This window comes from Siphateles boraxobius, unplaced genomic scaffold (genome assembly GCF_051911475.1).
Source record: "Siphateles boraxobius isolate OS27281-9 unplaced genomic scaffold, OSU_SipBor_1 120, whole genome shotgun sequence".
NCBI classification, from domain to species: domain Eukaryota; kingdom Metazoa; phylum Chordata; class Actinopteri; order Cypriniformes; family Leuciscidae; genus Siphateles; species Siphateles boraxobius.
In genome coordinates this window covers 2,150,602-2,222,690 of record NW_027508723.1, presented here as the reverse complement: position 1 = coordinate 2,222,690, position 72,089 = coordinate 2,150,602, and the positions used below count along the sequence as shown (strand labels likewise).

Here is a 72,089-nt window from a genome sequence, read left to right as displayed (position 1 = left end):
ATAATGCTATTGTCATATGTGGTGATACGAGTAGATGTTTTTGATAGCCTTTCTAAGCTGACATGATTTCTCGTTTGATTTGACGTCAGGTCATTAGCATGTCATAAATCGCTACTGCTGACTCACGGCCAAAGTCATACTGATGTTGCATCACAATATATTACAAAAAAGTTTCTCCAGGTCTTTTGACAAAGTCTGTCTGGTGCTATCATCATTAGCATGAGGAAACAGCAAAGAATAATGCATGTTTTAAGTAAAGGCAACACAGATAAGTCTTTAAATGTAAGAAAATAATTTATTATAGGCTGTGGAATGTGGATGGAACACCAGCATCCCGACAAAAACACTCAAATCTTTTAATAGGCCAACTTGCAAACCTAAAAAAGGTTTAAAGCAGGATTGCCTAAGTAAATGTCTCGATACACTGTAGTAAACAACAAGACATTCAAGACTTTGGTCAGAGGTGAGACAGCTAAAAAAAATCCAGTGCTGTCTGTGTGTTGCATCATTGTGGGTGAAGAAAGAAAATCTGTGTGTTTTGGAGAAGTGGTGTGGATTCCTCTTTGCTCGTTATTCTATAACTCTCACCTCGTTTCTCTTCCAACTCCTGTCAAAGTCCAGAGGAGGGTTTTTAACTCCGTCAAGGATTTCACAGCGGTTTCGAAAGCAAGACTGGGTGGTGAAACTCTATTAACTTGCATTAAAATTGTAATAATATATTATAAAGACCATTAGTAGTACATTTCATTCACTCATTATTATATTAGCATTACATCATTCTTATTCGTGACTTGGGCTGATGGTATGACGATATATCTATCTATAAAATGTCTATCGTTTGAGATTTTGCTGATGCCCGATATTTCGGCCGTTATCGGCCCGATAAAAAAAATTAGCCAATATCTTAAAGCCGATAAATAATGTATTATTTCCTTCAGCTGAGACACTTCAGATGCACACTGTTCAACATGATGATTTTGAATACTTGAAATACGATTGGAAAGGAAAATACAGTTAAGTGCAACACAAGTCTGTCATATAGGCTACATTAAATTAGCAAAGAATTAATTATAGTACATTATAATTGTGTGCTTGAGACATGGCTTTTAATGGTAAGACTTTTGTTTTTGTAATCAGGCTCTCAAAAATTATCTAAAAATCTGGATTTAGATTTATCGGCCAATATATCGGTTATCGGCTTTTAAGTATAAAGAACTATCGGTTATCGTTATCGGCCAAAATGTTTATATCGGTGCATCCCTATTTGCTATATCGTGTATATTGCGGAATGTAAATATAGGCTATACACTTATCACATCACAGCACTATTGACACTTCAAAGTGATGAAATGCCTGAATGAGAATATAAAGAGCGGGACGTGGTTGATGTAAAAAAGTGTAAGCGCAATATCCTGAAAAGGAAGGCGTACAGAAAGCTGCATCGCTCAGAAGGCGATGGCAAACTTGGGATGTGCTTGATGTCATGGGCGTCGGAACCATTGTATATGTGTGGGACAAGACCCACCTACTTTTTAAGACCAATGATATTGGACCCACTCACTTCTACTAATTCAGCGCATATGTCTGTTCACTTTTCAGAGCGCCGCCAGTCAAATCCATTCCACTTGAGAAAAGCCCTCATAAATTGAACTCCATTCCGCGTTTTAGCTTCAGCGTTTATTTCCACGCTTCTGCTCAATCCATCTCCACCTGATTCATTCAGAGTCCCACCCAAGCGTGCCGCACAAACCCTGAAAAGTGAAGCCAAATCGTCTCGATCGCCCCCCGGTGGCCGGTCCTAGTATAGCTCATAAACCCCGCCTCCCCGTGTTATTCAACGGGACGTGAGACCAACTAAACAATTGAATTAAACTTCACATATCTTATTTCCAAAGATAGTTTCTCTCATTTACTGTAGTGATCATCACGCTGATGTAATTTCAAGGTTTTTGTTTTTAGTTAGTTATTTGATGCTATAAAAACGGCGCTGTGTCTTCATGATTGACAGCTGTGATTGACAGGTTCTCTGAGTGAAGTAGTCACTGAAGCAACAACAGACATTTTTTCGGGATCTTTGGAGGACTGAGGAGATTGGAGCTTTATATTTAATATCTAAATTTCTATAATTAATTATTTCACACAGACATAATGGGTTGTTCTGCAGGAGAATGTGCTAACCGATCTGGCATGTCCGATCAATCTTTGAGTTTTTTGCGCATGCAAAATAAATGAATAAATTATAAGATGCTAACCTAGCTAAAACAGACTACATGAGCCAAATATGAAGTTGATTTAGTTGTCCACCAAATTGTGATAGTTGATTAATTGCAGTAATATGCAGTAGGCTACTCGTATTTTACAGGATAGGTCCTATATTAACACATTATATACTATACGATATATTAAAGTAACACCAGGTAACTTTTGCTCTCGGGGTCCCCCTACAGTTGGGAAACAGTATTGTCCTCTACTACTGTCGTAAACTCTGTCATCGTGCATTTGTTGACAACCATGATAGCCCTGAACACTGTAGGAGGAGGTCACATGCAGGTGTTCTGCTTGCGTCGCGTGTGAAATGTCTTCATCCCAGGTACAGTGGCATATATTTCAGCATGTCATATGAATATAATTTCATGGGTTTTATTTGTTTTCTAACGACAAATGATCGCGATGATCACGTTTACAAGCCAGTGTCATTATAGTAGCCTAGTCTATTGGTTACCGTTTTACTGAATCTATATGATACTTCAATGCAATGTTTGAGTGGTAGATAATAACCATATATCGTCAATATTATAATATCAAGCTACCATAAATAAATCTGCAAATTTTACAAATCGATTTGCATTATAGCTTGAGGCAAGACAAATAATCATTACCTGATTCATGAAGATAAACGAAGGATAAGATAGCTTCCGTAACATAGTCAGGCAGACAAAAAAACACCCCAGACTACGGGGTTTCATTGGTTGTTGCGTTAAATGTTACCCAGATACAATAGTGCTATTTTCTGATTGGCTAACAACACCAGACGAACAACACCAGATGAGACACGCTTGAATTCATGCCTGTTCCACAGTGAGAGCGGCGCGGCCAGAGTTTTGGGCACTGCGGCATATTAAATATATTACAAATAGTTTTTCAGCGTGAGAAATACAATGTGTGGCGGGAGAGCGTGACAAAAGACCGAAATGAGTGACTGTCACGCTCAATGCGTGACACTTGACAGCCCTGCGATTTTAAGGAAGTGGGGGAAGTGGTGGAAGTAACGTATATGCCGTAAAGCAGTCGAGTTTTGTAGTTCTCTTTGTTCGCCGGTTACTACCCGAAACCCGAAGTTTAAAGGTACGATTAAAAACGCTACAGACCCCGTCAGGCTATGGCAGACGTGTCATTCAACCTATTGTAAGTCGATGTACCATCACAAGAGACTTGGAAATATATTATGAAGGTTGAAAAGTTACCTGGTGTTACTTTAAAGTGTTACTTTTTAAATATGACTATGTGGTTAGTAGTTGTATTTACCTTTTTTAACGAGGAACAATCAGCAGACATCAAAATTGGAGCAAAACGGAGCAGACAGGCCACTTATAAAAAGTGCAGGGCATGTGCTTGCGATTGATTCAGCGAGAGTGAGGGCGGGCGTTGATTTCGCGGCTTTACTTCCTGCTCACTACTGCGCTTGTCTGGTCCCGAAATCGCAACTGCGCAGACTCAAGTCCCAAGATGTCAGCGCCATATCGGGACAATGGCGGCTTCACTTCTCGCCAATGGAAGACAGCGAAGGGGCGTCGTCCATCTTTTTTTACAGTCTCAAAAACACTTACTTTCCAGGCCAGACGAGCCAATGCGCGTGTGCTGTCCCAAGCACGAGTCTCAAGTTCCTATGGGAACCGGAGCTTCTTAGTTAGAATACAGATCATACGAAGTTTAAAACGTTTAAATAGACATATCAAGTAGTAATTAATTAATGTATATGAATCTTGGTTGATTATTGGCTATTAGAGCTGGTTGCTGAGACCGAGACGCGCAGAGATGGCAATTAACACCCTGATTGATTTGTGACCGTGCTGTGCTTATTCCATTCGAGTAGCCTATCATATTATACAAGGCTTAAATCATTTGAATATACATACAATAATATACAATATCATATCGTAGAACATGTAGTAGCCTATTCGAGTTGATATTACTCTTGCCAAGCTCTGATTTCTGAGAGATGCACGCCACGCATAGACGGATTTGCGCTCGTTTCATTTTTACTCTCACTCATTCACTTCACTCATTATTGCATAGAGATTTTTAAAAAAGCTACTTGGCTTCGGGAACACCCTTAATTTACTCCAGTAAAAAAATCTGGAGGATGACACACGAATTCATTTCTCTTTCACGTCTTATTGCGCTTGAATAGTCGAATACACACGCAATTATGTCTTATGCACTTATGTAAACACAGCCGGTTATGTCTCAAGTGAAAGTAAAAAGTTGGGTGTAAACCGGATGTGTTTCTGTATAATGGATCAGTGCATTTGGTCTTAAAGTGACAGCAGCCTAATATACTGATCTGCTGATCTGTGTCATTAATGGTAATCAAACAAAAGAGAAAAAAACTTACAGCTCTTGACTGAATGACTTTTTTAGCTTTAATAAGAATACATTTATATTTAATTGATACGGTGGAGACTGTGCAATTTTATTAAATTTGATTAAGTTTCTGTACTAATTCTAACTACACTAAAAAAATATTGGTTTGTTTCAACCCACAAACCCAAAGGTTGGGTTAGTCCAAATCTGACTGTTGAATCAACCCAGTGTTGCTAAATAAACCTGAAAAACTTAATTTAAACCATATTTTGGTAATACTGTATTTGTCTTATTTTGGTTGTAATTTGCTTTTTATTAACAGAAATGAGATCAAATAACAACAAATATTGTGATATCGTTATCGTGAAATAATTTGGTCACAACGCCCACCCCAATTCATGACAGTTAAAGTTATGATACTGCAAGCTTGCAATAAATATCACTGAAATTGCATTGTCTAAATAGAATTATGTTTTCATTTCTAAATAGTTTAACATACACAGTGAGGTGAATGGTCAATTATATTAGTACTTTAATGGTTATACACTTAAGTAAAATTGCAATGAGGTAGATCAACTCTATTATAACGTTCTATGAGGTTAAGCAAAATTGAAATTTAAATGCAGTTTGGATGTTTTGTATCAGTATGAACACTGCCATTAGGTGAATTTCACTAAAAATATCAGTTACAGATTACAATACATTCGCTGTTTTACAGTTTAAACATTGCAGTGAGGTGTAAGTTCAATGTATCTATACTTTACTGTTTTAAAGTGATGTAAACATTAACATTAAGGTGAACTCATACTTCAACTGTTTATAGTAAAGCAGACATTGCAGTAAGGTAAATTAGAGTTAAATGATATGTTAGTTTTACCTGTATGCCAGTGTCATACATTCAAACAGGCGCGTGAGAGTTGGGTCGATGCTCAGTCGTCTGGAACTCAATGGACCGAAACTGTAGGTCTGGCAGTCCGGTTTAGTAACAGTGTCATAATTATCAGAATAATTATAAAGAGCTGCGCTTCTCCTCCTGACTGAGTCGCTGTGAGGCGAGGAAACCATGAAATGCCCGCTGTGGATCACCTGAGTCCGCCGGACTGATCCGAATCCCACTCCGGCGTCCACACTGGGCAAATGGTCATCCGGATCCGAATCAGACTCCGAATCCGGTCCGATTTGATTGGGTTCTGCCGTTTCTGAGCACTCTGCCTTTGCCATAGTGTTATTCTCTGCTGTCACACGCTGTTCAAAAGCAGTTCACTGAGAAAAACGCCATATGAGTGAGGAGGCGCGTGCACGCTCTGCCCAACTCCAACTTAGTATGCAACAGGTCAAAGATCAAGCGTGACAGAATGATTACAACTCACTGATTAAAACGCTGCATTGAGCTGTTTCAGACTCTCCGAGGCAGTTTAAACTCGCGCACAATTGTGTAAGTGTGTTGTGTGTGAGTTGATGTCTGTAGTGTGGCATCATAGATGCTATTATTAGTAAGAATCTATTTGATCTGTAAATATGTCCTGGTCTAGAAGAGGCGCGTGCATGCCATGTCGTAATAACAACTTTCACATTTCAACTTGTAAAAAGCATTCACGTCCTCGTAGAGCTCGTAATTTAAATTTTGTAAGCTGGGAATCTTCTGAGAGCTCCTTGTATCATATACAGTTTGTATAAATAGTGTATATTTTTTTTATTTTATACCGGTAAATAAAATATATTTAATGCAAACAAAAGGTCACGTTTTATAACTAATACATTATCACAAAAGGTAAAATAATCATACATTCATAAATAATTCATACATTTATTTAAATAAAAATAAAACGAAAAAGACATTATGTGAAATGTAAATATTATCCTGCATGGTTTATCTGTATTGTAAATATTCTGTAAATATTAATTATTAATAATATTTATTTTAATATATTTGATATTTTATCTAAAAAATAAGTTCTACAAAATGCATACAAAAATAGAAACAATCTGAATAAAAATAAGTTAAATTGACTTGAATAAAAAATACATTTAAATTCAATGAACAATATAATAATAACAATAATAACTACCTGTAACTAAATAACTTTTATAAACCCGCTCGGAGAGATTACGGACTACAAAACCCATGGGCGCGGAAACAACTTCCGGGTATGTGTGACGTCAGCGGAAGGTTAAAAGTTGCTGATTGGTGACCATCCGCTTGGTTTGTTTGTGTTTTCTCTGGGATTGAGTTGTGTGGAAGTGTTTTAGGTTCAGTCAAAGCATGGACGCGGTTCAGAGACACAGATCAATGTACAAAGGCACGACACCACCATGGAAAGAAACATACAGGAAGGTAAATGTCATGTTTGCTTGCTTATGTTCTGGATTATCGCATGAAAGCTTTCAACAGCTGTAGTACGGTCATATTATGCACATTATATTTAGCATACAGAGAATAATGAATGCTAAATAAAAAGGATAATTACGTTGTGACATTATTTTCATGCCATTTACAAATGTAAAGTTCTTTATGGCGATAAATTAATATATTTACCAGCCCACAGCCTCAAATCTCTCAATTTGATACGTTTGTATCTCAAAAGTTAAAATAAAAATAAACGCACAGAAACTGAGAAATGTTTAGAAATAGAATGTGAATTTTAGCTTGAATCTAAATTGTTTAAAATTTCCATATTTACGTTAAAGTCCCCCTGTGGTGACAATCCAGTTTTTAATGTTATTTATATGTCTATGTGGTGTGTTTAATATGCTATAAGACAAACCATGTGTAAATGCATAAGTCAACACCTTTGCTGAGTATTTTCTCCTTAAAACTGCAGTGAATTAAAGAGTGTCTCAAAAACACGGTTTGAAATTGCTGGTGTTTCTGACGTCACAAACTACGTGGCTAATTTGCATATTCATAGTACCGTATACTAAATGAGGCAAGGGTGTTTAGTTGCATTCAAGCTATATTAAGGCATGAAGAAAAAAAATCAAAGAAAAAACGTTTAAATATGTAATTTTGGTTATCAAAGATGAGTTTTAAGGGATAAAATAATTGACTACGGGGGACTTTAACACCATGAACTATCGCCACTGTTCCCTTGAGAAAGGCTTTAAGATGATCATGTAATCTTCTGTCTCCCAGCGCTGTGTGGAGCGTCTAAAGAACAGCCGGTCGCGGTTACTGGAGAAGTTCAGACAGATGGGAGAGGATCCGACCGGATCGAACCGCTCTCTGCTGGTGCAGGAAGTGATGGAGGAGGAGTGGAGCGCATTACAGTCGGCCAATCACAGGCTCCCGTCACTGTGGAACGCAGACGGCATCAGAGATGTGCGTTTTGTTCCTGAGACACGCGAACACTCATGTCGTTCACAGCGGACAGTGATCAAAGGGTTTTAAAGGGGCATTCGGCAACTCTAGCTATTCCTTCGCTGATTTTCACTGGTTGGTTTTCCGCCTGGGAACGCTGGGGGGGAAAGTCACCATTCTCACCAGAACAGGTTATTAAACCATCCAAATGATTTCTAAACTGTTTTATTAAGCTGAAATAGTTGCCGAATGCCCCTTTAAACTCCACTATGGATATAAAGGACACATGAAAGCCAATTTACCTGCACACATTTGCACAAGTACATTATAGTTAGGTTTAATTACATTTACATTAATGGAATATTAACATGAAGGATTTTACTTCTTCACACTCCTAAACACAATATAGCTTGGCTTTAAACTCGGTGCATCTTAAGTGTCCTCATACACTGGTACATGTAATAGAGTTGAAGTTAATCAACTTAAAAAAGAGTTTGCATCAACTCCGTTTATTGTGAAATTGAAGTTATTCACTGAAATTCACTTTTGCTTTTTTCAAACTTTTTTATTGCAAGAAAAATGACAATAGTCCAAACAGTACATATTTTACAGGATCTTAAACATTTTCAAGCAAATATATACACTAATGTGTACATTACATTATTAGTACAATAAATGGCTAAATGAACATTTGGAAATGTAAAATGATATTTCAACAAACTAAAGTAAAAGATATAAATAACTGGCTTAAAAACTTTTTTTTTGGGGGGGGGGGGGGTACTAATGTGCTGAAAACTTTTGCACTGTATATATCAAATATGTACACTTGTTCTAGCTCAATGTAACAATCCCGTCCGACATAAATAGGGAAAAAAAAAAAAATTTTAAAAAGAAAAAAGTAATACATTTATGGCACATGAAAGTTCTGGTCATAACTCTTAAAAAAAAAAAGTATTTTTTTTATTCATTATTCTTAGTGATTTGATCCAATGTTCTATTTTGCATAATAACTCTATAAGAATGTATGGTTAACTTCCTTATTCTTGCGGCAAAATGTTATTTTCAGGTTTCTTTAGAAAAAAAACTAGTTTTATAATGACTTGTTTTGGTTTTCAAAAAGACAAATAACATCCTTAATGTGTAAATTATAGTTCATATTAATTTTACAGAAACAAAAGGAACTCAAATCATTCCAGAAAAGTGATGAAACATTTCGAGAGAAAAATGTATGACAAACTTCTTCATTCTTCTGAATATGCATAAATCCTCTGCATCAGTATTTGGATAAAAGTGCATTGCAAGGTTGGGTGTGATATTTATTTCGAGACTGAGAAAGTTGAAACATAACTGAGATAGTCGTTTAGAGCAGGGACGCAAAATGAAAATAATATTTTCATAAAAACGAATATCTCAGTCATGTTTCGCTTTAAGTAAAGAATGCAATAATACATTTATTCGTTAACTTTCTCAGTCTCGAAATAAATATCACATAAACAATAAAATCTACCCTTGCAATGCACTTTTATCCAAATACTGATGCAAAGGATTTATGCATATTCTGAAAAGAATTTAAGTGAAGAAATTTCTCATACATTTTTTTTTCTTGTAATATTTCATATTTTTATATTTCAATATTTCCCTTTTCTGGAATGAATTGAGTTTGTTTCTGTAAAGTTAATATGAACTATAATTTACACATTAAGGATGTTATTTGTTATTTTCATCTTATTTTCATTTTTCAAATATTTTCATATTTATTATGCATGTTATTTTAAACTTTTTTTTTTTAATCGCTTTCATCACAGAATTAAATTTGTTAAATTTTTTATGATAAAATATCACCATTAGGGTAGAATAAATCGGCAACAAAAGTTATGTTTTATATTAAACCATTTATCAAAAAAATGTTTCTGTTTCTAATTTTAATATCTGAATTATTGAATATTCAAACGTGTGACGATGCGTAATTTGATGTCATCGTAACCCCGTTTGAACATGTGATTGTGTTTTTCCTCGTCAGGTTTCCAGCGCTCAGCAAGAGTTTGACGAGCTGTCAGCGTTTGAGGAGATTCAGCAGGAACTTATAGCGCAAGGTTTGCTCTTCCTTAGTTACATTTAAATATTCTTTTATTAGGATAGATTGTTTATTTATATATTTACTATGCTACATTTGACATGATCTATACATATTTTTTGTTTATTTGTTTGTTTTATTGTTTATTTATAATAATATGTTGATGCTTTGGCAACATTGTGTTACGCAGTCATGCTAATAAAGCTCATTTGAAATGAAAAAAATGAAATAATTCACTAATCGTGACACGATGGAGATGCATTCTGGGGTCCTTCGTTTCAGAGTCACACTCAGGACCTTCGGGTCCAAATGGGCCGGAGGGGTGGGATTCATATTTATTAAAAGAAAATCATCTTTTTTTTTTTTACTTGTTTTTTATAATATTTTTTCTTTTCTTCTTTGGTGTTTTGAGATAATTTTATGATTTATAATTAATATTTATGCAATAAATATGACCCATTTTCCCCCAATTTCCCCCCCATTGAATATAATAGAAAATTATTTAAAAAAATATATATTTTTTATTTTTTTTAAAGCTGTATTTCATTTTAGTGTCAAGCTTAGACCTCATGAAAGCAATTTTTGAAATGAGATGGATGCCATCTGGTGGACAAACTGAGCATTTTAAAAATGCAAAACGCTTATGAAATCTGAATTTTTTAGTTTATGTATAAAAGTGTGTGTGTGTGTGTGGATGTGTCTGTTTTGCACTCTTGATGTTTTATAGATTCACCCCTTCACTGTTGTGTGCTTTTTTTCTGGATCGTGGCTGATTTGTAGATTGTACGCACAAAAAAACTCGGTATTTTCACATTTTTCCCAATTTCCCATTCATTTCCTATGCCTATGGATGTTCATATACCAAGTACCAAAAAAGTCACCAAAGTTCAGACCATTCCGATGAAGCTATGATTTTTAAAAAATAAATATTTAAATGTTTCGGGTCCATTTGGGCCGAAGGACCCCAGAGGGTAAGGTGTGGGGAATGTGTTAATCACTTAAGATTATTTCAATGTTTTTATTCAGAAAATATATTAATGGTCATTTTTTAAAAAGGTTTCTCCCGGAATAATTTTAGAATTTCTTACAAATTTGAAAAATTCTATGCAAATGTTATTATTACTGTTGTTACTATTGGTATACATGTCAGATTTTTTTAAAGGAAAGTTATTATTGTAAACAATGCATTGAATTGATTGTAATCACAATAATTTTTTTAAATTGAAATACTGTTGATTGCCATGAATATAGCGTTAAATCGTAAATAAATACATTTCAATGTCTCTCCTCGTTCAGAGCTGTTGATTCTGGAGGAATATAACCGCAGTGTGTGCTATGAAGAACAGTATTTAGACTCGGTGTTGGAGGGAATGGAGCCGGGTGGACGGATCATATGTCCTGTGTGTCATGTGTAAGTGTGTGCCACAAACCAATCTTTCCTGCAAAACCCATCCATCTTAATAACATGTAATTGTGTTACTCTCTCTGTGCAGGAATAATCTGACAGTGAACAGTCATTTCACATCATGCCCGTGTGGTCTTTACGTCAACACGATTGTGAGTACACTTTTAAAGGGGCTATATGTAAGAATTAATCACTGTTTTATTGCTGATGTGTGAACGGCTTGTAACGAAACTTAAAAAACGAGACTTCCTCGCTTGTCTCTGAAAGCCTGTCGACTGATTTTTATGTGACGGACTCGGGAATGTTTTTGGCGGGAAAATCGCAGATGTGTGTTTTACACCCTGTTCAATGACACATGAAACTAATGCTTATACAATGTTCAGGATAATGCTGAAAGAGCCGTTCTGGACTTTAATGTCAATGTGTCGTGCGAAGAAAAGAGATTCATTCAAACTATAGTCTCACATAGTCAGATCTATATAGTCTCAAATATACTTTATAATCAAATAAGTGCAGCTGCAGTTCACTTTATGGCCACCGGTGTCGCTAACGAGTTTCTCAATTCTACATGATAGCACCTACAATATGAATTTCTCAAAGTTGTAAGTACGTTTTACAAGAGAATTTTTCTTTTCTACGGTTAAATTCAATGTGTTACTTGGCATTTCTTTACAATTTTCACTCAGAAATTGCTAGTTAATTCCACACAAACAAATACAAAGTAAATCTTACACCATTTTTTTTCACTAGTAATATAGATACTGGTTTAATAAATCCAGTAAGATCTGATTGTTAATGCATTGACTAACATGAACTAACTAGGAGTAATATATGTTTTACAGCATTTAATAATCTTATTTAATATTCACGTTAGTTCACAGTGCATTAATGTTAACAAATACAACTTGTTTACAAATATTAAAAATGTATTAGTAACTGTTGAAATGAGCTAAAATGAGTAAATATTGTTGCAGTATTTCATTGTTGGTTCATGTTTAGGGTTGCCAACTTCAGAAAGGAAAAATACGGCACAATCGTGGTTCTTTACAGGAAAATAAGGGACATTGAAATATTTGTACTGTATCACACAGTAAATGTCATGTCAGGTTCGTATGTGTTTAAAAGGTTCTCAGACATAAACACATTTGTTTCGCTTAAACTATTTATGTACAATTTAATTCTAAAACTAATTTTAAGGTCACACAAAAAAGTCACATTACACACAAACCTTAGTTCAAAATAATGGCGTTTATCTGAAGTAGAAAGCTTTTGTAACATTATACACTACATTTTAAAGACATTAAAGACAGTAATATCCTACTTTTATTCAGCAAGGACGCATTCAATTAATCAAAAGTGACAGTAAATACATTTATAATGTTACAAAAGTTTTTTATTTCAGATAAATCTCGTTTGAACCTTCTATTCATCAAAGAATCCTGAGTCTTTTTTTTATTTTTTAAACATGAATAATAATCAGAAATGTTTCTTGAGCAGCAAATCACATCAGCGTATTATTCCCTCGGGTAATTTCATGTTTTCTTGCGTGTCTGGATGATGGACTCATGAACAATAATCAACAATAATCACGTTGTTTGAATTCGCCGAAATCAAGACCCGGCCGGACAGTGAAAGGGATTTGCCGCGAGCTCGAGTCCGGATCGAACCGGGATTCTGTTCGCAAATCAAACAATGATTAGTCCCAAAAGAATAATTAATTCTCAAATTAGAGTTTGTTATTGGTATGGTCTGATGCGCACGAGGGAGCGCTGTGATTGGATGATGAGTGTCGTGTCATTCTCTAGTGTCGTGTTGCTGGTGTATCAGTCAGTGGTTAGATCAGTCCAGAAACGGGACAAATAAATTAGGCCCAATATACGGGACGTCCCGGCTAATACGGGACAGTTGGCAACCCTATTTGTTAACCACTAATGTTGACACTTTATTATAAAGTGTTACCATAAATGCATTCTTTGTTTGGTCTGGATGGAGTATAATATAGTGAATATTTGATTAACTCCACTATTAGCCCGTGTTTATATGTGACGTTAGAGATGTGTCATGTCTCCACAGGGCAGGAACGTTTCATCGCAGGTTTTACAGAGTCTTCTAGAGAGCCGTGTGACGGAGCACATGGAGGATTGTCTTCATAACCCCTCCTTCTCTATGGCCTTTAACACTGACGGATCCCCGAACCTCATGATCAGCTGCACGGTACTCATGTCACGTGACCAGAGTCCGTTTCTGCAGCTCGATTTACTCTAATCACATGATCTTCTCTTCTTCCCAGGTGTGTGACTATCTGTCTGTCGTCCTGTGAGCCGTTCCTCCACACTGCACAGAGTCTGACGGGTGTTTTTAAATGTTATTTCTGTGAAATAAAGAATTATTTTTAACCTTTATCATTCCATACCTTTATTTGAGTCGTTAAAGTACAGAAATACGCTAATAACTTTTTTGTAGTTTGCACAGAGATGACAATATCAGCCCCTCAAATGCACTACAGCTCTATATCTAGCCAGAAGTGGTTGTGAAACTGGAAAACTTTTTATGTTTTGGCCGTTCAATTTGGAAACGGGTTTCATTTGTTTTTGTGGATTCATGTGAAAGGGGATCATTTTATGATCTTATAAAGCTGGACATGAACACATCCTTGACATCTCAACTCATAACTCAGAAGAAATTATCTTTATGCATGCAATAAAGCATATTTTAGAAAAATAATTTTGCATTGACCATATATTTTAATGAAAATGTTGCAGTTAAGCACTTTCATTTGTGTTGATCTTTTTTTTTATATATATATAAGATTAACACAAATGAAAGTGCTTAAAGTGCCTAATCTAGCTGTCTAACTCTGAACATCAGTAATGAAAATATATATATATATGAAGCATTTACATCTAATGGTGATTTTTGTAGTATCTTATAGTTGTATTTTGCATTTATGCTGCTGATAAACAAAAAATCACTTTCAGTAATGAGAATCTTCATTGAGAAAAATAATCTATTCAACCATATTACAATAATGTGATTTTAATTTCGTTTGCATTACATTTAAAAAATAATTTGGGTGAGTTTCACAGTGCAGAAACCTAATAATAGTCTTTATATAATAAAATACATCTTTTTATTTTTGGGGGTGAAATAAGAACATGTTTTTGTGAGATTGATCCTGTTATACATTGCAAGCAAATTCAACAAGTTTACAAAATATTTCTATGACTTTATCAATGGCTCAGAGTCTATATGTGTCCTTTCTGAAACATGAAAAATAATAACTGTAACATCTTTCAATGTTTAGTCACAGGAAGTCCCGCTTGTTTCGTGCCGATTTCTCCTAATCTAGTTGTCTAATAAACCTGGCGCTGAATATTACTAATATTGTTGGTTTTTTTAAATTCATTACTTTTTCCTTTGGATAAAAGCATCTGCTAAATGCATAAATGTAAATGTCACTCTTCAATAAGTCAAATTAACTCTGAACATCTATCCATATGAAACTCGAAAAATTAGAATATCATGCAAAAGTTATAATTTTGATGATTATGGCTTATGAAAACCCCAAATTCAAAATCTCAGAAAATTAGAATATTAAATGAAATCAATAAAAAAAAGATTTTAAATACAGAAATGTCGGCCCTCTGAAAAGTATAATCATGCATATGTATATAGTTATATACACTAAATATATTAGTATCACCTTGTAATTTGAATTACTGAAATACATGAACAGTTGCACGATATTCTAATTTCACCCGTATACTACAAACAATTACATTAATCTGAGAATCAATTTTTTTGCCTTTTAGCAACACTTATATTGAAAGTAAAGCAGGACAAACGCCTCAATATTTCCCCTCAGTTTTATTTCTCACAGATGTTTAGTTCACATTCTCGACCTGTAAAGCCATCTGACATTTGAACCGGTGTGCACATAACTTGAAAAAAATGATACAAAATTAAATACAAAACTGTTCTGCCTTCATCTTCATTCTGTCACTGAAGCATCTCAGAGTTTGGGATTCATCGCGACCGCACAGATTATTTGCATTTGACGAAAGTGCTGAGATCGTCCAGGAACTTGATGTACTCCTGATGCTCCAGCGCCGTGCTCATCTCCATCAGCTCGTCCGCAAACGTGTTGTCCACGCCGCGGTCCGCTAGGAAGTCCATCAGATGATCATACAGGGCCTGCGGGGTCAGAGGTCACAGGCGTGCGTTTATATGATCGGCCAGTGATCATCTGAGAACTTGCATGGATTATGTTGCTATCCTCTATTTTACTTACTATCGCTGTTTTGTGCGCTGAATTATAACACTACGTGTAGTCGTGAATTCGTCCTATTTTTACATCATGGATTATCTTTCTATAGCTGTTGATAGCGGTCTGCCAAAGAAACTAGTAAATGGAGTGGAATATCTACCTTTGTACAAAGGTGTGATATTGCATTTTATATTCACTCTGTTTATGAAACAAAACCAGCGATCTAAAAATAGGAATTCACAGCTACACGTAGTGTCATTATTTTGCGCGCTATGTTTGTAAGTACGTGTAGCTGTGTGTCTTATTTTTAGATCGCTGGTTATGATGTGTTCGTTTCATAAACAGATTAAATATATAATGCGATATCCATACCCTTGTACAAGGTAAATATTCCAATCCATTTATTGTCTGTTTCTTTGGTCAAAAACAACAACCAAAAAAGCTAAGTTATGCACTTTACAAAATCCAGTTAATAACAGTTGGGTTCTGGGAGTTAAAAATTATTTTTAACGAGAACTAATAAACTGTTGAAGTGTACATGTTTTTTCTGCTACAAATTGAATTTGTGGTGGAAAAACTACATTACCCATGATGCTCTGCAGAAAATTCAACCAATCAGAATTGAAACTAGCTAAATAACTCCGCCCACTCCTATGAAGCACTGCGAATGCATAATCCAGTCAATCTCTCTACGCTCTCAAAATACTGAAATGTTGTTATATATATATATATACATACATATTTTGCAATAAACTTAAAATACATTGTTTATATATAAAAAACAACATTTGTAAATGAGTAGTTTTATATTTCTTCATTTCTAATGCTGTTCAAAGTGATTCATGGGATTGTAGTTTCTTCACTAAAGCTGTAAATACACAGTCTGAAAATTGAGTTTTTGTCAGATTTTTTTAAAACTTTTTGTTTCACATCAAAGTTTTGATTCTCCTCAGAGCTGATCCGTTTGGTTCATGGCTTATAACACTTTAACGAATACATTTTTTTTAAATCCCTATGGGAAAAATAAAGTGGGCAGGCACTAATGCACTATTTCATCACAATAAGTGAAGTTTGTTTGGTCAACTCTGTGCCAACTTGACAACATAAATACATCATGCGCCCTCTAGTGGAGTGAAAGAACATGACAGAAATCCAAATTGATGAGCTTTGCAAGTGTTATTGAACTGAATAATTACACTAGAGCTGCTTTACAGCTGAAACTGTATTTGTTTCATATCTAAAGAACTGTTATTTTCAGAAACGATCTGCAGTGTATGAAGCGTTAGAGAAATGAAGACTTGACTAACCCAGTCCAGAGAGTCTGTGTTGAGCGTGTAACTGGTCTCCTTCCAATCGGAGTCGCCCTCGGGCTGGAAACTGACCTCTCGGATGGAGAAGATGTCGCTCTCCTCCTCGCCCTCACCATGACTGGTCTGTGCAGAGATCAGAAGAAATGAGAAATGGACCTTCACAGTCACACCAACAACAAGAGGAATAAAACCCACCTCATCCTCGGGGAAATGACAGTCAAACACTAGTGAATTCTTTGCGCCCTGTTTGGTCACCTCAACCACAAAATTGGGCGTCGAGACGATGTCAGGCTAAAACACAGGAAAGATGCATCAAAAACAAGCTAGTCGAGTCGCTTAATTCTGCAACGTCTTTAAAGCAGTGTCTCAAACTCTGAAATAAGACAAAACAAGCATTCAAATCATCTAAAACAACTGAAAATCAAGATATAATTTCTGATTTTAATTCACCCCCTCAACAACTCTCTTCCAGCCAGTAGCTGGATTTTAAAAGTGTGATTTCTAGAATATGGAAATTAACTCCGTGGGCATTGTAATACTGAATATACATTTTTATAGTTATGCCAAGCTGTAAAATATTATATCAGGCAAAAAATTGGGAGTAAAAGAAAAAAAAAATTATAAATTTTTTTTCTTGCAATTCTGACTTTTCTTAGAATTGCGCTTCTGACATTTTTTTCACAGCTGCGAGTTTATATTTTACAATTCTGAATTTAGACTTTTCTCGCAATTGCGATTTTTTACCTCACAATGCTGACAGTTTTCTTAGAATTGTGATTCTGACTTTCTGCATCTCACAATTCTGACTTTTTTCTGCAATTGCAACTTTTTGCCTCGCAATTCTGACTTTCTTCACCCAATTGCGACTTTTTACCACGCAATTTTGAGTTTCTTTATGCAATGGTGACTTTTTACCTCGCAATTCTGACTTTCTTTACGCAATTGCGACTTTTTACCTCGCAATTCTGGCTTTCTTTATGCAATGGTTACTTTTTACCTCGCAATTCTGGCTTTCTTTACGCAATGGTGACTTTTTACCTCGCAATTCTGGCTTTCTTTACGCAATTGCGACTTTTTACCTCGCAATTCTGGCTTTCTTTATGCAATGGTTACTTTTTACCTCGCAATTCTGGCTTTCTTTACGCAATGGTGACTTTTTACCTCGCAATTCTGGCTTTCTTTACGCAATTGCGACTTTTTACCTCGCAATTCTGGCTTTCTTTATGCAATGGTTACTTTTTACCTCGCAATTCTGGCTTTCTTTACGCAATGGTGACTTTTTACCTCGCAATTCTGGCTTTCTTTATGCAATGGCGACTTTTTACCTCGCAATTCTGACTTTCTTTATGCAATGGCGACTTTTTACCTCGCAATTCTGACTTTCTTTATGCAATGGTGACTTTTTACCTCGCAATTCTGGCTTTCTTTACGCAATTGCGACTTTTTACCTCGCAATTCTGACTTTCTTTACGCAATGGCGACTTTTTACCTGCAATTCTGACTTTCTTTATGCAATGGCGACTTTTTACCTCGCAATTCTGGCTTTCTTTACGCAATGGTGACTTTTTACCACGCAATTCTGGCTTTCTTTACGCAATGGTGACTTTTTACCACGCAATTCTGGCTTTCTTTACGCAATTGCGACTTTTTACCTCGCAATTCTGGGTTTCTTTATGCAATGGCGACTTTTTACCTCGCAATTCTGACTTTCTTTATGCAATGGCGACTTTTTACCTCGCAATTCTGGCTTTCTTTACGCAATGGTGACTTTTTACCTCGCAATTCTGGCTTTCTTTACGCAATGGCGACTTTTTACCTCGCAATTCTGACTTTCTTTATGCAATGGCGACTTTTTACCTCGCAATTCTGACTTTCTTTATGCAATGGCGACTTTTTACCTCGCAATTCTGACTTTCTTTATGCAATGGTGACTTTTTACCTCGCAATTCTGGCTTTCTTTACGCAATTGCGACTTTTTACCTCGCAATTCTGACTTTCTTTATGCAATGGCGACTTTTTACCTCGCAATTCTGACTTTCTTTATGCAATGGCGACTTTTTACCTCGCAATTCTGACTCTCTTTATGCAATGGTGACTTTTTACCTCGCAATTCTGGCTTTCTTTACGCAATGGTGACTTTTTACCACGCAATTCTGGCTTTCTTTACGCAATGGTGACTTTTTACCTCGCAATTCTGGCTTTCTTTACGAAATTGCGACTTTTTACCTCGCAATTCTGGGTTTCTTTACGCAATGGTGACTTTTTACCTCGCAATTCTGGCTTTCTTTACGCAATTGCGACTTTTTACCTCGCAATTCTGGCTTTCTTTAAGCAATGGTGACTTTTTACCTCGCAATTCTGGCTTTCTTTACGAAATGGTGACTTTTTACCTCGCAATTCTGGCTTTCTTTACGCAATGGTGACTTTTTACCTCGCAATTCTGGCTTTCTTTACGCAATTGCGACTTTTTACCTCGCAATTCTGAGTTTCTTTATGCACATAACAAGAATTAAAATGGCAACGACTTGAACAGTTTAAGGAACTTAAGTAGCTAGTTGTCTCAGTTTCACTGGCTGTCACACAATAACCGCAGTGCTTTACTGCAGGAACGTGACGATACCTCTTCCTCCTGACCCTTCTGCGTTTGTTCGGGCTCTTCCTCCAGCTGTGGCGGGATGCTGTTGTTCACATTAAACGTGATGGTGACTCTGTCAAACACACACAAACATCACACGTGATGTATTATTACAGCGGAGTATACGAACAATCATAAAAGCTCTACAGATGACACTTTATAAATCTGCTCAATGCATTTAAGAGAATCTATTGTGCCTTTTTTTTTAAAGTCTTGTTTTCAGGCTCTACTAGAACAGGTTTCCCTGCTTGAATGTTGATTATTTTCCTCATATTCTCCATTGTTGCGGCTCCTCTCTTCCCAGTCTGTCAGTAACGCTCTGTTTACTTCCTGTCTCTATGAAGCCCCTCCTTCTGAAAAACACACTGTGCTCGGATTGGTCGACTGGAGCAGTGTGTTGTGATTGGTCAAGGGCTTCGAGTGTGTTTGGGAAATGTCCCGCCCCTTACCATAACCGCCAGTTTAACACACTACTAACTAACTCAACCAGGCCCCGCCCCTTTATTCTGCGTATGAATTATTTAAATGAGGAATATTGTGATGTGTTTGTTCCCGGAAGAAATTCAAGACTACAATGGAGGCGTTTCAGGAGTTCAGAAACACTGACACTGATATAGAGAAGAACTGGAAGGACTTTGAAACCTTTTTCAAGCTCAAACAGCAACATTACACACTTCTTTGAATTAACATATTAATCTGATTGTCTGAACTCGTACTTTTCTCCGGCCAGCATGCGGATGAGTTTCGCTTCTGTCCCGTTCAGTTCCAGCTCCCACCCGCCGGACATTTTAGGAAGACTCGCGTTCTTCTGGATCTTCTTTTCTTCTTTGATTTCATCAGCGAGAAACTCTGCGAACGCTTTATCGCCTGAAGAATAGAGACACACATGCATGATTTACTAACAACACTAGTATGAATGAGATCTCATTGGTCGGTTAAGGTGACGTGTTGTCGTTCGTCTCCTGGCGTCTGTCATTCAATCTCAAGGTCACCTGATGTCATATCCTGCAATATTTGCATATGTGTCATCAGAGCATCACAACAATACTCTGATGACACGTATGCAAATATTGCAAGATATGACATCACCTTTAATATCCTGGAATAATCCAATTAATCTTGTAACTTTTTACGAAAAATTTTGCATTAGGGATTGTTTTCATTTTAATTTCAGTTAGTACTTTTGTTAGATTCGTTTGTTTTTTTATATCTCTAGTGTTTATTATGGAAGCATGTTTCCACCACAGAATAAAAAAAAGATAAACGGTAATTGCGACTTTATAATCTAAATTTCTTCTCACAACTGCAAATTTATATTTCACAATTCTGACTTTTTTTCTCGCAACTATGACTTTTTATCTCAGAATTCTGACTGAAAATGCGAGTTTGTTTCTCAGAATTCTGACTATTTCTCCAAAATTTATTTATATCTCTATATCACATTCTGTAACAAAGCTTCCATAGTTTTTAATAATGTTTATTAAGTGCATCACATTAAAATAATGAAAATGAGAAAAGTACGGAGCCCCTAAAGGGACCTTTGCAAAAATAAAAATATACAGACTTTCACGTGCTTGCGAGAAAATATCGCAATAGTTCCTCATGAGTATGCGATAGTTTCTCGTAATTACGTGAAAGCCAGTAGATTTCTATATTTGCAAATGTCCCTTTAGGGGCTCTGTAGAAAAGTCACCTTACTAGCTGAAATAGGTTTCTAAAATTATATTTCAACTATAAGTATTTGACGAAATTGTTTTATGGTATGGTTAACTAAAATAACCCTGGTACTATTGTTCTTGTTTCTCCTCTCTTACTAGTAGCTATATTAAAAGTAAAATTTTTAGAGTTAGCCTAAACACATCCACCATAGAAACGACCTTTACCACAATACTTTTTAGTAGTTTAAGTCTATATGAAGAAGCGCTTGCAATCAGTAAGCTTATATCTCGCAATTCTGAATTTTATTTCTCGCAATTCTGACTATTTCTCGATTTTGTTTATATCTCACATTCTGACGTAGAATTGGGATACAAACTCACAATTGAATTTTATAAAGGCAGAATTCTGAAATTCTGAAAAGTTCAATTCTGAGGGAAAAAAAATTTCTCAGAACTTTAAGTTTTCATATCGGACTTTATAACACGCAATTGCGAGTTTATATTATACAATTCTGTGAATTTTTTTTTCGAGTTGTAAGATATGAAATACAAAAACTAGCTGAATTTATTTTTTTTATATTTTATTTTATTTCAATTGACGTATTTGACGAAATTGTTTTGTGGTTTAGTCCTCTCTGACCAATTAGTAGCTAGATTAAAAGTTTACACATCTACACACCTACCATAGAGGTATAGTAAACGTAGCCTCATTAGAGTTAGCCTCAAAACATCTACCATAGAAACGACCTTTACATAACACTTCATATTAGTTTATGTCTATGTGAAGGAGCGTTTACCCTCGGTGTGCAGACTCCCGCAGCCGCAGGACAGTGTCGGCAACGCTCGCGTCGCAGTTAGGAGCCTCGGCCTGGACCCTGACGACGCGCCGCTGCTGCTGCCGCTCAGGCTCCAGATGGACCGGCTGAAGGTTCTGCTTAGACGCGGCGCGGGTCTGATCGCGCGCGTGGACGCAGAGCTCCTGCTAGACAGACGCGCCGCAAGTTGAACCGCGCGACTCACAGACTTCAACATGACTTTGGTTCTTCTGAGAGATGCTCGCTCGCGCTGCTGACCGCTGATCACACTGACAGTCACACACACACACACGTGGGGAAGGACACCGTGACCTCAGCACTCTACACCGGAAGTGTTCCCTACAGGAAATGAGTTAAAAGTCCCACACGCTGTCAACAACACAAACATGTGGTTCCAGTAACTACAGGCTACATAACATCATCTACGTTGTTTTATTTTGTTTTAAGAGTTCGATTTTCTAAATTAGTCATGCAGTTGTGTGGAGTTTGCAGCGAACATGTTCCCAAATACAGATGTCCGGCCTGCAGAATCAGATAGTAAGTCATGGATTCATGTTCGATTGTTTATATCTATAACTTTTCCTGTTTAGATACTACAATAATTGTTAAATAACACCTTTCTTTTTCTTCCAGTTGTTCAGTGAGTTGCTTTAAAAGACACAAAGATGATGGTACGTCCAAGAATATTATATTTATAAATATTCACATTTACGTATTTGGCAGATGCTTTTATCTAAAAGACTTGCAGTTCCATGGGAATCGAACCCTTGGCGTTGCAAGCGCTATGCTGTACTGATATGTCATTAATTTAATAAAATAACAATGCGTTATTATTAGTATTAACATTATAATACTAGTGCTACTACAAATGCAATTGGTGTTAGAAATTATTATGTTGGCTCGAGAAAGCTGACATACTGATCCACTCTCTATTCAGTCTTCTTCTGAGACTTTAAAGATTTTAAACATCTCCTCCTAGAGCTTTAAAACCGATTCGGATCTTGAGACTGTTCTGACTCTGGTTGCTGTATCTTTTCTCACTGATCTGATTTACGATTTTCGTTAACGGCCGATCAAAACTACGAAAAGTCCCATAGGCTTTCATTGAGGGGGTCAAAACTTATTTTGTAACTTAAGTTGTCTATATCAGTAGTAGCAAAGCTTGATGACTATCCTAGGACAACATACTAAAACATGATAGCGATGTGTTAAAGTCCCCCTGTGGTGAAAATCCAGCTTTTAATGTTGTTTATCTATATGGTGTTTTTAATGTGCTTTAAGACAAACCATGTGTAAATTCATAAGTCGACAGCATTGTTGAGTATTTTCTGCTTAAAACTGCAGTGAACCAAAGACAGTCTCAAAAACACGGTTTGAAATCGCTGGTGTTTCTGACGTCACAAACTACATTGTAACCAATCAGATCAACGCCTGATTGTCAACGAGTGGATCTTTGAGTTGAGTGAGTGGAGGCGGGGCTCATTTGCATATTCATAGAACCGCGTATACTAAATGAGGCGGTGTAGTTACATTCAAACTACTTTAAGACTAATGCTAACTATAATTCTAACAACACACCAACTAATTTTTGCATCGTGCTAAATCATGCTATCAACATGTTACCAATGTGTTAAATCACGTTACCAACATTAAAATCATGTTAGCAACATCTTAATTATGCCAGCAAAACGCTTAAACATGCTAACAATGTGTTAAATCAGGTTGTTAACATGCTAACAATATATTAAAACATGTTAGCAGCACCATGTTAAAACATGCTAGCAACATGTTAAAACATGCCAATAACATTTTTTATTTCTTTCTCTGAGTAAAACCTTTTAACTTTTAAGCTTTTCGAAGTTATTATAAAATTTCAGACCTGGCTTTGTTCAGCCAACATAAAAGTTTGCATTCAAACGTTACTCATCTAGTTACTATTAGTTATTTTGTGTCTTATACATAAAAACAAGACAATGTAAGCCTTTATTTCTTTTCACTCTGATAGATTCATGTCACCCAATTAAAGAATCCGTTCCAGCCTCCAGTCGCCCGACTCCAGTGAGCAACGGTGAGTGAGTGATCCACACACACATGTGTTATAGATGCCAGAATCAACAGCCATATTACATTTGCATCAAGATGTAAATGTGTTTGATTTCAGCCGAACAGCCGTGGATTGTTGAGGATCTCCTTGATGAAGACAGTCAGACTGACAAAGTGCCGTTACAGAAGCTTCAGCTGCTCGGTATGTAAGGGATAATAAGCATCCCGACGGTTGTTATCGCAGAATAAACCCCTGTCAGGGTGACGTGGAAATATTGATCTGAGTTTAAATATTATATTAGGTCTTTAAACGCAAAGCTAGCGCAACAAGTTCAAACTAGATGGACATTTAAGAGATACAGCATCAGGGCTCGACATTAAGGCTTGTCCGCTTGTCCGGGACAAGTGGATTTTTTGTAGGACAAGTAGAAGAGAAAATTAGTTGTCCGACCGGACAAGTTAAATTTCAAACAAAATAAAATGCCATGTTACTTCACGTTATGTGCCACTCGTTACGTCTATTTTACAGATTTAATTTTACAGATTTGAAACGAAGACATGTCCTGAATGTGAATGGCCTGTGAATGTCCTGAATGTGACTCGCAGAAAGACGCGCACCAGTATGATGCGCATGCACAGACCGTGCGCCAGAATACAGTTCTCTTTCGCGCTTGAACGAACATCAACACACACAATTAAGCCAAAATGTCATTTGTTGAGTATCTTCATAACACAAGAGCAGTCTTATGATGGACATAAAGAGTTGTGACTCATGAGAGAATGAGGCGCGTGTGAGATCCGCGTCTCTGTCCACAGCGGCTGCTCTTAAAGGGCCAGCTACCAATAAAGTGTTCTGTCAGTAAAGTTAATGAAAGAACAAAGGGAACAGAGAAAATTACTCACTGCTCTTGACTAAAGAACTTGTGTAGCTTTAATAAGGAGTAGTCTATATATAATTTATGCTGCGCAGACTGTTTGATAACTTTATTCAATTTCTGTATATGTCCTACCTGTTAGACAGTTCATTTTTATCCAAACATCAATGGCTTATTGATCATTATAGGTGTTATCAATCATTTAGTTGTTATTGCTAATTTCAGAATTATCACTAATCTGTGTGTGCATTTGGTTTAGAACCAAACAAGTTGACTCATGAAACCATTTGTTTATTATATCGCAATCGCATATCACAACCGCAATATTGATCTCAATAATAGGAATATGACATTTTCCCCAAATCGTGCAGCCCTAGATAAAATTATAAATCTTTACCCGGACAAGTGACTTTTGTGCATGGACAAGTGAAACATAAATTTACTTGTCCGAAGGACAAGTGCCTCAAAAAGTTAATGTCAAGCCCTGCAGCATAGTCATACCACTTATTACACAGAATTTCGCCACATAAACAATTATGGGAATAAGAGATATTGATTTCAGATTAAATTGTTTTAAAATTGTTCCTGTTTGTATCTCATAATCTAACAGTGAACAAAACAATAATCACAAAATGGCAGCCGCTGCGTTTGTATGAAACGAGAGAGAGCGAGTCCACAATACTGGATAACAGTACACAAAATATTGATTAGACTCAGTTTTAATATTTTATTAGCTCTCCAGATGCAAAACTTCCACGAAGAAAAAACGTTCCTAGAAAGCGTATAACACTGACTTCAGTGACCCGGATGAGCCTGTGTTTGTTTTCTGTAGCCTGGCAAGCCAGACCTACATCAAGATTATAAATAAAATATAAAATGTTTAATATATAAATATAAAGACAATTTTTACTGCCGCTAGGGTGCGTCTAGATTTCTAGGCTATGTTATCTGGGAATAATGGTGTGATTGACCAATCAGAATCCAGTATTCCGCAGAGCCGTGTAATAAGAAATGATGTCAGTCTTCAGTGCTGTTTGTGAGGCAGTTTCACAGATGTTTTTCATTCACACAGGAGATTCAGAGGCGCTGAAGGGTCTGTTGAGGAATCCTCATCTCCGACAGCTGATGATGTCAGTGGACTCGGCTGAAAATAAAGCCAAAGCCATGAAAGACGCCATGCAGGAGCCGCTGTTCGTGGAGTTTGCGGATCGGTGCTTACAAATTATTGAACCTACACACACAGGGAGTGTTGATGACAAATACTGATTTTATTGAACTGTCACATGGACCAATTCCTAACGAAAAACATGCAACAAGTCAGTCCACTGGTTTTTGTGCACAAATGTTTATGTAACAATGTATTAAACTAATGTCTTTTGAATACAAACAATCGAAGTGATGACTAATTTAGACTTATGTCTGACAAATAAACTCAAATAGCTCTCAATCTTTAGTATTTTGAAATATTTGTTGAATATGCATGTTTTCTCAACATATTATTGAGCCTTGTTGTCACGCATGCCATACTGCAGCCATTACACGCCATCATGCCTTTTATAATTAATAAATGTTCATAAAGAAGCCAAAAACAGAACATCTGTAATGATTTTTATTTGAATTAAAGTTTGACAAAGTGTTTGATTGGTTTGTTAAAGCAGTCCCTGAGCACAAACAAAGAATACCTGTATTATAGTCACATGTTTTGTTGAATAATGCCCTGAGATTAGAAATATTGATTATTTTTGGTAATAAATGCACATATTTCATGACAAAAAACACCTTTGATTTAAGGAGGAATGTTGTGTTGTGCGTGAGCAGTCAGTTTGTCAAGTAATCTGACAAAATGAAGAACCACAAATACATATGCAAATAGTACATTGATTCAGTTTGCTTTGGTAAGAGCATCGACAGCAATGCCAAAACGACAGCTTTTCCCAGTATTTCATCATGTAGCGTTTCATGTCTTACATTGTGCAATGAATAAAAAAAAAAAATCATGCAAAGTGTACAAAACTTGTCTTTATCAATACAATGTTCTCCATCATCTCAGTTATTCTATTCTAAATAATATCATTGTAACATGATTTAAAGGTGCTATATGTAGAATTAAGAAACTTGTTTTTAGCGACACCGCTGGCCGTTAAGTGAACTGCAACTGCAGCTTTGCACTCGAGATCACGTAACGCACAAGAGACTGAACGTGATTCAAGACCGCGATATACTCGTTCTTCACTTAGAAGTAAAAAGAAGTTGGAAATACCTTTGGAAATACATTTTCCCGCCAAAAAAGTCCTGAGTCCTAAACATAAAAATCAGCTAGGAAGTTGGGGAAGGTCTCGTGTTTAAGTTTCGTTAAAAGATGTTCATACATAGGCAATAAAAATGATTAATACATGAAAATTCTTACATATAGCCACTTTAAAACATTATTTTATCAGTTTGTTCACTGATATTAAAGACCCCCAGTGGATAAGGTAATCTGAGCTGGTGTGAGTGAGAGGAGGCGGGGCTAATTAGCATATTCATTAATCCATGTATACTAAATGAAGCAAGGGTGTCGAGTTACATTCAAGCTATTTTAAGGCATGAAGAAATTATGTCATTTTGGTGATCAGAGAAGAGTTTTAACGGATAAAATTATTGATGACGGGGATTTTAATACAAATCAAATTAAATACCAGAATTTGGGATACATCAGCAGCACATTATGAATAAATTCTTATCTATTAAATATATCACTTTATATATTTACCATATAAATATCACTTTCTAGCTGTACAAGAAACATTATTTAAATCATAACAGAAAATGCTATTATAAAATAAAAGCTCTGTTAAAGTAATAGTTATAAAGCGCTCTACAGGACTGATTAAACACGCAGGAGAATTAAAAGGCACTTGTGCTTCATGCTGAGAGTAAATACAACTAAACGCTGAATTTCACTAACAATAAGGCAGCTAAATGTTTAATATCACTTAATGTAGTGTATTTAAAGGTGCACTGATTGCATGAAAGCTTTTAGCAGCATGATGAGAAGTCCTGTCAGGTTTTCTCCAGTAAGATCTGGTTGAATCCGGTCACCACATCGGCCTTGTGCACTGGGTGCCTGTCGGCGTAGAGAAGTGGAGATCTCTGCAGATGCATCTTAATGGACCCCTGTCAAAACAAACAGCAAAAGCAATTAAAGCAGGACTTTTATTTTGTCTTCACTAGGACTTCCTTTCTGCTGTCAAGCCCTGCGTCTCAATGTCCACACACTATCCATCCTAAACAGTGTGTGAGATTAAAATAAGTGTCCCAAAGCATAGTGTGTTGAAAAGGGTATGCCAGAAGTTCCCAGGTTACCTGCTATTTCTGAAGTGTGGATCCGTGCTCACTATAACGGCTAATATTACCCACAATCCATTGTGCTTTGGAGGAGGAACTACAAACACGAGTAAAGTGTTAAAAAACTACAAAACAAGGCGGATATGCGCGACCGACGGTGAGAGGTTTAGATAAAGTTGAGTGACTATTCAAAGTTTAACCTGATAGAAAAATATTTATTTAATGTTTATTATATAAACATTATATTTAATCTGGAATAACAATGTGGACTTTTATAAAGATCCATTTGGCCATTAACTTTTAAATGCATCATTAAATGGGGTGTCGTGGTGAAGGAATTTCCCTTGTTGTAATTTTGAGTGGCTCAGTAGCGCGATATGCGGTATTATCGCCATTTATTTATTTTGATTTATATTTATTTGTTACTAAATAAGTGTTACGATGTGGTCAGCATGCACAAAAACGAGGACATTTTAAATGTAACCAAGACTAAACCGCGTCTCAGCGCATCGTTACGGCAACAGACTGTCTTTGAGTGAGTCGTTAAACCGTTCATTCAACGAACGGTGATTCATTAAAAGACAGATGTAATGAAACAAGATATTAATTATTTTTAACTTTGAGCTCCACTTTTCAAGGCTCAGCTGACCAGCAAAGCTGATGCTTCACTTAGCAGAGACCAATGGCATTGATTCAATGTGCGACTCGTGGATTTATTTTCCCGCGGCTTCCTCGCGCTGTGGATGCGGACCAGCGCTGCCGCTAACGGCATTCACGGTAAATACCCTTAAACGTTAAAAGGATGATACGAAAAATATTTCGCGTTCCTCGGACACGGCAACCTTCTCACTAGATATATGACTTGGCCTCAAAGACAGACGCAGGTAATCGCACGCGCTCAGTCGATCTTATTCAAAACAAATCAAATTTTACTTATAAAGCACATTTAAAAATCAACCATGGTTTTAAAATACGTTTTTAATTTGATTTAAGACAAACCATGTGTAAATTCATAAGTCGACAGCATTGTTGAGTATTTTCTGCTTAAAACTGCAGTGAACCAACGACAGTCTCAAAAACACGGTTTGAAATCGCTGGTGTTTCTGACGTCACAAACTACCTTGTAACCAATCAGATCAACGTGTGATCGTCAACGAGTGGATCTCTGAGCTGAGTGAGTGAGTGGAGGCGGGGCTAATTTGCATATTCATAGAACCGTGTATACTAAATGAGGCAAGGGTGTCGAGTTACAGTCAAGCTATTTTAAGGCATGAAGATTTTTTATTATTGACTACAGGGGGACTTTTACAAACAAAACTAATTTTCTGTAGTAATCGCCAGCATGTCATAGACATGAGCTTAAGCTACGTTTTTGTCTTTGGTTCACTGCAGTTTTAAGTCTTAAATCATATTAAATACAACACAGACATATAAACAACATTAAAACCACAGGGGGACTTTAAGCTGCATCTATACAGGAATCATTCAAGGCCACTCAAAACATCTACCCTCATATACACGTAGTATATTGGAAATGTCTCTTACCCGTGGCTGAGCTCTGATAGACGCCACACCCTGTTCACACTGGTTGGTCTCTACTTTGTATTCACCGTGTCTGAATGGGATCTTCAGACAGGCCATCATGGACATGATCCTCTGGAAACCAGTGGCCGTCAGAGACACACTGATGGTGGGAGCAGAAGCGATCGCCAGCCCGATCGGCCAGGCTCGGACCATGACGGGCTCCTGGATGCTGTCAAGTTGTACTGACCCTCTTTCCCTCAGAAGAGGATCCAGCTTCGGCAACACACATGATTCTTCCTCCATGAAATCCTCAGCATCATCCAGCTCTGCCTCAGCTAACGCATCCATCCACGCCTATGGAGAGGGAACGCAGAAATGAAACAGCACAAAAACAACACATGAGTCAAGGAACATTTAGTTTGCATACTTTATTTGCCAAAAAATAAAAATGATTTTTAATGTTTTTCTTCTGAAATGATTAATCGCATCCAATATAAAAGTGTGTTTACATAATATGTGTGTGTACACGGTGTATAATCATGTTGTATATAAATACACACATGCATGTATACATTTAAGAAATATTTGCATGTATATACTGTATAAATATTGATATATTATATTATAAATATTTTATATATATAAATAACACATTTTTCTTAAATACATATATGCATGTATACATTTAATAAAAATATTTGCTGAATATATACTGTATAAATATTGATATATTATATATAAATATTTTATATTTTATATATAAATAAAACTTTTTTTAAAATATATACATGCATGTGACAAACAAACGTTTGGATGCGATTAATGACAATTAATCATTTCACAGCCCTCTGCGCATGTATAAGATCTGCAAAGTCCAGATATTACTTCCTTAATCGTCTACGTCACAATGTGAAATATTAGCATAATACAGTCTAAATACAGGCAACGCTTCAATTAATTGTAGTGTTGTCATCATGTCGCAAAAGTATTACCGCTTTGTTTGGCCTTCCGAAAACTGATGAAATTAGGAATCAGAGGTTAAGATTGATTTATCAAGCTGTTCCTGAGCAGAACTGCTGGCCAATCAGAGCACTCTGAGCTTTCCTTAAAATAGCATCAAATAACCCCTTTAAATTATAAAACATTGAATCCAAAATAATTCATTAAACACACCAAAATTTTTGGAAAATCTGCACAATACATTCAATTCCCAATGGATAAAATCAAGTCCTGCCAAACACTGTTACTAATCAAATTAAAAACCAGCACAATGCTTACTCTCCAGCGCCTCCATTTGGTTTGGATGACCGTTGCAGCTTTGTGCCATTTCTTAATTTCACTTCTGACCCGCCAGGATCTCAAACCTATGATAAAGAGACATAAAGGGAGTTAAAAACACTGTATAATACTATACGAATACTGGATAGAGCCATTTGTCCTAGGGGTTGAACGACTTCAGATTTTATTGAAAGTCGATATTTATGTGATCAAAGTCGAGTCGACAAGTCACTGGTGACGTCATTAAAGGGGTGAAACTTTTCTAACTTTACATAGTGTGTAATGTTGCTGTTTGAGCATAAACGACATCTGTAAAGTCAAAACGCTCAAAGTTCAAAGCAAAGGGAGATATTTGCTTTTTAATGACTATAACAAACGGCTGATAGAGACTACAGGACATTCCTCTTGGGTTAGTGACATCATCAACCCTAACATTTACATAACCCCCGCCCCGTGAACGCGATTTATAGATTATCATGACAGAATATGCTAATCGAGGACTAGAAGATAGACACATAAGCTACATAAATTCAACAAATAACCAATCAGAAATGTCCTGTTGCTTCTACATGTTGTCACTTCTTCTTGAGTCTCTCCATCTTTGTCTGACTCCGGTTTGAATATAAAAAGCTAAAAGTTTTTGAAATTTTCAGTGCATGTGTGTGTGAGGTAAAAGGACACGAGTTGTTGAAGCTCCGCCCCCTGTGCCGGGAGCAGCATCTCATTTGCATTTAAAGGGACACAAAAACTGTGCGTTTTTGCTCACACTCAAAAAGTGACAATATTAACATGCTATATAGAAATATCTGTGGGGTATTTTGAGCAAAAACTTCATATTCACACTCTGGGGACACCAGAGACTTATTTTACATCTTGTGAAATGGGCATTATACCAGCTATTTAATGAACAAATAAGCTTGAACCTCGAGCTATTTTAAATTAAACTTTATTGTCAAGGAAGTACCGTGTCTATTAACGGGTAAAGCGATAGCTAGTCAGCTTGAGATCCTTTCTATCTAAACTGGTTATATCTCGTTAGCCTAGTACTGAATGTTTTATTAGCAGTAGGATAACCATATTCATCCGCACAACCAAAACAATGTTATTCTGCAAAATGCATACAGTAAACGCCAGAGGGTCAAAAGTTATAAATTGTGCCTTTAAAGTTTCATTACATTAGTATTAAATCATAAAACATGGAATCCAGACGAATTAAAAAAGACAACACAGAATTTGGGGGAAATAATACAGAATTTGGGGCAATGTACATCATTTTATAAGGCCCTATTGTTGTATTTGAAACATTTATAAATTGTTGAAAGTATTATGAATTCATTAGTGTGGCATGGTCTGATTATGGGACAGGCTTTTATTTCCAGGGATTATACTGTGACTCCGTTATCTTTGGCTTTACTGATCTCAGAGAAGTAGGTGTTTGGCTCAGGTGAGCTGAATCTGTTCTGGGTTTAAGGGATAATCAGGAGGAAGGTGATCAGGTGTCAGTGTCTAGACACACAGCAGATGTCTACTTTAGCACATAAACACTCACCTATATACAGTATACACACTAGGGGGAAAAAAAAAATATATATATATTAACTCCATTTAGGGCTGAATAGAGAGAAATACAAGTCAATAATAGGCCGTTATTTAGACTGAAGGGCTGCCAGATACTAAGGAATGTTTTTCTTATCCTCTTAACAAGTACCTGATCTTTTCAAGGCAAAGACAAGACTTTATATCTCTGATCCACTGGATGTGAGTGGGAAAAGAAGCCTCCGTCAACTTTAGCAGTATTGCTTTGCATGCTAACAAGGAAATATTTCTTTTTTTAACTGTGCACCCTTCAAATAAGAACAAAAAATCTGGATTTTTTTACATTTTTAAATCACATTCACAATTTTTGTCAGAAAAATAGCAATTAAAGATGTTCCTCCGAAATCATGGAGCCCTATCTGTTATTATGGGTGTGGGAAACAATCTATTCCTATATGAATCGTGATTCTATCTACTACCGATTTCCATAAATTCAGAAATTTCAAAAATCGATTTTCTAAAGTGTTGCATTTATTGCAGTGCTACTTAAAGTTATTGATGTTAATCACAATAAGCCGCGAACAAGGACTCACAGCCGAAGTACATGCACGGATGCCGCCTCTCACATGCATGCCATGCGATCTCGAATTCAGTTCTCTTTCACAGCTACACATGCAAAATGCACATTGTGTGGACTATTGAGTATTCAATGTAAACAGAAACGGTTATGTCCTACGCAAACGAAAAACAAATGTGAGAAAATCGGATGTGTAACTATATCCACGCATTCATTCTTAAAGGGGCAATCCGTTTCCTTAATGTTAACAAAACAAAACACTTACTGCTTTTGAATGAATCGCTTTTTTATCTTTAATATGAATCAAGTTATATTTAATTCATACAGTGAAGACTATACAGTGTTTTATTTTTACATTTGAATATTCAATTTCGGTACTATTTCTTACTACTTGTTAAACAAAGATATACTACTGTCCCTGAAAAACTTAAAGTTTTTTTAATTTGTATATTGTTTCTATTGTATTTGTCCTATTGTTTGTAATTTGCTTCTTTGTTCCAATTTTTAATATAAAAAATAAAATAAAATAAAATTGCCTGCCTTGCTTTACTATAGAAGACGGTGTAATGATTGTAGTCAGCCTAAAGGGCATTTGTTTTATAATATTGGGTGGACTAAAATGGGAAGAACATTTAAATTTAATAGGATTTTTTCTTCTTCTAGACTTATTAAACCATCTACCGGAGTCAAATAAGAAAAGTAAACACAAAACAGTAAACTACAATCAAATCTATATACATATCTATGTACTATGTACAAGTATTCATTACCTCAATGAGCTCATTATTTCTGCCTTTAAATATTACATTGTTTAAATTAATATATTTTTAGCTAACTGTGATTTTGTATGTGTACATTTCTATAATGCATAACTTAGTTACCTCTGACAACAGATCACTCTAAATTTTAATGCGGCATTTTCTGTAAAGCTGCTTTTTTAACGATGTGTATTGTGAAAAGCGCTATACAAATAAATGTGAAATTTGATTAAAAATCAAGAATAGATTTTTAATCGAATCGTGAGGTGCCAAAAGATTCCCACCCCCATCTGTTATGCAACCAGTAAACCTGTAATCACAAAAAAAGATGTTAAATGCAAACCTGCTTGTATGCGGGTGGCAGCGCGTGTCCTGAGGTTGCGCCGATGTTGCTGATACCTGCGCCAGCAACACTGGATACAGAACGCTTTCTGTGAGCGGACCCTGTTCCTGTGATCCTCCAGCATCTCCAACTGAACAACACATGATGAATTAACTACTGACATCAAGATAAAAGGTTAACTTCAAATTCAAGGACCTTTCAAGGACTTTCCAGGTCCAATATCCTCAAATTCAAGGACTTAATGTGGGGACACATTTCAAGTGAGAGCAAGGTTACATCGTGTTACCTTGTAAGGCAAGGCAAGGCAAGTTTATTTATATAGCACATTTCATACACAGTGGTAATTCAAAGTGCTTTACATTAGAATAAATTAAAATAATCAAAAGAAATCAGAGTAATTAAAACAGTTTTGAATAAAAAAATTAAATGCAGTACAAACAGTCGGACGAACAGTGGCACAGTGCTCATTCAGTAAATGCACAGCTAAACAGAAGTGTTTTGAGTCTGGATTTGAATGTGACTGTAGGAGCACATCTGATCTCTTCTGGAAGCTGGTTCCAGCTGCGGCTGGCATAATAACTGAAAGCAGACACGCCACGCTTAGAGTGAACCCTTGGTATTTCTAGCCGATGTGATCCTAATGATCTGAGTGATCTGTTGGGTTTATATTCAGTGAGCATATCTGCAATGCATTGAGGTCCTAGGCCATTGAATGATTTATATACCAGTAATAATACTTTAAAATCAATCCTAAATGTAACTGGCAGCCAGTGTAAAGACCTGAGGACTGGTGTGATGTGTTCATATGTTCTGGTTCTGCTCAGCGTTCTGTATGAGCTGCAACTGTCTTATGGTGTTTTTGGGAAGGCCATTGAGGCGTCCATTACAATAGTCCACCCTACTGGTGATGAAAGCATGCACAAGTTTCTCTAAGTCTTGACTGGAAACAAAGATACGTTGTTACAGTTTTTATGTGTCAAACACAACTATGCAAAAAAGTTTTTTATTTATTTTTGGCCATATGACAGAGATCTGTATTTCTGTTCTGCATGAAACTGGAGAATATTCGGTACATCCTATACTGCAGGCATTCTCAACCCTGGTCCTCGAGGGCAACTGTCCTGCAGAGTTTAGGTCCAACCTTGATCAAACTCACCTGCCGGTAGCTTTCCAGTAATCCTGAAAGCCTTAATTAGCTGGCTCTGGTGTGTTTGATTTAGGGATTAGAGGATGGATACCCGACCCGAGCCCGACGGGACCCGTCGGTACCCGACGGGCCGGGCCGGGTTCGGACAGATATTTAGAAATTATGTTCGGGTTCGGGTCGGGCTCGGTCACATCAGCGCGATATGGCATTGAACATTTTAAATTTAAAACAGCTTATTATGTTGGCAGCCAATGTGCCTGATGCTTTCACGTGATGCAAACGTTCGTTTTTTTTATTAAAATACATGTAAAATATTACCATAACATCTGTCTTCCTGTGTGCGGAAATTTGTTTATGTAGCCGTGACAACGAAACACGTGCATGCGCGCCCGCGTTAAGTGCGCTTGTTTCTCCGTGCGCGCTGATGCACTCATCCTGCTGACATTTCCGAATGTCTTCAAACAGTTGCTTAATAAAAGCAGGCTTTCCACACAAACAAACGCACATGTGTCATTAGTATGAGAAAAAAATGGGATTTTTTACTGTCGGTCTCGGGTCGGGCTCGGACATAAATATCTTTATGCCTGTCGGGCTCAGGTCAGGTTCGGTTACTGGTCTGTCGGACGCGGGCCGGGCTCGGACAAAAAAATTCGGACCGATCCGCACTCTATTAGGGATAAGGGAAGCTAAACTCTGGAGGTCAGTGTCCCTCGAGGACCAGGGTTGAGAATGCCTGCTATACTGTATTCTAAAATGATCTGATATTAACTTTTGTATGGATTTTATTGAAAAGAGCTTACGCTCATGTAACCAGCCTATTTTTGCAATGTTTCACGGTGTGTCTGTGAAATGTACCATCGTAGTAGTTTTTTGCATGCATGAACGTCATGGTAACGTACAACGCAAAGTACATCACGCGGGAAACACTTAACGCGTAAATGCGCGTAACTAACATAAATCAAGGAAGCTAGTATGCATAGGCCACGAAGTGTTGGTGAAATAACACATTAGCAGACCGGAGGGAATAATATGGATTTTTTTCCAGAAAACTTCTTGCACAAAATAAATGTAAGGACCTGTATCTATGTATGTTCATTTTCAAAAACTTTCCGGGGCCTTGAAAAAAAAAAAATCAGATTCACAAACTTTCAAGGATTTCAAGGACACGAGGGAACCCTGTAAAATGACATCTGATTGCTTGTGATTGCATCAGCCAAGACGGGGTGGAAACAGAGCCAAAGAGTTTCAACATTTTGCAAATCATGTTAAAATCAAAAGTCATCAGAGTGCATGCTTTACCAGGGACTGTGTAAGAAAGACTTTGGTCATCCCACAATGCACCATGTTGTTGTTGTCATCAGGGCTGCGGGTGGAGTTTGGGACGTGTCTCTTGAGGACCAGATTGACCACATCCTTTACAGCAGATCCCAGAACAGCCTGATCGTGTATCTCAGGGCCTGTGGGCGAGAGCTGAGCTTTAGAAATACACATTTATGATACTTCTTTTGTGTTTTAAAGCCCCCCTGCAGTCAATAATTTTATCCCTTAAAACATACAAAATTACATAAAAATGCTTTTTTCCTGAGAAAATAATTTCTTCATGCCTTAAAATAGCTTGAATGTAAATTAATCTGACTCATGAATTTGCACATGGTTCGTCTTGAAGCATATTAACAACATATATAAACAACATTAAACACATGAGTTTTTTTCATGCATTAGACATTTTTGGCCTATTTTACTTCCGTAACGTGTCTTCTTTCAGACTAGAGGAAAGAAAAACATTCAAAATACACATTTAAGTGATTATTTTATTACACTTTATCTATTTGCATCAGTAGATTTCAATTACAATACATCTTTTTAAAGGCTATTTTCTCAAACGGAGTCTGCAGCACTAACATACAAAAAACTTTAAAATTGTAATTCTATTCATAAGGTCTTTACAGTGGTTTTTGTTTTATTTAATTCACCTGATTTATACAACATTTTATGTCCTAAATCACTGTATATAAAAAAATTAAAATAAAAAAATCTGTCTGTTGACAGTATTTTCTGATTTATAGGGTGTTAAAAAGAGAGAGACCCAAAATCTCCTCTGTAAAAACCTTAGCTGTAATAATGTCAACAAAATTAAATCAACTGGGGAAGTACAGTGATTTCTAATCATTTCTATCCTATTCACCTGTAGTGTCTTGCTTTCATGCAACTAAATTACAACCTTTTTAGGGTTGTCACTAGGCTTGGGCGGTATCCAAATTTTGATACCGTCAAACCTCCTCCCTATTTTACCGGGGTATACGGTATTACCGTGACTAATTAAAAATGATGACATAAGGCTCAGACATCGTCACCAAACTGTTGGCTTGTGTCTACACCGTTCAGAAACTGAATACCAGATCGGGCAAAAAAAAATAAAAATCAAGGCCAACCCGTGCACGTTGTGTCTGATCCCGGCTGACGGCATTAAATGTAATTATGAGCTGGAGCCCTATTTAGACTCGACTATTTTTAATATGTGGGCCGTTATAATATGGTGGCGCCAAATAATTGTTTAACCCAGGTGCTGAGGGGGTGGTAGATATAAATACTATTTATAAATGAGCAAAAATGGGACAATTAATAATATTTAATTATTTTAATTATGACAATTGTATTCATTTTATTAATTCATTTAAATTAAATTAACAAGCAACAAGCCAGAAGTGCATTTGTAAATCCGGTGACACGCGTCCATTGATTTTTATTAATACAACTTTTCTGTCAGTGCTGCAAAGATTAAGTTGACGATCACCATCTCCTAGTGGACGCGCATATATAGAGAGAAATGCAAATCATGGATTACATAATCAGAAGGTATAGGCTAGCCCTTTTTCTTTTCCTTTTGAATTGTTTCGTTTAAAGAAATTGATGACTGATATCTCCGTGGTGAACGCGCGTATAGAGAGAAATGCACATCATGGATTAATCAGAGAGTATGCTGCCTATATTTATTTTCCTTTTGAATTGTTTCGTTTAAAGAAATTGACGAATCGCCATCTCCATAGTGAACGATAGAGAGAAATGCACATCATGGATTAAATAATCAGAGAGTAGGCTAGCCGATTTCTTTTCGTTTGGAATAGTTTCGTTTAATTTGATGATCGCCATTTCCGTATAGAACGCGCATAGAGAGAAATGCACATCATGGATTAAATAATCAGCGAGTGGCCTATTTCTTTTCGTTTTGAATTGTTTCGTTTAATGAAATTTCAAGCTTTATTTAGATATAAGCCTCTCTGTCATGTCTGTGAGACATACACTGAGTTTCGGTTAATTTATGATGAGATTTCAATGCAGGTGACCGCGGCACGCCAGCGCACGATCATGTCATGATTATGTTGTCTGCTATATTTGATTCTTATTTATTATTGGTTGATAAAAAAAAAAAATATCAAAATTAGGATACAATTTATACAAAACGAAATTCACTTTAAAGAAAGGCCTTTTACAAAATGAAACTTAATTAAGTGGTCAATGTCTGACTCCCGATGCATCCCATCTTACTCGTGCTGTTCAGTTTTCATTATCAACGTAAAAAAAAATAACATTATAATATTTTAACAAATATAAACGAATGCGCTTATTTAATGAACTCGGGGCAAAATGCATCTTCGCAGCAGTGAGGGGGGTGGTTGTTTCGGAGATGCGACATTAGATTAGAGGTGTTTCCACCTCTCGCGGTCACCTTTTTTATTGCAACATTTACAAATTGCCTCGTCAGTATTTACTGCCTCTCCCTTCTCTCTCTCTCTCTCCTCCACACTGTCACTTGATGACAACTACATAAGCATTTTTAGGCATTGAATAAATTATATTTATTTATTATATATAAGTGCCGGTAATGACGGTATTGAAACTGATACCGTTGCTATTTTAAGACCCCGCGGTATACGATATTACCGAAATACCGCCCAACCCTAGTTGTCACCATATTGATTCATCATGATTAGTTGTTGACTCTTGGTAGCGTGAGTTATTAGAGCAAACGTTCAGTCTCGTTCCAATAAATCCACCTTTACTTCCAATCCTGCACCAACACACCTGTAATTTTCAAAATAACTTGCTTAATTGCTTAATTGGTTTAGCTCTGTTTGAATAGAACTGGATCTTCAGGAGCAGGATTGAGCACACTTGATTTATCTGAGATTTTGAACTGTTCTTTAACCAACTAATGTGCTAATTCATACAGGATGAGCTAGAACAAGTCTGTACCACATCCCACAAGCAGTGATATAAAACCACATAAATTCAGCCACAAAGACCTATTTATTTCTAAACAAGATATTAGTCAGATTACACCAAGATTTAAACTCAACATACAGAAGAAGGAGATAGTTAAGATTAAGAAGAAAAGTAAAGCAAGTGCACAACTGCATGCAAAATATCCACTAGATAAGCATGCAGTAATTCACCTGAAGAATTCAGATTCACATTATTTTAAGGACTGCGTTCATAGAACAAGACAGGAAGAAATGAGAGGAGGATACTGAAATAAAAAAGACAAGAATCAGGAATTAACGAGGGAAAAAGAACGCAGACAGTACTTTGTGTCCACTTAGTGTTAAACGTACTGTTCTCTCCATTCATTTGCGTTGCTAGTCTGTTGTCTGTGATCAGCCCGTATCTGTGGAGGAAACTGCAGTACGGGATCCTGCACAAACAATACAAAAGAAATTTGATCATACTGAAGGGAATTCTCTAATCTTGAGCTGATATGAGATATATCGTATTTTCCGGACTTTAAGTCGCACTTTTTTTCATACCTTGGCTGGTCCTGCGACTTATAGTCAGGTGCGACTTATATATCAAAATTACCAAGATTTACTCGTCACAGGATCGCTGACGGCCCCAGATTATTATTTGTGAGTTTTTGATGTATTTGTGGTATGACGTGAATGCATCATTTGCCGAAATTGGGGGTGACATTACCGTCTCAACCACGAGAGAGCGCTCTATGCGCTCTAGACTACAGCTAGTTTTACCGCTGAACTTACTCTCTTCAGTGATGTGGAATAAGATCGCGGGAGCTTGGTGAAATTGCTTTACCGATAACTGTTGGACTCGCTTTCTTGTTATGTTTTTTTTATTTTATTTGATCCTATTCAGCCTCTCAGGTATGTTCTTTATGCTATTGTGTAGCTAACTGTTGATGTGTTACGTTAACAACATACCGGACACATATTCAGCCTGTTGTTCTTTGTGCTATTGTGTGTAGCTGAATAACTTAAATGCCTTCTGTTTTAATGAATTAAAGTCTGTTTAAATAACTTTTTCTTGGTCTTGGATTTTGTTAAATAAATTTCTAAATAAATGCGACTTATAGTCCAGTGCGACTAATATATGTTTTTTTCCTCGTCATGACGCATTTTTGGGCTGATGCGACTTATACTCCGGAGCGACTTATAGTCCGGAAAATACGTTACTAATTCTTGGAAGTAGTCTTCCCTTTTAACCCTTGTGTGACCTTTTGCACCTTTTTAATTTGTTTGAATTTTTTTTGATCATTTTCCTGTGTTAATGCCAACTGCAAATACAGGTGAAACTCGAAAAATTAGAATATCGTGCAACAGTTCAAGTATTTCAGTAATTCAAATTAATAGGTGAAACTAATATATTTAGTATTATATAACTATGTACATGATTATACTTTTCAGAGGGCCGACATTTCTGTATTTAAAATCCTTTTTTTATTGTTTTCATGTAATTTTCTGAGATTTTGAATTTGGGTTTTCATAAACTGTAAGCCATAATCATCAAAAATATAACTTTTGCACGATATTCAAATTTTTCGAGTTTCACCTGTATTTTGGCACAGGTGTGTATTTTTATTGGATTTTTTCTATTTCACCCCCATTCCCTTTAATAAATCTATTTTACACTAGTAACAGAAAATAGTTCCACCCAGGACCTTAAGAACAAAAATGTTCCCATTAAAACTATTTTTGACTATTTTTTGCCAGATGGTATCATTTTCTCAGGTTTGGCCTATAAAACAAATGCTCACTTTATTCTTGTTTCTGCTTCTGCATATTATAGAGCCAATTGGATAAATTATGCAGCTATAATTGTGTGGGTGTGTTGGTATGGATGTCAGAGTGTGGTTTCTATGTGTATAAATAAAAAAAATTGTGTGTGTGTTTGTAATATTTGAGAGAAAAACTCAACTCCAAATCAAAAATCCAACCACTGTGTACAAATAGAGTTTTGCTGGGATCTAAAGGGGAAAATTAGATTGAAACTATTTTTTTGATATATCAAATTCGCTAAACTTGTTTAGATATAAGGCTTTGATTTTTTTAAGCAGTTTATCATGTTTTATAAAATATATATTTATATAAAAAATGTTTATAAATAAACTTAAACCTCTATAAAAAAAATTTGGTTTCACTTTATAAACTTATTTTACTTCAACAATAATCTGCCAAGGGTCTTCCGTAAAATGAGACCAAACTTAAGTCTTTACTCCCAAGCTTTACATTTTTATGACAGTTTTTTGACACAGACATGTTTGTCCTCTATGGACATGTGTACATTTTTTTAACCCATTTAGGCCTAAAATGCCTGCTAAAAAAGGCCTTTTTATGCCTAAGTACTTTTCTGTAAACCCCCTCTCCTAAGGGTTTCCAGAAATATTTGTCAAAATTTGTCAAAGCCTACTAAAATCTTAATTTCTCAGGCTCTATAGCAGATAAAAACATGGAATTTGCATTTGAAAAAGCATTTGAGAGCTTACTTATTTCTAAAGGCTTAATAGTGAATACGCACAGATGCGCGATCCGGTCTTAAAGGTAAACACACACAGATGTGTGATCCATGCACAAGGGTTAATCACATATATGATGTGGAGCTTATAAGGTAAGAGATGTGTGGATTATGTAGCTTTACCTGATGGGAAATCCTGCTGCACTGATGTTTATGGTCTCCACTATCCCACAGGCCTCAAGCTGAGCGATGACCTGAAACCAAATCAAACCAAGACTCACTAATCAGTCCATGAACTTTACACTTATTTAACTCAAGGGGATCCCATGTGAAAAGACCGAAATGCACATGTTTTTCGCACCTCTTCCTTTTTGAAGGTGAGCGGTCTGCAGTCGGGGTTGGGTTTGATGCAGCGTGTGTAGTGCGGGGTGGTGCTGTGCAAAATCTTCATCAGGCTTTCAAGTGAGTTCTGCATATTTACAGAAAGACAAACAAATTAAGCACAGACACAGGTCAATTTAAAAATAATCTGAATTGAACCAAGACATGACAGCATCACTCCTGAACATCCTCTATCACGGTGCGTTCACAACAAACGCGAATAGAGCGTCTGGCGCAAGTGATTTCAATGTTAAGTCAATGTAAAGACGCGTTTACGCGCGTCTAGAGGTCCTGCGGCGCGAATGAGGCGTTTAGTGTGGCGCGGTAGACGTGAATTCGCCTCATTCGCGCGTCCAGTTTGCACGAATGACGTGAATAGAGTGTCTGGCGCGATACGCGCAAAATATTTTATTTGGTGCATTTACACGTCTGACGCCCGAGTTGAAAAATCTGAACTTCTGCGTCAGTTCGCGCCACGTTAACCAATTAGGAGCCTGCTTGCTGCTGTCACGTGGTGAAGTAAATATTTTATCACATAAAAACTTAATTTCAATATATGAGACATATTAATTTTGTATTGAAGGCTATTTATTCCTAATCTAATCTAGATTATATGAAACATATTCAAATATTCTAATGTAAAGACAACCAACATACTTTAGTGCAAGAACATAGTTCGAGAATGGACAGTGTTGTGAAAAAGAAAAAAAAATTCACAGGACAGGTTAATCACTTTTGTAGGCTGGCTCCATTTATCATCAAAACAAAAATAAATTACAGATTAGTTAGGTGGGTGAGGGCGAGGGTGATCCTCACTCCGATGCCGGACAACAGGTGATCAAATTGAAAGCGGGACAGGCGGAAGTACGCCGTCATCCAGGCGTAGCTCCTGGAGCAAATGGGAAACTGGCCTCCGGAGGGTCTGGTGGACCCAAGTACGTTGACGACGATCCCCACGCTGCTGTTCTGCTCTCCTGAGCAAATACAGAGCGGTGACTCTCAATGAATGCTCGATCAACATCACTCGCCCCTCTCACAAGAAGCGTTTTTTTTTGTTGCTTTTTACGCACACCAATTTCGCTTTGGACGTGTGAATGGATTCAAAATTTTCAAACGTCCAACTAGACGTGATAGACGCAAATTTTACGCTCTATTCACGTTTTGGTGTGAATGCAGCATTACAGTCTGATTGTAGTTGAATAGCATATAAAAGTCTGAAGGGGCCCAAATAATCCACTCTATTTATATCTTATCTAGTGAAACAATCGGTCTTTTAAAAAAATATATATATAACCACAAATGCTCGTCTTGCACTAGCTCTGTGATGCGCCACAAATTACGTAATCACGTTGAAAGGTCACACGTGACGTAGGCTAAAGTACAGACCTAGTGTTTACATAGAGAACGTGCAAAGACTAAGTCAAACGCCATTTACAAAAATAAATAAATAAAGGGTAAAGCAACGTTGCCGGTGATTTTGAAGTTGAAGGAGAAAATGAGATGGAGTTTTCCGCCCTACCCTACCTTTTTGAACAGGAACAAGTGTGACCTTTTCAACATGATAACATAATGCGTGACGCATCCCAGCTAGTGCAGATGAGCATTTGTGGTTAAAAAGTATATAAATGTTTATTTTATTTAGAAAATGACCAATGGTTTGTCAAGATAAGACTCTTATTCCTCGGCTGGGATCGTGTCGAGACTTTGAAGCTTCACTGAAACTGCTTGGACCCCATTGAAGTCCCTACATGGAGATAAATCTTGGAATGTTTTTCTTTTCGACTGAAGAAAGAAAGACATGAACCTCATGGATGTCGTGGGGGTGAGTAAATTATCAGGTAATTTTAATTCTGAAGTGAACTAATATTTTAAATACAGATATAAACAAAGGACAACAGTGAAGGCCTGCCTATTCACATGTCAATCAACCATTGTGGTAAAACATGTCTTAAACATTGTCGTTTATGACTAGCACTTTATAAAATGTGGTTAGAAAATGTAGGAAAAGCACATACATTAACAATTCACTTGACTTCACAGAGCATCTTCAGTATATCTCTACTTTAAAACTTGATTGTTGACCACTTTATACAATCAAGAATATAACAGATATATGTGTGAAAGATTTTGAAATGCCTGGGACGAGGAAATAATCTGAAATCATCCTATAATGTGAATGTAAAACGGAATGGTTCAGGGCTAAAACACAATAATTCATATGTATAGAAGTCATTTGTAAAAATTAAATATTTCTATGAACACATCATAAGCTTATTTTTTACCTCTTTAAAACCTGTACCTTAAATTTGGAGACGACAGTGATCACTTTACTGTGTCCTCTACAGCCCTCGCTCTCAAGGTCACCGCCAGCGAAGAGACTGTGCAGCAATGAATCCTGGGATTTCTGCAGGAGACCGGTGAGCTCAGGAGGAACCGGGTCCTGCAGAACACATGGACACAAGCGTGCAAATGAAACAAAAACACAAATGAGTGAGTATGCGTTTAGCTTAGACCAGCTACATATTTATGTTTATAACTATTTATATATTTTTATAAATAGTTTTTTATAACTATTTATATATGTTTATAACTATTTATATCAGCACAACATAACCTACTGCATTTACATAATATATATATATATATATATATTTGCACCTTACGAGTATCTACTCTATGTATAATTACCTCTTTTTGTATTTTTGTATACTGTTGTATATGTAAATTGTTGTATATTGTATATTGTTGTATATTGTAAACTGTTGTATATTGTACATTGTATATTATTATTGTTCTGTTAGTGTATATGGTACTGTAAATCTGATGTTTGCTGTAATTGTTTTCGTCACATCGTGTCATACTGCTATGTTGCTCGGAACTGCACCTAAGAATTTCACCCACTGTTGCACTTGTGTATATGGTTGTGTGACAATAAAAGGATTTGATTTGATTTGATTTGATTTGATTTGATACACTACCAATCAAAAGTTTTGGATCGGTAAGATTTTTAATGTTTTTAAAAGAGTCTCTTCTGCTCCCCAAGGCTGCATTTATTTGATTTAAAAAAAATATATAATGATAATAATAATATTGTGAAATATTATTATAATTTTAAAACAGCTGTTTTCTATGTGAATATACAGCAAAGTGTAATTTATTCCTGTGATCAAAGGTGAATTTTCAGCATCATTACTCCAGTCTTCAGTGTCACATGAGACAGAAATCATTTTAATATGATGCTTTGATGCTCGAGAAACATTTATGATTATTATCAATGTTGAAAACAGTTTTTATTTCAGGATTCTTTGATGAATAGAAAGTTCAAAAGAACAGCATTTATCTGACATAAAAAGCTTTTGTAACATTAAACACATTTCTTTTCTAAGATATAATTTACATTAAACACTTTTCAACATATTTTCTATTTATATAATTCAGCTTTGATCAAAGGAATACATTACATTTTAAAATATAGTCAAATAGAAAACAGTCATCTTAAATTGTCATAATATTCAAAAAATCAAATAAATGCAGCTTTGGTGAGCAGAAGAGACTTCTTTTAAAAACATTACAAATCATACCTATCCATAACTTTTGACTGGTAGAGTAGTTTGTACCTTGTTCTTCTCCATCATGCCCTGGATCTGGTAGCTGACTTTGCCTGCGTAGTGGGCCACAGTGAAATGGGGCTCTTTGCTGAATTTGTCCCAGCTGATGTTGGCATTATCTGACAGCTCCTTCTCCAGACGCACACGAAACTGCTTCGCATCCGATGCTCTGTTCAGACGACACTCCTGAAGGACAGGCCGACAGAAAGGGAAGCAAGGAAGGAAGGAAGAAAGGTAAATTCAATAGTTCTATTAAAAAAGCTCTTTCACCATGTATCAATAAGCTAGAAATAGTGGCAAATAGAATGCAATCAGGGTTTGAAATTAACTTTCACTCACCGGCCAATTTGGCTACTAGATTTTTAAGTTACCGGCCATTCAGAACTTCTAATAACCAAAAAGAAAAGAAATGAACCAGATTAACTAAGTCACAGCTTATATATATATATATATATATATGAAATGAATGCATGAAATCCAAATTTTATTTTATATATATATATATATATATGAAATGAATGTATGAAATCCAAATTTTATTTTATATATATATATATATATATATATATATATATATATATAAATAAAATTTGGATTTCATACATTATTTTTTTAAACAAAATCCTGTCATCCAGCATCTCCTCCCTTCCTCTTTCATCCTCATCACCAAAAATGTGTTTTAGGTGGACAGATCAATACAGTACAAAAATATATAAAAAAAAGATTAGGATGCTGGAAAATAACAATGTGTTTTCTGTTAGCCAAATGCTTATTAATCTTTGCTATTGCTTCAATGCAAATAAACAAGCATGCTGTTATTTTTGAGGAATGTTCAAGTAAGCCAGATAGGCACAGATTCTGTGCAATACACTGTATTTAATATATCATGATGACTCAGGAATATTTGTGCAAAATCTGTGCAGATTTGGCTTACACAAACTTCCCCAGCAAAATGAGTACACATAATATGTAACACGCCAAATTGGGTTATTTTTGAAAGTGAGTTTTACTCGCATTATTGGTGGGTTGATGAGTGTTGATTTCAAACCCTGAATGCGATGCAAAGAAATGCAAGATCCTTTTACAAAGTCATTGTCTTTTTTTTCAGCTTTTTCTGATTTCTCTCTCTGAGATAGGAAGTGGAAGCAAACCTCATTGAGAAGGGAGAAAATGCCAGAGGGACTGCCTTCAATCAGGTCCAGGCACCCCTGGTTGTCTTGATAACTTATGAAGGACCACTGCAGCCCCTCGGTCACATACTCCTCCTGCTGGGCCTTCAGGTAATGAGCCACAAAGTGCTGCTGCAGCTTCTCGTTAGCGTAATTAATACACAACTGCTCCAGGTTGTTCAGGAGGAAACATTCAAAACCGTACACATCCAGCAGGCCTGCAGAAGACACCAGTCAGGGATTTATTGCTTTTTAGTTGTTTTTTCATTCCATTTAGAAAATGAAATGTACAGTAAATGATTCACCGACACATTAAAATCTTAAAATTATATGCAGAAAATATTAATGAAATTAATTAATTAATAATATTTCGCTTTTTCTTTTTTTTCCATTAAATAAATAGAATATGTACCAATAAAGTTGCACCACATGGAACTATCGGCACACATACTGTTGTTGATGAAAGTGACTAACCAGTCAAACAGCCTGAAGATGGGAAGAGAAAAAAAACAACTTGAAATGTGGTCATTGAAAAACTTGCACCAGTATTATAAAAATATCTTCCGTTCTTCAGTTTCACTTCAAGTATAAGTAGGGTTGTCAACTGGTACCAGTTGATCCGTATAATGAATTTGACAGTACCAGCATTTCAAGCATTCACGTTCATGTTTGTTTAAGGGCTTTCTGAGAGTCAAAGGTTTTTATTTACACCGTGTTTTTACAAGCGCCAAGCATTGTAGCCAATCAGAGGTGCCTTTCATTATAACCAACAATGTGTAAACACAATGTAAATAATTCATTCATTGTAGAATTAAGACAGATTTTTTATTATAACGTGAGATTAATAAAAACGCAGCAAGACAAGTACAAATCATGTACTTTCTTCTCTGAGGTTTATTTATCTTTTGTGTTCGTCGCCGCATGAAGTTATCGCGTTCACATGTCAAGTTTCGGTCTGGTGATATTCAGTTAAGAAAGTACACAGATACTTTTTTAGGATTTCTAGGCATGGTTTTTCATATTGTGTTTTTCTTAGTCTTTATTTATCACAACTTGTGTGTTCTTCTGGGCGAGTCGGAGTGAACTGTGGCGCTAGCAGAGTCGTATTGACACTCATATTATTTTGAATGGGGAAAAGTGCAACGCTAAATGTGGCAAAATAAGTCATAAGAAATAAGATTTCATTGGTGATTTCAAATATAAAATTTAATCGTAAGTTTGTCAAACAGTTTTGGAGAATTTGATGTTTCCCCATTCAAAAAGAAAGTAGCACTTGCATGCCCGAGAAGCGTTTCAAAGATGGCCGCCGAGTGAATTGACAAGTCTTAAAGGGACTTTGGTAGAGTCTCATGAACGCACTCGAGCACAGAAGACCAACGGCCAAGGTCAGGATTTATGTTAAATAATACATTGCATTTCAGTTTGCTTTTTTACCAAACTCAATCATACACCCCCCAGAACACTTGGAATATACGACACGTGGGATCATTCTGTGATACTTTTGTCTTTTTTAAATCTTGATGCTGGTCGCGATTCACTGTTATTATATGGAAAAGCAAGATCAGGATTTTTTTTAATTGCTTCTTTTCTTGTCAAAAAAAAAAAAAAAAAGAACAGTATTCTGTATTAGAACAAAACCAGGGTAAGTAACTGATTACTTAAATTTTCATTTTAGGCAGAACTATCCCTTTAATGCAACAGTTTTTGGTGTGGTACTGAAATTGGTAGAGAAAACCGCAAAATTTTACAAGTATTGGTACAGGCTGTTGAAATTTTGGTACCGTGACAAGTATAAGTATATTGCATTTAATAAATAATGCAACACTTCATATCTATAAAATATAACTCTACAAACATCTTCCTAAAATGTGTAGCTGCATTTATACGTCTGTGACTAACTGCGCATAAATGGCTTTAGCGAGACAGTCTCTGCGGACAGTGCACTCCGACTGAGAGCAAGGTTTGAGGATGTTCTGTTTGCCAGCGCGCAGATTTCTCACGGTCAGACACGATTGCAGCTCGTCTAACGGCACCTGGAGCAGGGCAGCGGTCTTCTGCAGGAAACCTGCACACAACATAGAAAAAAAGAGTCCTAATTCAAGCAAAAAACATAATTTAGAAGTAATAGGCTTTTTTATCATCCTGTTTTTGACCCAAAAATCTCAAACGTTTTGAGAAGCATTCAAGACTTGGAAGTAAACGCCCACTGCGATGATTTGGTAACATTTTTGCGTATTAAAAATCATTTTTAAAATCCCCACCATTACAAATGTGAAATTGTTTTGATAACCTCCGATGTTCGCCATGTTTTATGAGTCTGATCCCGAAGCAGAACCTACACCTCAAACACTAGGGATACTCCAGACTGCAACAGCGTGGTAATTAATCAACGTTATTTATATTTATTTCAGTATTTTATTACATTATATCAGTGTTGAAATGAAGACACTACACACAATATCGAAAAAAAGAGTCCCAATTTAAACAAAAAACATCATAATTTAGAAGTAATAGGCTATTTTCGATCCTGTTTTTGACCCAACACTCTGTTTTGAGAAGCATTCAAGACTTGGAAGTAAACGCCCACTGCTATGATTGGATAACAGTTTTGCGTATTAAAATAATTTTTAACATCCCCGCCAAAATATTTATGCGTATTAAAAAAATAACGCATTTCTCGTTAAACCACATTTAAATAAACGAATATTCGATTTTTATGAACCCGAATATTCAAATACAATACCATCCATAATATACAGTGGTGGCCTAACATAATTAACTAACATAATTAGTTATGTTCTAATTATTAGAACATAACATATTTAAACATATTTAAGAGGTTTCGGTTGTTATTTTCCAACAGGACAATGACCCTAAACATTCTTCTAACTGTTGTCGGAACTACCTGTAATGGAAAACATCAGCCAGAACATTAAAAATGATGGACTGGCCCCGTCAAAGTCCCGACCTCAACCCCATCGAGCAAATTTGGGGTGAGTTGGAAAATAAACTGGACAGATCTATTGTACATTCAAAGAAAAGCCTTTGGCATCAGTTGCAGACATGAGATAACATTAGTGTTGAAGTTCTCAGGAAATATATAGACACTATGTCAGGGATATGTGCTGCTGTAATTGCTGCAAAAGATGGACACACCAAATATAAAAGTTAAGAGTGGATAAAAACAGTACGACGACTCACTTCATCTGATATTTGTTGTGCTCAGAGTAATCATCTGCATTTTTCATGCACATTATGAAATGATATCATGTTTTGGAGGCAAAAAAGGTCAATGTTTTCAGATCTGTCAGGTGTTCTAATAATTTTGGTCATCACTGTATCAAAGATTATATAGCAAAGAGTCACAGGAAAGTAGTGGCGAGAGAGGAGGAATGTGATAGAGACATGTCACAACCCAGACATGAACTTGCATCACCAATAATAGTACTTTGTCTCATCATGTCTGGAATATGCACCTTACCTAATTCACAGCCATAATTTTGCTTTTTAGAAGAACAAAACAGCAGAAACACCACACCTTTGGAGTGCCCATCAAGATCACATGGTTGGGCCTCTTCTGATGCAAGTCTGAAGTCCACATTCCCCAGCTGCAGAAGACCTGCAAGGATCTTTGCAAAAAGACAACAATCAAGTCATTTTTATATCAGTATAATATTTATTTCCATTTTACCCATCAACAGTCACCAACTCCCATCCAAATTCTCTCATCTCCTCTGTTGTTATTGTGGTGTGTGAACTTGCATTAAAACTGCAAAGGTAATTTGAACTGAGAAATCAAAAAGTTAATTTATTATTTTTATTCATTACGTGGGGAAACAAACAAACTTTTCATCTCTCAGGTCTTCTTCGGTGTGTGGTGTATTTTAGTGATTTAGTCTCCACCGACTATTCATACAAATAAGGTCTTATTAACATCAGAAAGTTTAATTAATCAGTCCAACTGTAATCAGCATCTAAAAATCCAACATCCAATCATACCATCCATAATCATCTTTGAGGTTTTGATGTCCATTTACCCTTGTCACAACTTACCCTGAAAATCTGTGCCCGTTTCCCCTCATCAATGCCAAGGTTGATCATGGCATCCATCGTCTCTTGCAAACAGTCTTCTGCTGAGACAAACAGAATGCAAGATGTAAAAAATTTAAAAGTGCTTCCTAAAATGCTTCAAAAGACAAATTCTTGAAGTATAGTGAAACTATATTATCACCCAGATCGTAATACAAAGTTGTATATATAGGCAAGTCCATTTTATCAGCATACATACAATATACTCGCATAGGGCTTGGTTGCTTATATCATTGCAAAATGTAAATTATATGATTGCCCAGCTCTTATCTGCTAAATGTGACTATGGCATAAATATATTAAAGTCCCCCTGTGGTGAAAATCCAGCTTTTTTTTAATGTAGTTTATATGTCTATATGGTGTTTTTAATGTGCTTTCAAACAAACCATGTGTAAATTCATAAGTCGACAGCATTGCTAAGTATTTTCTCCTTAAAACTGCAGTGAACCAAAGACAGTCTCGGTTTGAAATCACTGGTGTTTCTGACGTCACAAACTACCTTGTAACCAATCAGGTCAACGTGTGATTGTCAAGGAGTGGATCTCTGAGCTGAGTGAGTGAGTGGAGGCGGGGCTCATTTGCATATTCATAGAACCGCGTATACTAAATGAGGCAAGGGTGTCGAGTTACATTCAATCTTTTTTTAAGGCATTAAGAATTTTTTTCAAGGTAAAAACATTTAAATATGCCAGTTTGGTGATCAAAGATGAGTTTTAAAGGGATACTCCACCAGTTTTTCTTATTAAACTATGTTATTCCCTTAACTAAGACGAGTTGATACATACCTCTCTCGTCTCAGTGCGTGCACTATATCGCTCTGTATTGCCGCAAAACTATGTTAGCACTTAGCTTAGCCCATGCATTAAATATGGGCCAAGCAGAGAAGCGACCAAACACTTCCACGTTTTCCCTATGTAAACACAGTTACTCGAGTAGTGTAACTTGACCTGGGCTGGTGACACAAAATAAACCGTTGCGCTTTTCTAAGCGTTTAAAATTGATGACTATATTGTATGGCGGAATACCATAACAAGTGCTTTTGAGCACTTCGACTTGGCGCAATAATATCTTCACTCGTGAAAAGTCCTCTTACCGGCTCCCGCTTCCTCTCCCTCTGACATTTCCGTCAATACAACCAACGTGACTTTTACTACCTGTGCTATTAGCAAACTGCAGATCATTTGCAATGGCGGACTTTGTAGATGATTATGACTTCTTTGTAGAAGACCCAGAGCCATATCTGTTTGAACCCGAGTACACGGAGGAGGAATTAGCTCTTATGGACCGTGAGAGGCAAGAAAGATATGATCCAGAACAGACCGGAGCTGGCGAAAGACCACGGGAAAACAGCGCTTGGTGAGCGGTGCAAGTGTGACTGTTGCGAACAGATGCCGACCGAAATTGAGAGCCTGTGCTGTTTAGAATGGGACAAGGTATTGCCATCGAAGGTGGGGGTCAGTGTAGATCCAGAAGACCCTGGACAAATCGCATGTGTCGCGGCAAACGACGCGTTAGCAGCGATGATTCACCCGGCAGTCGTAAAATTTTTCTTTCATCGTGACAAAGTAAATTGGAGGAAACGACCGACGCCGAGTGGACCAGATGGCCAGCTATCATCAGAGTAAGTGCTATACCATTTAAATATGCCTATGTATCATGGTTTCAATTATAAATGTATAAACTTAGTCTATCTCTCATTCTCAGTCACAATAGGTTGGTATGCTACCGGATAATGCTGGAATGGGCCCTACAGGGTGAAACTTTGGGCAGAGGCAATCGGAAACCACTGCCATCATGTGTGGTCGGGACTATACGACAAAGATATCCTTCAGAGTCCGGTGTCTATGTTGGATTTCAAGAACTACATGAGGCAATGGATATGTAGGCATATGACTGTTACTATTTGTATATATTTCTATATTACAACCATAATGTAGATGTGTTTCTATCACTTTATTATTTTCAATGTCCTTATTTGTATTCAGTTCAGTTTCCTATATTTTTTTGTAAAAATAAAGCTTTGAACCTACCTACAACATATGGAGTGATACTTTTATCTCATTTGATAAATCCAATGTCTTCTGATATAATCACTCATGCAACATCCAGGATTTTTTTTCAATTAAAACCCCTATTAAATAAGACATGCCATGTGTTCTATTGGCAAAATGTTTTTTGACAGATTTATTCAAACATTAGTGAAGTCACAAAATTGTACAATACTTAATTTAAAAATATAACAACAAAAATATTAACTATAATAACTGACATTTGCCTTCTTCACTTGCTAAGCAAGAAAAAGTCCCCTCCTGTGTTTTTTCAATGGCACAGGTTTCTTTTCATGTCACATGTTTGTGAAATGTTCGGAGCAAACACGCCACTTCTTCAGAGTCATCAATGGTGTTTTGGGATTCTTGTTCAAAGCAGCTAACCAAGCTCTCCGCTGTATGTGGTGTGTTGGAATTCGGTGAAAAATGACAGCACTATGTACATTCTCCTTATTTTCACAACCCTTTACGATGCACGCTTTAACCATTATTGTACACAAACTAGCTTCCAACAACCAGTTACTTCGTCAACTCCGCTCGAACTACTACTACCGGCGCATGTCACGTTGGTTGTATTGACGGAAATGTCAGAGGGAGGGGGAGAGGAAGCGGGAGCCGGTAAGAGGACTTTTCACGAGTGAAGATATTATTGCGCCAAGTCGAAGTGCTCAAAAGCACTTGTTATGGTATTCCGCCATACAATATAGTCATCGATTTTAAACGCTTAGAAAAGCGCAACGGTTTATTTTGTGTCACCAGCCCAGGTCAAGTTACACTACTCGAGTAACTGTGTTTACATAGGGAAAACGTGGAAGTGTTTGGTCGCTTCTCTGCTTGGCCCATATTTAATGCATGGGCTAAGCTAAGTGCTAACATAGTTTTGCGGCAATACAGAGCGATATAGTGCACGCACTGAGACGAGAGAGGTATGTATCAACTCGTCTTAGTTAAGGGAATAACATAGTTTAATAAGAAAAACTGGTGGAGTATCCCTTTAAGGGATAAAATGAATGTCTACAGGGAGATTTAAACTTTAATTCTTGCCTTCTAAGGTTCTCTTAGCATGTGGCAACCAAGCAAAGTCTTGTTCCAAAGGCAGCATCCATTCCCGTCTCTGTTTTTCTGTGGCTCCTTTCATCATCTTCAAATCAAACCAACAGTAAACAACCAACATACAAATGAACACACAAGCAAACAAAATTGTCTTACTAACTGACACACGGTATGTTTGTAGATGATGAACACATAAAGGGCCTTAGAACTGATAGTATTACTGGAAATGGATATCTTTTGTAGTATTTGTATTCCTTGTAGGTTTTGTGAATGCAGGCTCTTACTTCACCTGATAGAATATGTGAAAATTTCTCTCATTTGGTGCTTGGATAGCCACTCTAGTCTTCTCCAAGAGATACGTATGCACTGACGCCCCAACCAGCAGCTGAGAGCTGAATTATAAAATCACATTGTTTTAAAACAATCACAAGATGCTTTAGGTTCAAGTCGATGAAACGGAGAAAACACAACTGACCCATTGAGCTGAAGCTGAATGTATTTTCCAAAGCGACTGCTGTTGCTGTTGCGTAATGTGCAGGCATTGCCTGGGGAAGAAGGAAAAAGGAAAATAAAGGCTTTTGGAAAGAGTCTATTGAAGATATTACTGAAAATCATAGAGAAAATAAGAGTAAAACATAAAATGCTCTCAGTCTTTCTCACCAAATGCCTCCATGATGGGGTTGGAGTCCAGTACTCGTCTTTCTATCTTATCTACTGTGTTCTGGGACTTCTGAGACGAGGCGGCCACAGTGGCATAATACTTCATCAGACAACGTGACGTCCATGTCTGAAGAGAGATTTAGTACAGAAGATGTGGCACTTTGAGATCCGTCAAAAAGACTCGGTGTTAGACTTAATATGTGTTTGAAATATTGAGCTTGACAGACCGTTTAAAGACATCATATAAGAAATCAAACTTTCCTGGATTTTTATATTAAGAGAGTTCATTGCACTATGAAACAGCAAAATTCAGAACACAAAATGCAAAAAAGGCTTTCTAAACTTTAATAATTTTCTAACATGCGGATCTTTCTGAAGAATCACATTCACAATGTCAAAAAACAAACAGGAAGTTTATTTAGATCATTTTAGCCTGATCTTTTTCCCAAAAGCATCGTTAGCCAACTACACTGTAAAAAACAAAAGTTGCTGCTTTACATTTTTAAGTACAATTAACTTGGATGTTTAAATCATTTCAACTTAAATTACATTAAACTGACTAAAAAAAAAGTTAAATCTTGTATAACTTATAAAAAGAAAAATCGACGAGTTAAAGCAATGTAAAAACATACTGTATGTTTCACAAGTCAGCCGATTTTGTTATGTAAATCTGTCACAACTAGGGGTGTAACGATACATATATTCGTATTGAACCGTTCGTTAGGAGGCTTTCGGTTCGTACGCATTACAAACCTAACGATTTGTTGTACCATTTTTACCATAGACATAATAAATACATAGACGCCCTATTGCGGAGGGCAACTTTCCCGTACCTCTCATTACGGGATTTGAGAAAAATGCCTGCTTCGTATGCTGCTTGGGGCTGTACAAATCGCCACACAATTGAAAACAGGTCTCGGGGAATTACCTTTCACAAACAAGGCTGAAGATTTTTTCAGGTTGTCTTTGGTCATTGTATAATTAGTAATAGTAACGTACACCACGTACAAATCACTGAAATCGGTTGATAAATGTAAACGTTATTATTGTTTTTATCCAGGAAAACCGCAGCACACCTGTTTACTTGCATTTGTTTACAGCGCAGTCTTGCCCTCAGCTAAATGGCGGACGCGTTGACGTATCGCAGCAACGTTCCAAAGCGACCAATAGGGCGTCTATGTATTTATTATGTCTATGATTTTTCCTGCCGGACAAAATATTATTTGTTCATCCTACAAAGATTACCCCCATTTATAAAACTAAAAGTTTCAAGATGTAGGAAAACTCACACTTATTTAAAAATAATTTTTCTTTTAATAAATAGGAAACTTCTCAGGCATTTCTTTTTTTTCCGCTGTATTGAAAACATACCAAACTGTGACACCACTGTATCGTATCGAACCGAACCGTGAATTTTGTGAACCGTTACACCCCTAGTTACAATGTGAAGTAGCTTTACAAAGAGACTGCCATTGAGGCAGAGGCGGAGTGGCAATCGGGAGAGTCGGGATTTTTCCCGGTGGGCCGGTTGTGTTTCGAGGCTGCGAGGGCCGGTCTGATAATAGTTATACATTGCAAGTTCTTAGCAACACCATCCGGAAGCCTGGTGTGCGGCTGCTGCCCGCTGGTCAAACTGTACAGCCTCTCTGCTCAACCCGTAATTAAGTGCATCTATCCGCAAATTTAGTTTCAGTTCTTAAATGGTCTAGTGGTAGATCTTTTGCCAAGCGTGTCAGAGGTTACGGGTTCTAATCCGCACCTGTATAGTTTTTTTTTTTTCTCTCTCATCAGTGGTTACAGTCTATATCAAGCAGGGAAACGTTTGTGTGCATTAACTGTCTGCATTTTATTTTGTGATTTCACCGGGATGAATAGAGTCTCGCAACAGCGATAGATTGAAGCGCGCGTCCGAGTGAAGACTGCGCGCGACGCGCGCCACAAGAGAACACTGTATCCATGACAACCGATCGCAGCGGCAACGAACGCACAGCTTGATTTAAAAAAAAAACACACATTTTAGCGCTAGATCGCTTATTTAATAGCGAATTAAATGAATGCTCTCCTAGTTAACTGGAGATGTTTTATTTATTTGTATTAGTACATCCGTGCCTCAATGTTTCAAAAAGTGGTGGGGGACAATATCGATCCTGAGATGTGGTGGGACATGACTTCACTGGATCGTGACAAGTAGTGGTGGCTTTCTTAACCTATTTAAAACAATTTTGCAAGGGTTCTTGCAAAAAAATATTTTTGTTTTACAAAAAAATACCCCCCTAGGCCGGTGGTCTACGAAATTTCCCGGTAGATTTTTTGGTCCCACTCCGCCCCTGCATTGAAGTATAGAGCAACCTACAGTAAAGCTCTATCACTAAATCCACATGTGAAGAGATGTTTACATAGAGCTAGGACTGCTAATTTTGTGTAGTAGTTATTCCTCATTTGCATTGGAAAACATGAATTAGGAACCTACGACATACAAACACCGCTTACCTTCCCAGCTCCGCTCTCTCCAGAGACGACCAGCGATTGGTTAATGGGCTCCACCTGGCCTTGCACATTCCTATACGCCTCTTCTGCTACGATGAAGATGTGTGGCTTAAATTCCTACGTACAAAGAGATGCTTTAACATTGCCTTCTATATAACAGTGCTTTTTGTAAATCAGCCTAATATAATTTACCCTTACCTGTCCCAGAAAATGGCCATAAAATGTTAGTCAATATCATCTAGAGTGACCTCAGTTTATTTATATCCAACTTCCTGGTTTGCAATTTTTCCATTAATATTCTTAGTCAAAATAAACATGCAGAGGAGAGCAAGCATTGTTACTGGTCCATGGCGTAAATACGAAAAGGTCAAAACTCATAAATAATAGACTAATAGTTTGTATTTTAATTTTTGCACAAATTAATGCCAGATGGTGACCAGAAGACATAACAAAGGAATTATAGACTGTTCAGCCCTGTTTAAAATATGACTGACTCATTAACTTTATATTGAATCCCACAGAACCTGCAGCACATTGAACAGACCAGGTGTGCAAACATTGTTTTGACACTGTCCTCCGCTTTGACAAAAGGCAGATCATCCTGTCATCTGTAATGCATTAACAGCACAGATCTCTAGTTTCAAAAGACAACATACTACTAGAGGTGGGTGTCATAACTTAAATGTCCTATATTGTCAAAACTGAAATTTCCTGGCTTGTTTCATGATAACGGAGGTCTAGGGGCGTTGAAACTACCATATAAGTTTCAAAACAGTCGATCCACAGACAAATGCACACAGCCTGGATAAAGTAGCTGTGCCTTTTCACGAACTGTTGTGACTTCCGTATATATGTGTGATGTCAGAACTACTCAGTCCCCGCCTTCAGTCTCCTCCCCCACCAATGGTGGGTCACTCAGAAAACAACAGGCCAATCGGAAGAGAGGCTCATGAATATTAAGTAGACAGGCCAAAATCGACCTATTCTTGGCAGAGCTCCTGAGAAAGGAGCTGTAAAAATATATTGAGATGGTTTTTGGTACTTAAACCGCAAATATATATTCTTAAGGACATCAAAACCTAAATTAAATCTTATTTTACTGTTTATTAAGCTGCAGTGAATGACGTGGATTATCTACTTCTGCTGCAGGGAATATTTGGGGTTTCTGCGCAAGAGCGCCCTCTGGCTTTCATATGGAGCAGCATTTACTACTGATCACAGAACTGTGCTGCACTGACAAGCGACGCATTAAAAAACAATTTATTGCAGCCTTTGCCAAATTAGATTCGCATTAGATTTAATTCCGATTAATCGTGCAGCCCTATCACGTACGGAGCAAAAACTACACAACCTTGGCGTCTGTTTTCAGGCCTTCATGCTCTAACGTCTCTTCAGTGCTGGAAAGTTTTTCTAATATTAACGAGGGTCCTAAAGCTTTTGCCTGATCACAACTCTTCTTTTTCTAGTGATATTCCCCAGAGCTTTTCTCTTTGTAATGTCTCTCAGCCATCTCTCTTTCTACAGTCTGTCTTCAAATCTGTAGCTGATTGGCTACAAAGTGTGTTGTAGTGCTCAGTCCGATCCACTTTCAACAGCGTTTATCAGAAATCGTTTACTACATCTATCAATTCATTGCATGAAGCATTAAACCACCCAGCCCTACATATGACCATATAAACTCATGGTATTTATGGCTTCCACAGCAAAGTATTTGTAACTTCTACATTTTAATGTTTGAGATGTACTGATAGACTTGTTCATGTCCTCATGTGTGTCTACCTGAGGCTGAGGGGCGGCGTGATATTCCCTCATCACATCCAGAGAGTACAGGTGAGGGATGGGTTGGAAGGGGTTTAGGGCGACCAGCGTACAGCCAGCATGTGTGTAGAAAACCTTTGCGCTGTACCTGGCCTGCAGACATTTCAGCACTGTACAACACACAAAACACCACAGCAGGAATTAAACACACTCACAATAGAGCTAGAAGTATAAGATAAGGTAAAATAGTAATTCATGTTACTTGTATTATTTTGTTAAAGTCCCCCTGAGGTGAAAATCAAGCTTGTTTATGTGTTTTTAATATGCTTTAAGAGAAACCATGTGTAAATTTATAAGTCGACAGCATTGCTGAGTATTTTCTGCTTAAAACTGCAGTGAACCAAAGACAGTCTCAAAAACACGCTTTGAAATCGCTGGTGTTTCTGACGTCACAAACTACCTTGTAACCAATCAGATCAACGTGTGATCGTCAACGAGTGGATCTCTGAGCTGAGTGAGTGAGTGGAGGCGGGGCTCATTTGCATATTCATAGAACCGCATATACTAAATGAGGCAAGGGTGTCGACTCAAGTTACATTCAAGCTATTTTAAATGCATGAAGATTTTTTTTCAAGGAAAAAACATTTAAAAATATGTCATTTTTGGTGATCAAAGGTGAGTTTTAATGGATAAAATGATTGAATACAGGGGGACTTTAAAGTCTTGTAAGTAAGTACAGTTTAAAAGGGGTTTAAAAGACAATTAACAGTCAGTAACTGCACTGACATTATCGGATGAAAACAATTTGACCTTATTTGAGCTGGATAATGACAGGATATAGACCTAAACGCCATATTGAATTCAACACGGATGAAAACGAGGCAGTGAGGGATAGACTTTATACATGGCAAGCACTGTATACTGTCAGAAAAACGTTTGACTAGACACTGACTAGATATATTTAAAGTAATGTAGGCCACTTTTAACTGGTAACATAAGACATTTGGCATTATCAGGACCCGCAAATATTCCCAGATTGCATTATTATACATTGTATTCAACATTATTTATAACAGTTTAATGTAGTACTGACACTAAAACTCTGAAAACGTGAATTTTTTTTCTCACAGTAATTTTTATTTTGGGTGAACTTACACAATACATATCACTATCCACAAAACATATTGTTGCATTTTTGTATTGCAATATATTGTGACACGATATATTGTTACAACCCTACAAACTACAAACCCTTTTTTTTAGGTTCACTGCAATTTTAAAGAGAAAATACTCAGCAATGGTGTTGACTTATGAATCTGCACATGATTTGTCTTAAAGCATTTTTAAAACACCACATAGACATATAAACAACATTAAAAGCTGGATTTTCACCACAGGGAGACTTTAAATATGACCGTGGCCTGATTTAGGGCTATTGTCTTCCATAGAGCTGAAATTGAATTTTTTTTCATAATTGATTAATTTTACAACATTCTTTAACACTATTATCCTCTTCATTCATGTGAAGCTGCTTTGATCTGTATTGTATAAATTGATGAAGTTATTTTTGATGTGATGATATGTTGATATTGATGTGATGGTTGATATTATGAATCAGAATTCAAGCTCCAACCAAGAATTTCAGATGCTAAAACTGAAATCAGGCGATCAAAATGCTGAAAGAATATCATCTGAATTGCTTTTGCACAAACACTGTACCTGTAGAAGGGGTGACCGGGTTGACTTTAGTGAGGTCATCGTACGTGTGAAGTTCAGCTTCATTGATGAGGAAGTCTCTGATGTCCACTTCCAGTGAATCATTGAGAGGTTTCCCAAGGATCTGGGCTTTGTCTGTCAGTCCATTTACCTGCATAATGCAAATAAATCTGCTCAGAGCTTGCATTCAAAAAGAACAGGTTCCACTCACTGCCTGTACTGATGCAATCCAGTTCAGAAATGTTTCATACGTCCAAAGCCCTGATGCTGTTTTGCACAACATTAAAAATACAAATGTAAGTAGGGATGCACAGATTCAGGGTGGGAAATTAGCACCCGCCACCAGCCAATGGCTGGTACTTTTCCAAAGTGGAGGGTGACTTTGCCTTGTATACCAGCCACAGTGGCGGGTAAATTGTAAAACATATTTTTATTGGTTACTACTTAAAACATTCCTTGTAACGGATTGGACATCTTTTGTCAAAGAATGCTGTTGCTAAGTAAAAATAATGCACTTTTGTCGAGTAACTAATTTGATTGGTTTTCAGCGCTGTGCTTTACGGACACAGCGCACAGACACGGCGCTGAACGGACCGTGACACATATAGCTGAGGTACAGACGAAAGGAAAATTAAACAAATATACCCGGTGTTAAGAGGCCCGCCGCGGAGTCAGAAGTATATGAATGTACAACCTGTTGAGGGCGTAGTAAATAAAAAGTGAAGGTACTTTTCGAACAAGTGGCGCATTGATGACGAAGGGAAAACGAGGGTTCGCTTAGTTCGCTTACTGTCGAACCTATGCGTCGTCCGAAAATGAAAACAATTCTTTCGTTAGAGGAACAACTAACCTTAAAATAGAGTCAATGAATATGACCAATTCTATTCAGAAACGTTCATGCGATCGGCAAAAAGGGCAGACCTTTTCGGGACTACATTTGGATGTGCAAGTAAGTAAATTACTAACTTGAAGTTGTGTTTTGTGATGGCTAGATAGCTATCATTTTTTTAGTTTAGGGATAGTTTTAGCAGCGGCTAGGATAGGAGCCGATACCGTGGGTGCTCCGGAGCTCGATTACGTGTCAGTTAAACTTTTCATCTCCAATCCTTTCTGTATTTGTGAGAAGTGGTGCTGTCCTGAGTTGAAAGAAAGCCTACTTTACGGCTTTATTATCGAGTTAACCCTCTGGGGTCGACAAACGCGCGGGTGCGTTTTGCTGGATTTTTTTCAAATAGCAGCAAAATACATTTAAATACTCCATCCTTTATGGTCATACAGACTTAACTAATATTAAAAAATAAACTGTAAAATAACCATGCATAATATTCTCTCAAAAATACAAACATGTACATGCATGTTGCTTACATATTATGGTAGCCCTGTTTGTGCTAATAGTTCTTTTTTTTTATTTTTTTTTAAAGCCCGTGAGCATCCACGGAGGAAAACATAAATTGGCTCCTGAGTGCAGCATAACTCATTGTTAAATGGATAAAACCAATGACATATTTGTAATGGACGTCAATGTTATCAAAGTCACAGTTCTCATTCATAAATTTGAATTCCAGAAAAAGTGGCTGGTAAAAAATACAAGTGGCTGGTAAAATTGGGCATCCACTAGCCACTGTGGCTGGTGGGCAAAAAAGTTAATTTCCCACCCTGCACAGATTTGAAAATTTTGGCAGATACCGGTAACCGATAATTCTTTATATTTGAAAGCCGATAACCGATATATAGACCGAGAATACATTTTTTTGAGAGCCTGATTACAAAAACAAAAATCTCACCATTAAAATCCATGTCCCAAGCAAACAATTATAATTTTATGTAGCCTATAATATGACAGACTTGTGCTGCACGTTAAACTGAACTGTATTTTCATTTTTTGAAGTGATTTCCAATCATATTTCAAGTAATTCGAAACCATCATGTTGAACAGTGTGCATCTGAAGTGTCTTAGCTGAAGGAAATAATACATTATTTATCGCCTTTAAAATATCAGCCATATTTTCTTATTAGGCCAATAACAGCAACATTAAAAATTAACATATATCGGCCGGTACCGATATGGTGGCAGATATATCATGCATCCCTAAATTTAATTCAAAACAGTATAATTTAAACTTAAGAACACAACACATCCATTCAAAGCCCATAGTGTGCAATCGCATTTCACATAATGCACAATATCATTATTAAACCTGTTTTATGTCAGCTGAGTTCATGCATGACATCAAAGGAAAGAGCCATTTTTATCTGCAACAACCTTTAAAGGTTTCAGTTAGCAATGCACGATATTTCAGCCACCATATCGGTATCGGCCGATATATGTTCATTTTCAATGTTATCATTATCAGCCTGAAAAGAAAATTTTGCCGAAATATAAAAGGCGATAAAAATAATGTATTATTTCCTTCAGCTGAGACACTTCAGATGCGCACTGTTCAACATGATGGTTTTGAATTGCTAGAATATGAATGGAATCACTTCAAAAAAGGGAAATGCAGTTCAGAGCAACACAAGTCTGTCATATAGGCTACATAAAATTATAATGAGAATATCATTATAATTGTGTGCTTGAGACATGGCTTTTAATGATGAGACTTTTGTTTTTGTAATCAGGCTCTCAAAAATGATGTAAAAATTAGGATTTAGATTTGTCGATTTGATTTAAAAATGATCAGTATCGGACAAAATTTTCATATCGGTGCAATCCATCCCTAGATTCAGTTAATTTTTATTTGTCATATTTCTCACATCTTTGAGATCTGACTAATTGCTTGTAATATTCCTCTCTTGAAAGACGCTTGCAGGCAAATGTTCCTAATGAGCGAAAAATAAAACGTTATCCAAAACAACGAGCCGGCACTTCATCGAGAAAATTATAAATATCGGGTATAAACGGAGTAATGAAATTGCACGTCCTTCCTCTGATTCTGCTGCGAATCCACATGTTCTAATGACAGCACGTGTTGAGAAGGGTCAGGACAGGCTAAAGACGACAAGCTAATTATAGGCCTATACAGTACACACTGTCTGCTCCTAATCCAATAACAAATACTGAAACACTACCTGGTTAAGTACAGACTCAGAGATCACATAGATATAGATTAATGACAGATTAATTCAGAAACATCTAACAAAACAATTACAGATTTCCAGAATTTAACATGATCCAGTTTCAACTGCCAGGATCTTTCCGGCCAGCACCAACACTGAAGTTATGAATCATAATGGATCGGAAATAATGAAATGATGAATGTATCTGTGGGCATGAGACAACAACAAACTATCTGCAATATTCACACTTAACAGTAAACTAGACATAATACCCAAGGGTGACCTTTAATAGTGCAACTTCATTAGACCAGAATGAACATATCAAAGCACATGAGAACAAACAATATAATAACTTGTCTCCTGGACAGATTGTATGTTATGCCAAAAAAGGAGAGCCTTTTAGGTAGTTTTGTGCGCATGCTCAGATTAGGCTGACCTGCTGAATAATCTAAACATGGCCTATTTCAGATGCATCTGTTTAATCCGCCAATGATAACACGAGCCACGTCAATGAATATGCAAATGAGGTAACACCGGAAAAACAAGACAGTACATACAGTGATTACATATTATTAGAGTAAATCACTTTATCAACAATTATTGTTAAACTCAATAGAGAACTAGTCTAGGGTGACATTTATTATCTTGTTTAAATTACTTCCTTTATAAATAAAATGTGTATTGTTAGGACAAGAATAATAATAAGCTAAATAACTTTTTACAATGACATTTGAGAATTTAAATCTTTGTGTTCCCCATCAATATATATATAAACACATTTATGTGTGTGTGTGTGCGTGTGTGTGTGTGTGTGTGTGTATTTCTTCTTGTCACAAAAAAAACATTTAATTGTGATGAGAAAATGAGAAAACTATGAATGAATGTGAACCATTGTACTAACGTTACCATGTTTTTTGGATATGGTAAGTTACCATACATAGTAATATCAGGTTTTGGGCATGTGCCTTTGTAATACCATGGTAAGTTACTCTTTGAAGTACCATGTGAATATTATGGTAAATAAACATGGCAACAATTCAGTACCATGTTATTAATCATTGATACCACAGGGATTTTTCTTTCTTTCAGATAAACGTGTATTTTCCTGTTCAGTTTGTCAGTTTAATTTCAATATTTTTTTGTTGATGATAAATCTTAAACTTTGTTATAAATAATGAAAAAGTGAGGTAAACGTATTAAATGAGCAGTGAATAATAAAGTTAGTGTAACGTTAAAGTTACCTTTTCTTTCTGTCGATTTGGTCTTCCAGGTTTTTCCAAACTCCCGTCAGAGCTATTAACGGTCGAAACGTCTTTATTTCGGAATAAAAGCTTCTGTTTGACATTCGCCATGACTGTAAACTTTAGAAAGACGCTTTTCGCGGTATTTACTTCTTCATATCTCTGCCATTAGGCGGATATTTTATGAGTTGTTTTATGTTTTTCAGCCATGAAAATTCCTTAGAGAAGGACAAAACTCCTACTCGCGCGCGACTCACACCGGCGGGCACTGACACGCGCAGTAACGTCACTCAAGAAAAGGCCCCGCCCATATAGTGACGTTTCATGTAAGCCACGCCCAACGCGGAAAAGAAACATTCCAGTGCCAATGTGCGACGACACTTTGTTATAAACTGAGGATTTTTAATGAAAAATAAACGATTTATTAGAGGAATGTGTATTTCTACTATTTAATGAAAAGATACAAGTACAGTAATGATACATAGGAGTCCCTGTTTAGTGTGTTAAACCGGTTTATCCTGACAGCCCACTGCTTTAATAATGTGGTTTCTGTAGTTTAGTCTCACTACACATCACACGGAAGAGGTAAGTCACATTTTATATAATTCAATAGCTTCAATAAATGTGTTTCTTGATTCAATCGCCTAAATGGAATTATTTGCACTTAAATATTTGAGATAAAAATATACCATGGTCAATTTTAGGATTTGCAGAGCATCATCTTGGTTTACAACTTTATACTTTTTAACTACCACAAGAATCAGACAACATTTTGGCCACTTATCATAAATGTATTATTCATTTATATATAATATACTATATATACAATGCCGTTCAAATTTTTGAGAGTGGTAACTTAAGATATTTAATGTTTTTAAAATAAGTCTCTTCTGCTCACCAAGGCTGCATTTATTTGAGTCATTTAAATTATTATCATTTCAATTATCTGCTTTCTATTTTAATATATTTTAAAGTGTAATTTATTCCTGTGATAAAAGCTGAATTTTCAGCATCATTACTCCAGTCTTCAGTGTCACATGATCCTTCAGAAATCACTATAATATGATGATTCGATACTCAAAAAATATTCATTATTATTATCAAGTTTGATAACACTTCACCAGTTGTGGAAAAAAAATCATGATTCTTTGATGAATATAAAGTTTTGTTTCATTTATTTGAATATTTTGTAACATTAGAAATGTCTTTACTGTAACTTTTGATCAATTTAATGCATCTACGCTGAATAAAAGTATTGATTTATTTTATTTCCGCCCTTTTGAACTTTTATACTGTGGTGTATAATTTTAAAAAAGCTTTCTGTTTCAGATAAATGCTGTTCTTTTGAACTTTCTATTCTGAAAAAAAAATTGTTTTCAACATTGATAATAATAATGAATGTTTTTTGAGCAGCAAATCATCATATTAGAGTGATTTCTGTAGGATCATGTGACACTGAAGACTGGAGTAATGATGCTGAAAATTCAGCTTTGATCACAGGAATAAATTACACTTTACTATATATCCACATGTTTTAAAATTTAATAATATTTCACAATATTATTTTTTTTGTTGCATTTTTAAATAAATGCAGCAGCCTTGTTGAGCATCAGAAACAAATACCGATCCCAAACTTTTGAACGGCAGTGTATGCACACACTATGTTTTATAATCTAAATAAAATATGTTTGTTTCTTTTTGCAGACAATGGCATCACCAGACGAGAAAGTTGCATTCGTGAGCAATCTGAACGGCACGAGCCTGACGGAGGTTTCTCTGGGATCCTTCTTAGCCCCGCTGTGCTTCCTCACTCGAGGTCTTTTCCTGATCGTTTTCCACCTGGGAAAAGGGATTCGTCCGTTCTCCTGGGCATCCCATCTCCTGTTGGACTTCACATCTCTAATAATGCCTTTGGTCCTGTCGTGCACCGCGTTAAGCGACATCCTTCACTTTGTCATCGTGGGCATTGCAGTAGTGGACTTCGCTGTCCTGTACCTCGTGTACAAGAACGGAAAGCGAGGTTCCTTCTCCAATACGATGGACAAGTTTGTGAAAAGCAAGGTAGAATCCAACCAAGTCCCGTTTGTAACCGTGTTCCGCGTTCTAGTCAATGTTAAGACCGCCATAAGCATCTTAGCTGTCGATTTCAGTGTGTTCCCAAGACGTTATGCAAAAACAGAGACGTATGGAACAGGAGTGATGGATTTCGGTGTGGGAGCTTACGTGATTGCCAATGCGTTGGTGTGTCCCGAAGCAAGAGGAAAGGAGACGCGAGGATCGAAGATCAGCCATGTGCTAAAACAGTCTGTTTCAGTCTGGCCTTTGGTCCTGTTAGGGTTCGTGAGGCTTGCGAGCGTTAAATCATCCGGGTATCACGAACATGTGACTGAGTATGGAGTTCACTGGAACTTTTTCTTCACGTTGGCCATCGTCAGACTGGTGGCGTCTGCACTTCTGGCTCTCTTTCCGGTAAACTCCTCATGGATTCTTGCGGTGTTCATTGGTGGAACGTATCAGGTTATCTTGGAAACCACAGGTCTGAAGTCCTTTCTCATTCACGGGAATAATCGCGTAGGCTTTCTGGAGGAAAACAAAGAGGGCATCTTCTCAGTGGTGGGTTATATAGCCATCTACATGGCTGGGGTCCAGATCGGCCATTACATCATGCAAAGCAGAGCTTTAGTTCAAGACTGGGTCAGAGTGATCCGTAACCTTCTGTTGACCAGCTTTGGGTTGTTTTTCGCTTTATTCGTGTGCCAGAGATGCATAGACCCAGTTTCACGCAGAATGGCCAATCTTTCCTTCTGCGTTTGGACCGTCGCGCAAGCCGTGTTCTTTCTCTCTTGTTTAAGCATTGCTGATTTAGTGTTACTGTTTTCTAAAGTCATCTCTAATTTTTCACTTGTGTCTACATCGTGGTGTCCACATGAAAACAGGAAGTCTGAGAAAGTGAGAAATAATATGGATGCATTATGCCTCATACAGTCTGTTAGCCGGAATCAGTTGCTATATTTCCTGCTGGCGAATATCATGACGGGTTTGACCAATGTGTTCATAGACACTCTCAACAGCAGTGATGTTTTAGGTGTGAGTGTTTTGCTCTTGTATATGTTCATGAACAGCTTGGTCATATTCATTTTGCACATCAATAAAATAACCATTAAGTTCTGGTAAACACCTTTTTATTTAATTTTAGGTTTCTGAATGGATCTCTTGTTTCAACTGCTGTGAAATAAATGCTGTGTGTAAATTTGTTTGCAAAGTGCAAATAAATGTGAATGGGTTATTTATAAATATGCTGTTACTGTATGTGTAATCTGTATTATATTAAAGTACTAAATTGGATGATTTCATGCGAATATTAGATGCAAATAACATGGACATCACATCAGAGATTTAGATTCAGATTTTTGTCGTTTTATGTCTTTTAATTGGCCAACATTTCTTTTAGCTTTTTTTCTCACAGTTCCTGAATGGTAAATGGATTAAAAATATTCCATGTAGACTTTTATTTAATATCATCAGGTTGTAAAGTTGCACGCATAATAAGTAGAAAACAATTAGGAAAAAATGCTTATGTATACTAAAATAATTATAAGATCCATTTTAAGCAAATATATCATGCAGACTTTGAATTAGATAATATTTAAACAAATATGCAATCATTATGTATACTAATTTAAAAATAATTTAAAAATACTTATGTTTGCTTATATTCCAAATTCTTTTAACTCAATTGATATTATGTCATAAAACTATACATGTTTATTTTCATATATTCTTTAATGTAGTCCAGCGATCATAACTGCATAATAACAACGGCATGCATAATAATTAGAAAAGAATTAGGAAACATGTTTACTAATATTCCAAAGTCTTTTAATTAAACTTTTAATGATGTCATAAAAACTGCATTAAAAATAATTGAAAAAATATAAGATCCATTTTAAATAAATATGTCATGCAGTCTTTGAAATAAATAATATTTAAACAAATTTAATCATAAAACCTGCACGTATAATTATAACATAATTGAAAAGTACTAATGTTTGCTGATATACCAAATTATTTTAACTAAATTAATATTATGTCATTAAACTATATGCAAAATATTCTTATTTTCATGTAGTCTTCATTTCATAGTCAATTAATTAATACATCAACTAATGTGCGATGCATGCACAAGTAGAAAACAATGAGGAAAAAGTGGTTTTAAATGAAGTTATCATATCTATATGTAAATTATGCTCAAAATAATCTCCTTTTAGTTTGTTTGCAACATAGACTGTAAAAAAAGATGGACGACGCCCTTCATTCTCTTCCATTAGTGAAAACTGAAGAATGATGAATGACAACATCTTGCAGATTTGGGACCTTTTTATTTATTTATTTATTATTATTAATTGAACAATTATTCTTGTACAAACAATATGGCAATATTAGTAAATGTCTACATTGGAACATGCAGAACAGGCGAATGAAAGAAACAAACAATATATTTATTATAATTTTGTTATTTTTTATTTTTTTCCTTTTAAAGGGGCTAAGGTTTTTCTTTTAAATCATATTCTTCTAGGATGGAAAAAAGACTAACTGCGTATTTCTTTTTTTATCACTTTGAGGGCTTTTGTATAAGAAATAGATTCACGATGAAATGCACAGAACATTGGTTTCACCTTTAGGTACTTAGATTTGTGTACATAAAAATTCCCAAGCATGAGGATACTGTTAACCAGGAAGTGATCTTTGTTATTGTTCATTATAAGTCCATAGATAATGTCGTTTGCAGTGAAGTCTTCGAGGTATCTTTGGGTAAAGCCAGTCATAAAGATCAGACCATAAAGCCTTCACACACATACAGTGGAAAAACAGATGCTCCGTGGTTTCAATATCATCACAAAATAAATATTTGAGTCAAATCTAAGTCGTAAATATTCATTCGATGGATATATCCCATTTAAAATTATAAAATGAATTTCTTTAACTTTGGGAGGTAAAGGGAATTTTAGATATTTGGTTCTATATGTTAATGGTATCTTTTGAGAAATTATGTGAAATTGAGTTTCTATAAGCTATTATAGGATAAGAAATGTTGTTGAATTTATTTCTAACAGTTTTGTTTGAAAGTTGGAAGTGCTGGGAGATGTGGGATCTTTTTTTTAATTTTTTTTATTGCAGATCACATTTGTTACAATTTGCCGGAAAAAAGAAAATGAACTTGTAGTACAAAAATCATTTAGTTACAGTTCACGCTTATAGAATAAAAAACATTCTTATAAGATTCTTATAATATTCTATATTGCTTATAAGAATATATATATATATATATATATATATCAGCCAATAGATAGAGAATTGAGACAAATATCATATAAGTAACACATAATCTGTATAAAAATTATAAACAACATAAAAGTACATAGCCAGAGTATCAGACAGTAAATATCAGTTAAATTAATTCTAAAGTTAAATTAGATAAACATTGCATACATTTTGTACATACATGCTTATTTACCATCTAATACAGAAATACAGTCTATATAATTTTTTAGGTCAAGTTTAAAAACATTGAAAAGAGGTTTGTTTTGTTCTTCATAAATTTCGATTTATGAATAAAGAATTTTCCAAGCGAAATTAATAAGTTGACTATATATTGTACAGAGGAGTTTGAGTCAGAAAAGTAAAAGAAGATTGTATGTTTGAGCCAAAGTGTCCATTAATAAAACATTGTATTGATGTGGGATCATAGAGACTGAATAAGAGAGAATTTCTCTAATCAGAAACACAACAGAATTAGGGATGGCTTTAGTAGATTCAAATTTGGCCCGATCGCAAATGAGATTATATTTAACACAGAAATTTACATATGATATAATTATTATGATCAATTAAATGGGACACTGATCAAATATCTTTCTCCATCAGTTCTTGTCATTCAGTGATTTGTTTCTAACCGTAATATATATATTATTCAATAATGGTGTATTGTGCGGTGTAAAGTTATGATTATATAAAATCTTCCAATATAACAAGACCTGATGATGAAATTGGGATATTTTAATTGGCAGACGTTGAACGGTGAAATCACAACTTAGTAAAAACTCTATTCCTCCTAATTTCTTAAACAATTCTCTGGGAATATGAAACCAAAACTTATTGTGGTTTAAAAAGGATTTCAACCAATTAATTTCAGGGTCCCAAGAATCAAAATCAATGGCTCCGTCTTTAAAATCTTTTGTCTTGTCCAGTAATATTGAAATTCTGGCAGGATCTTTTCAGCTGGTTAAATATTGATATCAACAATGATATTCCATCTCTAAATATGTTTCAGGTTTTGTTTTATGCAGATGGTCTTTCAAAAGAGTTGTCATACACTTTGAACATTATTATTACAATGGGTAAATATCATAAACACAAAAGTAAGTGGAATAAAAGTAAACCCTCTTTAAATTACTTTAAAAATGAATGTAAATAATATTTTAAAACATATCCAAAGATAATCAAACCCTTGGAGAATTGTATAAATCCATGGTTGAGTCTCTTTCCCTTTAAGTTTGGTAAGATTTTATACCTGTATTTATATATATATTTATTTATTTATTTATTTTCTTTCCTTCCACCCCA

The 72,089-nt window shown here is 36.3% G+C and overlaps 6 protein-coding genes across 7 annotated transcripts in view; 3 read left to right on the top strand and 3 right to left on the bottom strand.

Moving 5' to 3' along the window:
* The window catches only part of mlxipl (MLX interacting protein like), a 47,884-nt gene extending 41,779 nt beyond the window's left edge, over positions 1–6,105 (bottom strand). The window contains exon 1 of the mRNA XM_077222481.1: positions 5,462–6,105. Within this exon, the coding sequence (XP_077078596.1) occupies positions 5,462–5,805 (344 nt within the window). The 5' untranslated portion in view covers positions 5,806–6,105. The remainder of the gene's footprint in view (positions 1–5,461) is intronic.
* Positions 6,106–6,756: 651 nt separating this feature from the next.
* On the top strand, positions 6,757–13,763 carry rpain (RPA interacting protein). Its single transcript, XM_077223074.1, has 7 exons — positions 6,757–6,919; positions 7,718–7,903; positions 9,903–9,975; positions 11,253–11,367; positions 11,450–11,513; positions 13,435–13,575; positions 13,652–13,763. The coding sequence occupies exons 1-7, from the start codon at positions 6,848–6,850 to the stop codon at positions 13,679–13,681; spliced, it is 681 nt and encodes a 226-aa protein (XP_077079189.1). The 5' UTR covers positions 6,757–6,847; the 3' UTR covers positions 13,682–13,763.
* A 1,448-nt stretch (positions 13,764–15,211) lies between these two features.
* Positions 15,212–22,382, bottom strand: c1qbp (complement component 1, q subcomponent binding protein). 2 transcript variants are annotated; one of them, XM_077222940.1, is made up of 6 exons: positions 22,029–22,382; positions 20,290–20,440; positions 19,559–19,646; positions 17,134–17,229; positions 16,936–17,061; positions 15,212–15,555 (listed from the first exon to the last, which is right to left on the bottom strand). In XM_077222940.1, exons 1-6 carry the CDS (start codon positions 22,261–22,263, stop codon positions 15,406–15,408), a joined length of 846 nt encoding a protein of 281 aa, XP_077079055.1. In that variant the 5' UTR covers positions 22,264–22,382; the 3' UTR covers positions 15,212–15,405. The 2 variants fall into 2 exon arrangements, with proteins under 2 accessions (XP_077079055.1, XP_077079047.1); XM_077222932.1 differs by having other exon boundaries at positions 16,936–17,229.
* Positions 22,383–22,393: 11 nt separating this feature from the next.
* Positions 22,394–26,977, top strand: znhit3 (zinc finger, HIT-type containing 3). The gene is made up of 5 exons (XM_077223329.1): positions 22,394–22,583; positions 22,680–22,717; positions 24,052–24,114; positions 24,208–24,291; positions 26,037–26,977. Exons 1-5 carry the CDS (start codon positions 22,516–22,518, stop codon positions 26,228–26,230), a joined length of 447 nt encoding a protein of 148 aa, XP_077079444.1. The 5' UTR covers positions 22,394–22,515; the 3' UTR covers positions 26,231–26,977.
* myo19 (myosin XIX) lies at positions 26,559–65,753 on the bottom strand. Its single transcript, XM_077222478.1, has 23 exons — positions 65,466–65,753; positions 61,171–61,318; positions 59,473–59,621; positions 57,697–57,810; positions 55,207–55,333; positions 55,022–55,091; positions 54,836–54,938; positions 54,538–54,634; positions 51,410–51,486; positions 50,895–50,985; positions 49,256–49,421; positions 47,769–47,842; positions 47,339–47,574; positions 46,197–46,373; positions 44,879–45,019; positions 42,560–42,667; positions 42,382–42,452; positions 40,068–40,147; positions 36,754–36,911; positions 34,308–34,437; positions 31,094–31,179; positions 29,837–30,169; positions 26,559–28,120 (listed from the first exon to the last, which is right to left on the bottom strand). The coding sequence occupies exons 1-23, from the start codon at positions 65,574–65,576 to the stop codon at positions 28,007–28,009; spliced, it is 2,961 nt and encodes a 986-aa protein (XP_077078593.1). The 5' UTR covers positions 65,577–65,753; the 3' UTR covers positions 26,559–28,006.
* A 36-nt stretch (positions 65,754–65,789) lies between these two features.
* On the top strand, positions 65,790–68,813 carry pigw (phosphatidylinositol glycan anchor biosynthesis, class W). The gene is made up of 2 exons (XM_077222723.1): positions 65,790–66,050; positions 67,170–68,813. Exon 2 carries the CDS (start codon positions 67,173–67,175, stop codon positions 68,637–68,639), a length of 1,467 nt encoding a protein of 488 aa, XP_077078838.1. The 5' UTR covers positions 65,790–66,050; positions 67,170–67,172; the 3' UTR covers positions 68,640–68,813.
* The last annotated feature ends 3,276 nt before the right edge of the window (positions 68,814–72,089 follow it).

Coding starts and splice junctions, on each gene's coding strand:
- myo19 (XM_077222478.1), bottom strand. CDS start 65,576: ATGGCGAATGTCAAACAGAAGCTTTTATTCCGAAATAAAGACGTTTCG. Junction 61,319..65,465: donor CAAATCGACAGAAAGAAAAG/GTAACTTTAACG, acceptor TGCATTATGCAG/GTAAATGGACTGACAGACAA. Junction 46,374..47,338: donor TTTTCTCCCTTCTCAATGAG/GTTTGCTTCCAC, acceptor CCTGTCCTTCAG/GAGTGTCGTCTGAACAGAGC.
- rpain (XM_077223074.1), top strand. CDS start 6,848: ATGGACGCGGTTCAGAGACACAGATCAATGTACAAAGGCACGACACCA. Junction 6,920..7,717: donor GGAAAGAAACATACAGGAAG/GTAAATGTCATG, acceptor TCTGTCTCCCAG/CGCTGTGTGGAGCGTCTAAA. Junction 13,576..13,651: donor ACCTCATGATCAGCTGCACG/GTACTCATGTCA, acceptor TCTTCTTCCCAG/GTGTGTGACTATCTGTCTGT.
- c1qbp (XM_077222932.1), bottom strand. CDS start 22,263: ATGTTGAAGTCTGTGAGTCGCGCGGTTCAACTTGCGGCGCGTCTGTCT. Junction 19,647..20,289: donor CGCATGCTGGCCGGAGAAAA/GTACGAGTTCAG, acceptor TGTGTTTGACAG/AGTCACCATCACGTTTAATG. Junction 15,556..16,935: donor ACACAGACTCTCTGGACTGG/GTTAGTCAAGTC, acceptor CTGACCCCGCAG/GCCCTGTATGATCATCTGAT.
- pigw (XM_077222723.1), top strand. CDS start 67,173: ATGGCATCACCAGACGAGAAAGTTGCATTCGTGAGCAATCTGAACGGC.
- znhit3 (XM_077223329.1), top strand. CDS start 22,516: ATGCAGTTGTGTGGAGTTTGCAGCGAACATGTTCCCAAATACAGATGT. Junction 22,718..24,051: donor TAAAAGACACAAAGATGATG/GTACGTCCAAGA, acceptor TCACTCTGATAG/ATTCATGTCACCCAATTAAA. Junction 24,115..24,207: donor CCCGACTCCAGTGAGCAACG/GTGAGTGAGTGA, acceptor GTTTGATTTCAG/CCGAACAGCCGTGGATTGTT.